This window comes from Monodon monoceros, unplaced genomic scaffold (assembly GCF_005190385.1).
Source record: "Monodon monoceros isolate NGI ecotype Baffin Bay Population unplaced genomic scaffold, NGI_Narwhal_1 Super_Scaffold_13, whole genome shotgun sequence".
NCBI lineage: Eukaryota > Metazoa > Chordata > Mammalia > Artiodactyla > Monodontidae > Monodon > Monodon monoceros.
In genome coordinates this window covers 16,190,901-16,260,831 of record NW_021703769.1, presented here as the reverse complement: position 1 = coordinate 16,260,831, position 69,931 = coordinate 16,190,901, and the positions used below count along the sequence as shown (strand labels likewise).

Genomic DNA, 69,931 nt, shown 5'->3' with positions numbered 1-69,931 from the left:
GTTGGCAGGGATTAGCCAGGTCTGAGTTCTGACCTTGCCTTTGTTGCTTCCTAAGCACATGACCTTGGGGAGCTACTTCAACTCTATACCTCTGTTTCCTCTTCTGTAAGAGATTACACCCACTGTCCAGGGCTGTTTTGAGGATTACATTAAATAAGTGCCTCGCACAGGGTCAGGCACAGCATGTGGCATGCGGTAGATGCTCAAGAAAAGTTATTTCTCTTCTCTCCGTGGGGATCATCTGCTCATTGCTAGGATAGACGTTCCCCAAGCATCTTGGACTAGTGGAGGTGGTGACGGCATAAGCTCAGCTAGCCATCTTTCTGCGGTCATAGACCTGTCTCCTTTCTCAAAGCACCCCTACAGAGAAACAGTCATGAACTTTGTCCACACCCCTTGGCATTTGCTTGCTTAGATGAATTTTGAAAGGCCACAAATGAGCACACAATTTAAGTTGGGTGAGTGAGTATATTTTAATTTGCCTCATTCCCAGAGGAGGTCACAGAGCTTGTACAATCTATACCCCAATGCAGAAGGTCAAATTAAGGTTTGGGAGGACGGAGGCAAAGGGGAAGCCGCAATAAAAAAACTACCATGGGGGAAGGTCAGCCCTTGACTCCATTAACTCCTTCGTGCCATTCTCACTCCGCCACAGCTGCTCTGGCTGCCCTGCTTTTCCGTGAAAATGTCTCGCTCCCCTTTCCCTCTTCTTGCTCTGGCCTCTGCCTGGGACGCCTCTGAGGGAGACTGCCTGACCTGCCCCTCCCCTCACTCAGGGCTGCTCTGGCAAAGCCCCACTCCCTGCCCCTTCCCTGTCTCTGTCCCTCTCTCCAGATTTGCTTTTCTTCCTAATGCTTATTAATCCCTGGCATCTTGGCTTTTGTTTATTGTGTGTCTCTCTTCCGCTAGAATGTCAGTCCCACGAGGGCCTGCCTTGGTCTCTTTCTTCCCCTGCTGCCGTACTCCTGGCAGATAAAACTGCCTGGTACACAGTAGGTGTTCAGTAGATGTTTGTGGAGTGAATGAGCACACAGAAGTGCATATCCTGTGGATCTGTTCAGTCACCAGAAGCAGACTTCAGATTTGACTCCTGTCTCTTGATGGTGAAAACAAACAAGGAAACACAGTGAGTTACAAGATTCACGGTGTCCAGTGGGTAAAAATTAAAAGCCTATTAGGAGAAGCCCGATAGGAAACTTGAATGAACTTTCCCTTTCAGTTCTCAATAAAGTCATGCCGTCTGTTGCAGTAGAGAAGATTCCTGAAAGGATCATTACATTATGTGTAACAGTACATTTTGTGTGATTTTTATTTTTTTTGCCAAAGTGCTGAGCCTCCTGATCGTTGGAGACGAGCACCGTGAGATCAGTTAGACATGCTTTGCATCAGTGTCTCATCTTGATTCCTGCTTTTTTATCTTCTTCTTAACACAGGGCTCACGAACAGCTAAACGTGAAACATGAACCTCTCCAGCTCATCCAACCTCAGTTTGAGACGCCGCTGCCAGCCCTTCAGCCAGCGGTCAGTGGGTGTGTGGGGGGCATCCTGCCGCGGAGCCCCGCTGTTTGCCCCTCCCTCACCAGCTGGCCTCGTGTGGGGCTGGCTTCCTCATGGGGTCATGCTTCTCTGGCTCAAACCATGCACAGAGACCAAATCTGTTAGTATTCTACAGGGACTTCCATTTGGTGTAGTTCCCAACTGAGGAATCACGGGTGTGGACCTCTCTGGCTGTTAAACGTTTCCTGTCTTGTGGGGTTGAAGGGCATGTATGAGAACACCTGGCTGAAAAGGAGGAAGAGCTTTGTGCTAGAAAGCTTTGAGCTCTCCAGGCAACGGGCACTCAGATTCACAGCACAGTTCTAAGAGCCCGGGGACAGTCATGTGTCTATAGGTTATTTTTCAACATTCCAGTCCAGCGTGAGCTCCACTTGCCTTCAAAATTGTCTTATCCCCCCACATTCTGGAAGGTTGTGAGCCAGCTGGCTTCACCTTGGTAACCTGAAAATCGGCCACAGCGGAAGTGTTTACAAAACAGGAAATGACAAATGCTACAGATGAGGCCTCTTGTTTTGAGTGATAGCTCAACATTTATCAGCACACCACTGCCTCATACCTGCAAATTCTGGCTATAAGTTCAGCACTTTCTACATTAATCTACATCTGTTTCCCCAATTTCTGTTCCTGAAGAACTCATCATCAGATGAGAAACGACTCATGCAATCAAGTGTTCAACACAAATTTGCACAAAATGCAAATAAGCCGGATAAGCCCCAAGCTGTGTGTCCTTGCATGAGTTGGTACATGCAAGGGCGCTGGTACATCAGCTTGGCGAGTTTGGCGGCGTGCTTGGAGCTGGTTCTACTGGGTTGCTTGCACTGGGCCGCCGTCTTGCTTGCTGTGGCCTCATGGGTTAGGACGGAAGGAGGTGATGGGCGCTGGGCGGTTCTTCGTCTCATTTTCCTTACATCTCATCACCGTCAGTTATGGCTTTGGATGCGCTCTTTCATGAAAGACTTTATTGCCTTTTAGGTTTTCCCTCCTAGTTTCAGGGAATTATCACCCCCTCCGCTGGAGCTATTTGACTTAGATGAGACGTTCTCCTCTGAGAAGGCCCGGCTTGCTCAGATCACCAATAAGTGTGAGTGTGGTCAAATTCTTGTTTGTTTTCTTTTGTGAGTTTTATTAAATTGTGAATTTCTGAGATTTGTCGTGAAAGAAAGCTTAGAGTTTGTTTAGGAAGAACAGAATATGAATGGAAGTATAAAAGCACAATTTTTGTTTATTTCATGTGAATGATGTGGCTTGTTTCCCTAGGGGTCAGTTAGCTCAGTGAGCTAGAACGTGGTGCCAGGCAGAGGCCAGGGTCTCAGCTTTAATTCCTGTGTGTCTTTAGTTCTGACCTGTTGGGTGACCCCAGGATGAATTCTGACTCTGGCTGCCTCTTAGCAAACCTAGGCCATTGGTCACAGGAGCCGTTGAATAAAAAAATTCAGTCAGGGCCAAGAGAATTACAGAGACTTCAAATTGGAAGGGATTCTAGAGAGAGTCAAGTGTGCCCACCCTGACCCGTGGGTGAGGAAATGAGGCTCCGGGCCACACAGCTACAGGGTGAGTCGTGTTCCCGACTCTCAGCCCCGTGCTCCTCCTGACATGCCCTTCCTCCAGCACAGCAGGTGGACCTGCACACATGGATTCGGAGACAGAAAATTGAGGCAGTGACCCCACTCCTGGGAATCTAACCTAGGGAGATAAATGAAGGTACACAGATGACTACGACATTACTTATTAAAAAATAAAATACAGTTGGGAATAGCCTTAGTGTTCACTCACAGGGAAATGGTAGTAAATTGCACCACATTCAATCAGTGGGACAATATGTAGTCATTATAAAAGAGGCTTACAAAGGCCAGGGGGTGACACTGAGATTCCTAAATGAAGAAAGCAAGATATAAAACTGCACTTAGAGTAGGATCCCAACTATGTGAACATCTGTATGTGCTCGAAGACCAGAAAGGAATGTGCAAAAATGAAAATAGTTCAATGTCAGACACCTTTACTGCATCTCTGTTCCATGCCAGGCATTGTGGTAGGTGCTAGGCAATCAGAAATTAGCAAGACCTAGTAATTAGTCCAGTGGGAATAATAGACCTGTGAAGGATCAGACCCTTTGACCATGCGTTTCTGTTTCTAGCGGTTTATCCTGCAGAAATCCTAGTAGAAATGCATAACAGAAAAGATATAGAGATATTAATTGTAGCATTCAAAAAATAGACAACAACAGTCTAATAGTCTATCAGTAGGAGAATTGGTTTTAAAAAATATGAGACAAAGTGGAATATTATACATCTGTTAAAAGAAAGATGTGGAGCATAAGCTTTGACTGGAATGTCCATGTTACATCGTTAACTGATGACAGCAACTTACAGAACTATTATAGTTTGATCCCCTGTTTTTACACATATGTAGACATGTAGACATACATGGCAGTAATTACCCTAGGAAGTATTGGTGGGGGTAGAGCTAGAGCGAGAGAACACTTCTATCATAACTTTAAAAATGCAAATCAGAGGGGAAGAAAAGAAATTACAGTATAGTGTAAGTAGGGCAGTAATGGCTGTCCATCCTTGATACAGGACTGGGGATGGTTACACAGAGAATTATGGATGATTTTTTGTTTCTTTTATTTCCTTTCCTATAATATTGCTATAGTAAATGCTATTTAAAATACCCCTGGGACTTCCCTGGCAATACAGTGGTTAAGACTCCACGCTTCCACTGCTGGGGGCGCGAGTTTGATCCCTGGTCAGGGAACTGAGATCCTGCAAGCTGCGTGGTGCGGCCAAAAAAATTTTTTTAAATAAATAATATAAATAAAATAAAATACGCATATGTCCTTCACATAATGATCCTTGCGGCAATCAGAGAATGGTACTTTGATTCCCCGCCGGTGGCTCTTGTTCTTTGTAATGTGGGAATGCCAGATCTGGTAATAGCGAGCCAGAACCTGGCTAGCTTTATTCTAATTAGGAGTGTCACACTTTTGTCCTAATTTACAAAAACAGCACATCAGAGATCTCTACAGTTTGTCACTGTTTAAGTCCTTTGGTCACATTACCCAAGGGAGAGGTGAGTGATCTTGAGAGATGTAGGAACCTGACAGGGATACCCAAACCCCAGTAAGTCTGTACTTGGGGAAGGGCAGAGTCACAGGTGAACCTAACTGCCCCAACTGTGCTTAGGTACTGAAGAAGACCTGGAATTCTACATCAGGAAGTGTGGTGACATCCTTGGAGTCACCAATAAACTACCAAAGGACCAGCAAGATGCCAAACATATCCTCGAGCACATCTTCTTCCAAGTGGTGGAATTCAAGAAATTGAACCAGGTACAGAACCCAGAAGGCCCACTCAAGTGGGAGTCCTTCCAGTGGTGATATCATCCATAAACTGGACTTCTCGTGTTCCATGCCATTCATTCTGCAGGCATTTCACTAGCTACTAGGTGAACAAAACAGATGATGTTCCCTGCACTTCTGGGACATATATCTAGCTGGAGGAGACAGTAAACAATAAACGTAATATATAAGTAAATCACATAGGATGCTAGGAGATGATAAGCGCTATTAAAAAGTAGAGCAGGGTCAGAGGGGTCAGTGTGCTGAATGTGGTGATATTAAATTAAATAGGGTGGTCAGGATAGGCCACACTACAAAGCTGACATGGGAGCAAAGACTTGAAGGTGTTGAGGGAGTTGGCCATGGAGATAGCTGGGGGACAAGTGTCCCAGGCAGAGAGAAGACCTGTGCAGAGTCCCTAAGGCTGGGCTCTGCCTGGCTTGTTTGAGGGACAGCAGTAATGCCTGTGTGGCTGGAGATGACTGAACCAAGGATGGAGCAGCAGGACGTGAGGTCAGCACCTTATGTTAGAAATCATCTTGCCCAGGGCTGAGGACCAAGAACTTAAAAATTATGCCTGGCCTTCATCTTGCGTATCCCTGGACAGGATTTCTAAAATTAAATGTCCAACCAAGGTTGGTAAATGGGCATTCATTTATATACTACTGATGAGAGAATAAGCTGGTTCCACTTTTATGGAGATATTTTTTATAATATCGTTCAGAAGCCCTAAATATATATATATACATATATATATATATATATATATATATATATATATATATATATACACCTTTGACCCAGCAATTCTAATGCTTAGAATTTGTCTTAATAATATAATCCTGGGATTTCCCTGGTGGTCCACTGGTTAAGACTCCACACTTCCACTGCAGGGGGCACAGATTCAATCCCTGGGCGGGGAACTAAGATCCTGCATGCCATGTGGCGTGGCCAGAATATATATACATATTCCTGAATGTGTGCAGATTTACCAGTCAGGATGCTCAGTGAAGCACTGTTCTAATTGAAGAAAAACTTTCATCAGTAGGGAACAAGTACCTAGGGTGCATCCATAAGATTAAGAATGTTTAGAAGGATGTTTAAGGACTTAGGAAGACATTCATGATACAGTAAATGGGGTGGGGGGAAAGGACTATAAAACAGTATAAAGAGAATGTCCATCTTTCATACACACACACACACACACACACACACGATTTTAGATGCTGAACAGAGAGACTGATTAGGATCTGAGCCGCTACTGGCGGGGGCTGGCTCTGCTGTGTACTCATATTATAATATATGCCTCGTATGTCCCGGGCTGGTGCTAGATGTCAGGGCTGTGGTGGTGAGTGCTGTCGTTGCTGTCTGCCTGAGCTACGTGCAGTGAGCGAGACAGGAACATCTGGGCAATTAGAGTGCTCTGAGATCAGTGCCAGGAAAGCAACTCAGAGGCAAGGTATTGGTATCCTTGCTCAGCACTGAAATGTGAGGTGGGGGCCAGGTAGATTCCCAGCAGTACTTACCTTGGTGGCAAGGCAGGGTCAGGCCCCTAAGGCCAAGGTAAGAAGGCTGGTGTGGTGTCTGCATCAGTACCTTCAAATGTATTTGCTCCCCATTCATCATGGTGGGTGGTAGGCTGTGGTCAGAGCCTTCTCCTGGTCGTGAAAACTTAATCCTCGGGCTGGATTTAGCCTTAAAGCCCAGAGATTAGCTATGTGTCCCAATCAGTGATGATTTAGAATCTCTAATCAAAGTCCAAAACAACAAAGAGTTCACATTTCAGGTTTTGAACTGAAATTCTAAGATTCTCTGTCTTATTCCCTCATCCAGGAACATGATATTGATACAAGTGAAACGGCATTCCAGAACAATTTCTGAGGACCAAGCCTCTTCAAGCATTTTCTGCCTCCAGATTCTCTCTTTATAAACTCTTTTTGAATTGTCCCTCAATTCTTTATCAAAATTGTCTATACAGTCTTTCTTCTGTGAGCTGTGGAAGGTCTGTGCATCTTCTATAGTGCCCAGAGAGGGATAACATTTCTAACTTCTGTAAGGTGTGTTCCATTTTTTAAATTAAATCTGTTTGAATATGTATTTTTATAATTTATGCATCAGTCTTTCATTGAAGTCTTTTCTTTCGACTCCAGTTCTAGATTTGAGTCTCTTTTATCAGAAGCATAAATAACTCTCAAGCTTATGAATACTGTACAGCTTTTGGACTAGCTCAAAAGGATAGAAAACAAACTTAACCCACAGTCTGTTTGCCCCACTGTACCTAATGAAAAAGGTAAAATAGTTGATAGGTATCTTCTTTACATAGCTTACTCACTCCTTCATCTCCCAGCTGCATACAGGCACAACCATTTGGAGGCTGTTGCCTTCACCCACACTTTGTCCCTCTCCTCTGAGCTCCTGCCACTCAGTTCTATCATCGTTTTAGGTTATAACGCAGGGCAAAATGTGATCGTCTGTCCCAAGGACAATGGGAGAGACTGTACCTGCTTGAATGGAGCAGTTGATGTGGAAATGCACAGCATTTGTGCATTGTGCAAATGTACTGGATACACTGGGAACCAGCTTTGGGGAAAGCCTGAAAGCCAGATAGAAGATTGCAAAACCACTGCCAGCGTGTAAGGGGTATGGTGCAATGGGAATAGCTTAGCTGGTGGGTTCTGTAAAGATAGAACTTTGGAAGGAAGGCCCTTAGGGGGAGTGTCATATAACTCCAAGAGGAAGTAACGAGAGTGCGGATTTAAGATGCTGTTGTAGGAGAGGTGGCATTCTGAAATAGATTTGGTCTGGGCGTTTGAGGTCAGGTTGGCAAGATTTTGAGCCTGACTGCCTGGGACAGTGGTGGAGTTTTTGGAAGACGGGGATTCTGAAGCGTGAGCTGTTGCAGAGCATAGGAGCCAGCTGAGACAGTGGCAATACGTGCAAGTGGTAATAACCAGTAAATAGCTAGAAATACCTAACTAAGGCTTAGGAAAGGTGTCCAGTCTCAAGACCTGAGTTGTTCACATGGAGTTGGATAATTGAAGCCAGGAAAATAGTCTGTCGAGGAATTAACATTTTTGGAAGTTCACTTTTTGAAATTTGTATTGGAGTCTAGTTGCTTTACAGTGTTGTGTTAGTTTCTGCTGTACAGCCAAGTGAATAGTTATACGTATACATATATCTCCTCTTTCTTAGATTTCCTTCCCATTTGGGTCACCACAGAGCATTCAGTAGAGTTCCCTGTGCGATATAGTAGGTTCTCATTAGTTATCTATTTTATACATTTTTGGAAATTTAAAACCTTGGGGAGAAAGGCTCAAGTCACATCCTGAATTTCAAATGATTTTTTCATGTTAAGGCTCTGTAGGCTTCCATTCTCTGACACTGAAGCCCTAGTGCAGGGCTTATTCAGAGTAGCCAAGCCAGAACACAGTGTTAGGGATGGGGGAGGCCACTTTGCTCAAAGGGCAGACCTGGGGGCCAGCTGAGAACAAGCAGCTGTGGAACAGCAGGGAGTGTCATGGAAATGTATTTGGAATACATTCCAAAAATGTGCTCAACAATTACCTCCCATCCCATGTGCTCTTCTCTTACACTGTGGTTTTGGTTCTCCTGCCATTGAGAGGTGAGATCTCTATTCCCTCCCTCTCAATCTGGCACTATGTTACTGACACTGTGACTTCTGAGGCTAGGTCATAAAAGGCTATACAGCTTCTGCCTGGTTCACTTGGGGCACTCGGAGCCTCCATACAAGTCTGTGGCCACCTGGATAGGCTACGTGGATATGCCACGTATAGATGTTCTGGCCAACAGCCAGAGGTCCCAACCTGTACGAGCATCACCTGCTAAACACGTGGTGAAGAGGACTCCAAACATGAAGTCACCCCTAGTCTGTTGAGTTGTCCTAGTTGAGTTCCCAGACATCATGGAGCAGAGACAAGCTGTCTCTGCTCTGACCTTCCTGAATTCCTGACCCACAGAATCTATGAACATAATAAAATGGCAGTTTTAAGCCATTAATTTGGAGTAAACTGTTATGCAGCAGTAGATAACAATTTTGTTATTGAGGTAACACTGGTGTATAACATTCTGTGTTTCATGTGTACATTTCTACTCCTCTATTTCCTACAGTGTGCTCACCACCATAAATTTAGTTTCCATCTGTCACCACAGTTGATCCCTTTTATCCATTTTGCCCTCCCCTCTGCCTCTTCCCCTCTTGTAACCACTACTCTGTTCTTTGTATCTACGTGTTCATACCTACAATTTTATTTTTTATCTTTTTATAAATTTACTTATTTATTTATTTTTGGCTGCGTTGGGTCTTCATTGCTGCGCGTGGGCTTTTAGTTGCAGCGAGCGAGGGCTGCTCTTTATTGTGGTGCGCGGGCTTCTCATTGCAGTGGTTTCTCTTGTTGCAAAGCATGGGCTCTAGGTGTGCAGGCTTCAGTAGTGGCACACGGGCTCAGTAGTTGTGGCTTGCAGGCTTAGTTGCTCCGCGGCATGTAGCATCTTCCTGGACCAGGGCTCAAATCCGTGTCCGCTTCATTGGCAGGCTGATTCTTAACCAGAGGACACAGAGGACTAGGGAAACCTAGGTCCAGAGGAGCACTGCCTGCCTGCTAACCTGGATCTTCTCCCCCCACACTACTGACTCGAGAAGGTTCCTCGGAGGAAGCAAGGCCTGTCCTGCCATGCGTCAGCTGCCTTTTCCCCTTCGTCTATGGGTGACTGTGGCAAGGATGTATGTTTTTCCCCAACTTCTTATGAAAAACTTGAACCATACAGAAAAGTGGTAAGAATAGTACAATAAACACCAGTACCCACCACCTACTTTCAAAAGTTAACATATTGCCATGTATACTTGATGTGTGTATAATTTTTCTTACTGAACATCTGAAATTAAACTTCAGACATTATAATACTTTACCCCTTAATATACATCAGTGTATAACTACAACACACCATTATCATACCTAATATTTAATATTTATTCAGATGTCTCCCAACTGTCCCCAAAATGTTTTATAGATGTTTTTTCAAGCCAGGATCCAGTCAAGTTTCATATATTGGATTTGTCTCTTTAGTTTCTTTAAATCCAATACACAGTCTCCCTACCTCTTTCTTTGGTTCCTTTTTCTTTCCTTTTTTTTTTTAAATGACATTGACTTTTTGAAGAGACTAAATTTATCTGATGTCTATTAACTTGTCCCTTTATCTCCTTTATTTCCTGCATACTGGAAGTTAGACATAAAAGGCTAGCTTTGAATTAAACATTTTTGGCAAGAATATTTCATAGGTGATGCTATGTATAATGTCAGATTGGTCCAGTATTAGTGAAGTTAAGTCTAAACAATTGGTTAAGATAACGAGCAGGGCTGTTTTTAAATTCAAACATGAGCCTTTTATCCCAGATGCTGTTCACCTATGTGCACATACTTTTTCTGGCACATAAACCACTTGAGATGAAAAAGTTAACTGACTCGAACAAGTGTTTCAACTTCACTCTTTAAAAAAAAAACACACACATACACACAAAACAACAATAAAGTGGTAGTACCAGTCCTAGCAGGTAGCAGCGAAAAAAAAAATTGTTGGAGACTTTGTTGAACTCAAAAAATCTCTCATCAGAGAAATGTTGGTATCAAAACGAAGAGGAGGGGGCTTCCCTGGTGGTGCAGTGGTTAAGAATCCTCCTGCCAATGCAAGGGACACGGGTTCGATCCCTGGCACGGGAAGATCCCACATGCCGTGAAGCAACTAAGCCCGTGTGCCACAACTACTGAAGGCTGCGCACCTAGGGCCCGTGCTCTGCAACAAGAGAAGCCACGACAATGAGAAGCCTCCACTCACAACTAGAGAAAGCCCGCGCTCAGCAATGAAGACCCAACACAGCCATAAATAAATAAATAAATAAATAAATAAATTTATTTATTTATTTAAAAGAAAAACGAAGAGGAGGGACTTCCCTGGTGGCCCAGTGGTAGAGAATCCACCTTGCAATGCAGGGGACTCAAGTTCGATCCCTGGCCTGGGGAACTAAGATCCCACATGCCGCGGGGCAACTAAGCCCACGGGCCACAACTACTGAGCTCTCACACCTCAACTAGAGAGTCCGCGTGCCACAAACTACAGAGCCCACGCTCTCTGGAGGCTGCACGCCACAACTAGAGAGAGAAAACCCGCACTTCCCAACTAGAACGAAGCCTGCGGGCCGCAACGAAGAGCCAGTGTGCCACAACTAAGACCCTATACAGCCAAAAATAAATAATAAGTAAATAAATATTAAAAGAAAAAAAAAAGGGCTTCCCTGGTGGCGCAGTGGCTGAGAGTCCGCCTGCCGATGCAGGGGACGCGGGTTCGTGCCCCGGTCCAGGAAGATCCCACATGCCGCGGAGCAGCTGGGCCCGTGAGCCATGGCCGCTGAGCCTGCGCGCCCGGAGCCTGTGCTCCACAACGGGAGAGGCCGCAACAGTGAGAGGCCTGCGTGCCGCAAAAAAAAAAAAAACAAAAAACGAAGAGGTGATAACATAATGAGAGAGATGTATGGGTGACAAAGGGTCTCTCCTCCCCCAAGAGCACGGAGGAAAACTTGAAGTATCTTATGATAGATCATAGATCCATTGTGTGGCTTTTGCTAAGTTACTTCTTATTCATAAAATCATATGTGAGACGTTTTCAAACTCTCCCGTAAAAGGTCCTAGAGCGCTACGTATGCCTTAAGGAAATTTAAATTTTAATTTAAAAAATTTTAGGTAATACGTAAGCACGGGGCTGAAGGATGTTGAAAGAGAATTTCACCCTCTTTAGCCATTCAGTTCCTCTTTCTGCAACCAATGTTATTAATTTCTTCCGCTGCCTTCAAGAGACAGGAAGAAATATATACTTTAAAAAGAGTAATAAATCTTGCTTATACCAAATTTTAACACGAAGCCCACTAATGATTCATCCTAGGGTTGCGCTCCTGCAGCTCACAATGCGAGAGAGAAATAAACCTCGTAAGAGTTGCTGACGGTGACAAATAGCGTGAAGGAAACTTGCAGTGTCAGGGGCTTGTGCAGGGCTTGCTGAGCCACACGGCGAGTCAGGGACGGCTCGAGGTTGAAGGGGGTCTACCGGGCTCCGGGCCGTGACCGCCATAGTGTCGGAGGCCGGCGACGTACCTGCCCTGCTCCCTCTCCTCCCCCGGGCCTTTCACCCGTCCTCTCACGATCAGGCTCCCAGGGAGTATGGCTCAGAGGGCGCGGGGCCGGCGGGAGTCACCGGGCGAGACCGCGTCGCGGGGAAAGTCTGCGGGAGCTCCACAGCCCAGCAGCCGGGATCCGACCTAACCCCAAGCCCGCGCCCTATAGTGACGTCAGGCCGTGCGACTCCCGCGATGCCTCGCGCGGAGCCGGAGCCGGAGCGCGCGCCTGGAAGTGGGCCGGCTCTGGGCGGAGGCGCGGGCCCCGCGGTCAGACGGCCTGGGATCTTCGGCCTTTATTCACTAGTTGGACCCCTCGAAACAGGTGACGTCTCTTGTCCCTGCTCACTGTGGGCGGCGAGAGACTGCCAGGTGGACTCCAAGGCCTGATTTTCCCTCTCCATCTTCACAGGTGGGTGATGTTACCTTCAAGTGCGGCCGCGGGGCCTGGCCGGGCTGGGCCGTGCAGGTGGTTTCCACCCGCCTCTGGACTAGGCCTTGGTGTCCGTCGTTCGTTCCCTCCCTGAATTTGTGCCCTAACTCCTTAATCCACGACTCCTTCCAGCTTGATTGCTGAACTGCAAGTGGCCATGTTACAAAAGGAAGAACTAAATGTTTGTGAAAGCTGATGCCCCAGAAGGCCCAGGATGAGAAGTCAGAGGTGTGGGCTGGACGTGGTGTGTGTATTAAAGCAGTCCAGGATCCTGGCTCTTCTCTTGGAGTCTCATACCCCTCATCAGGAGTGCAAGAGATTTGCATTAGTTCCCCGATTGACCAGGAATGGAACCCGTGCCCCATGAAGTGGGAGTGCGGAGTCCTAACCACTGGACCGCCAGGGAATTCCCAGAAGGTTTCTAAGAGACCAAATTCTCACCCTTTGCGATTGCATAAATGAGGACACAGCTGGGGCGGGCATGAGTCTGGACAAGCCCACGCAGGGTTGATTGCCCTGTTCTGTGGTCAGTGACCCCACACTTCTCCCAGTGATTGAAGAGGGACCCCTAGAGTCATGCAAATGGAACATATCCATCACTCCCCCAAAACGTCCTCGTGTCCCTTTGTCATCCCTTCTCTACAACCATTGTCACTTTAGATTGGTTCTGTCACTAGATTGGCTTGCAATTTCTGGAGTCGTGTGTAAATGGAATCACAAAGTGTGTACTCTTTGTCTTCTTTCAGCCTAATTATTTTGAGATTCACATTGTATAAGTAATTCCTTTTTATTGTCAGAGTGGATATATTTGTTTTATATCTATAATTTGTTTATCCAGTTACCTGTTGATGGACATTTGGGGTGTTTCCAGTTAGGGGCTATTACAAATAAAAGTATGTAAAAGGCTCTGTGTGAACATGTGCATTCATTTTTCTTGGCTCCATATGGCTGGGTCATATGGTAGGTGTATATGTTTTTAAGAAACTGCTGAGCTGTTTCCAAAGTGGTTGTACACTTTCACATTCCACCAGCAGTATTGGAGAAGTCTGATTACTCCCCATCTTCAACACTTGACATGATTAGTCTTTTTAGTCAGCGATTGTAATAGGTGTGTAAATCTCATTGCGGTTTTAAATTTGCATTTCCCAAATGAAATAGTATGGAGCATCTTTTTGTGTGCTTTGCCACTGGATATATTTTGAAGGTAGAGTTTGAGGGTAGAGCCAATACGATCTGCAGATGGGTCAGATAAATGATGTGAGAGAAGAATCAAAAATGACTTCAACTCAACTCTACTCAGTGCTCTGTGGTGACCTAAATGGGAAGGAAATCTAAAAAGAGTGGATATATGCATAACTGATTGACTTTGCTGTACAGCAGAAACTATACTCCAATAAAAAATTTTTTTTAAAGTCAAAAAAGAAAAAGTGACTTCAACTCTGGGCAGTCTGAGTACTTCCTAATATTTCTCTCCTTGATATGCACTGGCTTTTCCCTCTGGCCACCTTGCAAATTCCTAAGTCACCCAGCTTTGAAGAGCCTTCAGTGACCCCTTTGGTTGATAACCACAGCCCCTGCCTTTATCTTCGCCCTGATAGATCTAATTTTCTGTTTACCCATTGTCTCTCCTATCACCTGGTGAGGTTCTAGAGAGTATGGATGTTGGATTGTCTCCTGATGACTAGCTCCTGGTGCAAACCAGCCTCAATCATTTCGACATATTTTCACAAACTGTACTCTCAATTTACATTTCAAAGTATGGGTGCTTTGCTTCAAGCCACCTGCCCACTAGCTGTGTGATCATGGCAACTTAACACCTGTGTACCTCAGTTTCCTTATCTTTAGAATGAGGAGCTTACTGATTGACACCTGCCTCTCATAGTGATGAGCATTAAATGGAAAATGAAGGCAAAGCTCTTAGTATCGTGCCTGGCCCATGGTGTCTTCCCCAGTAAAATCCAGCTATTATTTTCTGACCTGAATATTTTGCAGGTCCTTTGCTGGAACTCAAATATAGGTGCTTTGCAGTTATTCATAAAATCTCAATCTTTTGAGAAGTGGCGAGGAAATTTCTCTGTTGAGGTCTGATTTCTTGAATCAGTTAATTGAATTGCTTCCCTGCATTGGGATCCACCCTGTTGTTGAAAGTTTCCCATTTCCACCGCTGGTTCTGGACCTCTCATGCCTCTGGCCACTTACCTGCTGCCATGACTCTGTCCTCTACACTGATGCCCTTGGGGGTGAGGCAGAAGTATCTTTTTTTTTTTTTTTAAATGTTTTTCTTTTTTTCCGGCTGCACGGTGTGTCTTGTGGGATCTCATTTCCCTTCAGGGATTGAACCTGAGCCCTCGGCATTGAGAGCGCAGAGTCTTAACCACTGGACCACCAGGGAATTCCTTGGGCAGAAGTATCTGAAAAACATTCCTTTGTTTCAAAATCTCTTTTGATGGTCCTTATAAGACACAATTGAAACTCTAGCATTCCAAGTTCCCCCAGTTCTGTGCCTTCCTAACAACTCTCCAGCCCAAATGTTAGTTTTGACATTTCATTCATTCAATTAAAAATGTGTGACACCCCTTCTGTGAGTACCTGCCGGGGGCCAAACATTATGGTCAACATCTGAAGCTGAAATGTGAACGTGGGGCTGTCTGCTCTTGAGAGAGCAAGTAAAATTACGGGCAGAGGAAGTACGGTGGTGGGAGGACAAGGGGGAAAAGGGAGGTGCTCAGTAAGTGGAGGGGAAGACGCCAGGCAGAGGGACATATGATCCTACTTATCATTTATTTGAGATCAATCCGTGTTTTTTGTGTCCAGGCTGATGCTGCATCCTGAGCATTTAATAGATTTGATGCTGCCTTCCCAAGACAGGGGCAGGCCCTGGGTCTGGAACCTGGGGGGGGGCAAACTGTGGAACGACCAACTGACTGAAGCCTCCCTGTCCAAGGAGGGTATGTGCAGGAAAAGGTTCCTGGTAGAGTGCAGTCTATATGTTATCAGTCCTGAGCCCAGGGACCACTCCCAGCTGTGGCTGCACCCAGGACACTTGGAGTCTTCTCTCCAGGGATATCTGTTGGTAACTGGAGAAGTTACCAACAGAAGTTACCAACTGGAGAAGACACACTTGTGCAGATAACCAGATTCCATCTGGTACCAGGGTGACCTCCCTGCTCTCTGACTCGCAGCACTGACTCCAGGCTTCTTAGACTCTGATATGGACAAAGAATATCACCTGCCACTTCAGTAAACAAAGGATGTTGTGGCCATCAAGCCAGCAGCCACTGCAGCCGCCCCTGATGGTGCGCCCTGAGGGGATTCAGGATGGAGAAAAATAGGATACTGGCCCTAGATGGTTAAGGTGCGTATCAAACAAGTAATTTCAATAAGCTCAGACTCCTGCATCTTCCCACACATAGAAGAGTGCTAAATTCATTAACTTAAGATGTCTGGTTTTCTTTAATTAGCAGTAAACTTTTGATGTTCTGACTACTTGGGGTTTTTTTGTTTCTGTTATTGCAAAAACTACTATATATCCTGGCTCCTCTCTTACCTCTTCGGAACAGTCCCTCAGCTATCTGAGATGCTATATCCCAGGCTTAAGTCCTCAGTAATACTGCTGAATAAAACATAATTCTCAACTTATAGGTTGTGCATTCTTTTTCAGTCGATAAGTGTATTGGTCAACTGGCTAGCAACTGGAGACAGCCGCTCCCTGTCTCTTGCCTTGGGCAAATACCTCGCCTGAGCTGGCAGGTCCTGTCTCTCTCCTGAAATGGGACTAATAATCCATGTGATAGTGTGTGCTGTGTGCAAAGCAGCTTCCTAGACCTCAAAGGGCAAGCATGAGAGCAGCTGAAGAGTTATGATAACAACAAAAAGTAATATAGTGCTTATTATGTACCAGAGATTATTCTCAGTGATTTACATATATAAGTTTATTTAATCCTAAAACCATCCCACAAAGTAGGTACCAGTGTAGTGATTAATAGCATATACTCTGGAACTAGACAGCCCAGACTTAAATCCCTTCTTTGCCATTTACTAGCAGTGTGACCTGGGGGGAGGCCTGTGTCTCAGTGTCCCCATCTGCCAAAAGAAGAGAATACTAATACTACCTCATAGGGTTGCTATGAGGATTAAATGAATTAAAATGTATAAAGCATACAGAACAGTGGCTGGCACATAGTAAAAGCAATCTAAGTCTTTGATAACTCTCATTTTTATAGATGAGAAAACTGAGGCACAGAGAAGTTATTTGCCTATGATCACATAACTAGTAAATGATGGAGCTGGGAATCAAACCCTAGGAAGTCCGGCTTCAGAGCCTACACTCTTAAATATTATGCCCTAGCAATGAAGAGGGGATGTCCACATGAATTACTTTACGAGGGAAGTGGGTGGGGTAAGCCCTGAATTAATTGATGTGGAAGCTTCTAGCAAGTATAATAAGATGTTAGTGTTCCTTCTGTTGTGGTAAGTGAAGTTTGCAGCAGTGGGCTGGACTGTCCCCAGGTGGCCAGAAGTTTCTGGAAGAGGGGTCTGAGGCATAAGCAGGGGCTAAGAGGCTGAGGTTTAAGCCCATCTCCCCAGGCTCCTGTCTCATAATTCATTTACCCCCCCTTTCAGCACCTGTCTTGGATGTGGGGTGACACTCAGGAGGTACTTGGTAAATGGCAACTTAAAATGGAAAATCCTTGCTAAGCCTCTAGGAGTTTAAGCATGTGGTAAACTGAATTCAGTGCAACAGTTGAATTCTGGGCCCTGGGGATACTGCTGTGAATTGAGGGGCCACTTGGACCTTAGCAATCCCATAGTTCAAATGGGGAGACGCACAAGTCAACAAGCAGGTTGTGGGCCATGGACTCTAAGGATAAACAGGAACTATTCGGGTGGGAGGGGTGGGAAGTGTACTGGGCCCGAGTAAAGGCCAGGAGGCTGCGAGTTTTCTTTGGCTGGGGGTGGTGGGTTGCGGGGGGGGGGCGGTGATCTGGCAGAATCCTATAAATACCTGATTACAGAGTATTTTACCCTGAGGGAGAGGACCTAGATTTTAAGTTCTGGAGAGTCAGGATCAGGTTTGCATTCTAGGAGGCTCACTTTTGGCTGCCAGCAGTCAAGCTGAGGAGCTGGAGCCATTGAATTCGAGGCTGGAAAGGAAGCAGGGAGATGGTTTCAAGGCACAGACCCGGTCTAGGTGGGGATGAGGGGGCCGCTTTGAGGTGGGGCTGTAGGGACGCAGGAGCAGCTTGGACTAGAGCTAGCCCTTTTGCACAGGTGGTTTCCCCGGCCTGACTCTCCCATCCTTGCGGCTCACTCCCTTTCTTCAGTCTTTCCAGGCCAGGCCTCAGTCACCTGGCTGCCTGTTCGGAGCCACACCCACGCCCTCTCCCTGCCCTGGGGCTTCAGGGCTCTGCGCAGGTGCGGTGTTCTTCGGCTCTCCGGCCCCGCCCCCCCGAGCACGCCCCGCCCGTTGGCCCCGCCCCGCGCACGCCAGCCCGCCCGCGCGCCAGGCCCGGGCGGCGCCGACGCGCTTGGCGGGAGATAGAAAAGTGCTTCTGTGCGCGCCGGCGGCTACCGCAGCCCCTGCGAGCAGCGGCGGGACCTGCGGCCACGCTGACGCTTCGCAGCGCGGCCCCGGGGCCCGGAGCGGCCGGAGAAGCCCGCACCCTGACCCCGGCCCGGCTCCCGCTCCGGGCTCAGCCGGCGGGCGGGCGAGCGCGGCGCGGCCCGGGCCGGGGGGATGTCTCGGCGGACACGCGGGTGAGAGGAGCCGGGAGGCTAAGGGCCCCTCCCCCCTCCCCGACCTCCCCCCCAACCCCGACCTCTGCCCCCACCCTCGCCGTGCCCTTCTGAGCCGGGCGGGGGTGGGGTCCTCAGGAAACGCAGTGTCCTGTGTCGCCCGACGCGGGGAGACGCGGGGGGTGCGCGCGAAGCCGGGGTCTCACGGGGGCCCCTCGCTCGGCTCCCTGGGCCTCGGAGCTGGGGCGGGCGGGTCTCCTGGGACCCGGGCCAAGCCCTGCATGATGTCATTTTGTCTCCCGCCTAATTGCGGGGTGGGGGTGGGACGGCGGTGTCAGCTGGAAGGGGCTTTACCGGTGAGGGAGGCGACCCCTGGAGAAGGAAAGTGATTTTCCAAGTCACGGCGAGCGGGCGGCCAACGCCTGGGAGACTCTTGTCGTTCAAGCCTTTTGGGGTTCAGATTTGCCGGTGGCCATTTCTTAACATTCGGGGAAACACAGAACCCCAAGCTCCCTCCCCCGACCGAGGAAGGATGCAGGGGCGGCGGTGTTGACTTTTTGGTCCCCCACCACCTGGGTTGCGGACCCCAGCTCGTTTTCGTTTCGGAGACCTGTCTTCCTGTTCCACATGAGGGGTTTGGGGCAGCTGAGGTTGAAGGCGAGGGGAAGAGAGACTGATGTGTATCGAGAGCGCTCTGTGCCAGCAGCCCCTGGGGTGGAGGCAGGAACTGCGGTCTCCATCTTACTTAACTCGCCAGAGAAATGAGTAGCAGAGTCAAGCCAAGAACCAGGTCTGTGGGCTCCAGGTCCGTGTCTTAGACCTGTGCACCCGGTGCCTGAGCTCTGGGCTTTTCAACCAGTCTGGGAGTCACAGAGGACAATGGGATTCTGCCCTGTTCCCTCCCTGGATTCATGCAGCCCAGATAACTTCAAACCCCACTTCAGATGGTGTTTGCCTTCTCAGGCCCAGCATATAGACCTGAGAAGCAATCGTTGCTGGCTTTCCCTAGAATTCCTTTCAGCAAGGAAGCATCTGATCCCTGGGCAGTGTTCAGGCTCAGGGTGTGTCTTCCTCAGGCCACAATTTCTCAGGGCAGCTCCAATTCCCAAGGGTTGTTCTGGGCAGGCACTAGTCAGGCCCTGAATTTCTGGTTCAGGAAGTGTTAACTCCAGGCAACAACCAAGGCCCCAGACAACCCCCAGGTCCTCTGCTACTTCTCCCCTGGGGCTCAGTGGAGGACCTCCCCCCCCCACCCACCACTTGAGGGATGAGTTCTGTACCCTGGAACAGCATTCAGTTTGATTCTCGGCGACCCGCTGTAACTCTCCTCTGCACCAGTGCCCTACTTCCTGCTCAGCTTCTGACTCACCCTATCTGGCGCAGAGCCCAGCGCATGAAAGGGCATAGAAAGGGTGTGTTGGACCTCCATGTGGTTGCCACTTCTGACTTAGCCTCTGCTTTTCCAGCTGGGATTACGAGATGAGGACTGGAAGGTGCCAGTTGGAGCCTGGCTTAGTGGAATTGGCAGGTGGCATAACCCTGTGAGCCTCAATGTTCACATCTATTAAATGGGGATAATGAGAATGCATGTGAAGTAGACAGTCATCATCGTGTTGGTGCTAGAAGTATATTACCTCACAGAATTCTCCCAGCCGTCTGAGCTGCTCTCCCCATTAAATAGAGTATTTTGGAGCACCAGAGAGTGTTACACAGAAACAGTCTCTTCCTCGAAGGAACATTTGCTGAGCTTCTGTCAGAAGCTGGGTGCTGGAGAACCAAAGGTAGTTTCTGTCAAAACGGAGTCTGGGGGACAGTTGATGTTAAAGCCAACTTCCTTCTGTTATTAGCATCTTGTAGAGTTTTTTTGCCTCCTACTTGGCGATAGTGGAGGACCCCATGAATTGGGTTGGGAATTACAAGACAAGGCTGAATTCCAGCTCCTCCTATGACTGGTGTATTGCTGGGTTTAGAAATCCGTCTGTCCCTTTCCTAATTCTAAAAAGTTTACTTGTATTAGCATTTCTTACCGACTAAGAGGCAGCAGTTTTGCACGTTTATTCATTCCTATGTCCAGCCATTCCCAGAGCAAACATTTCTTAAGGCATTTTGACGCTACCCCCCAAAGGCCCTACAGATATGAGGTGGAGCTGACCTCTGTCCAGGTTGTCAAGGAGACAGGCAGTTGCAGCCTAAGGGCTTATGTTATGAGACGGGAGGATTTCCAATGTGCTCTGGGGAGTGTGGGTGTGATTAGGAAGATGCTGAGAAGGGGAAAGGAGCGTCGCCACAGAAGGAAGTCCTCTTCCTCTTTTGGAGAGGCCTGTGCTTGCCTTGCTTGTTTGGAGACGTGTAGGCTTTTTCCCCACTTAAAAATGCCTGACTTCAGAATGTCCCTGACAGAGGTGACCTAATGGAGTTGGGAGGGTGCCCTTGTGAGCCCCGGACATGCCTGGGGGTGGATAGCATGATCTCCATTTTTGTAACTATTAAACCTGATAAATAGGAAGATTTTGGAGTAACTTGGAAAATTACCTGTTAGAAAATAAAAGCATCCAGAATTCAAAGCTGCTTGTACTCTGATTTTCAGCTCCATAAACTAGACCTATGTGTAGGCAAGGATTGAGAAGGGGTATGCAAAAATGGACATAGTCACTGAGATAATGTATTTTAAATGGTTTTCTCGAACAATATTTCTTAAAATCCTGGTGCTTGATGATTACATACATCATCAGCTTTTTTTTCTTTTTTTTTTTTTTGGCTGTGTTGGGTCTTTGTTGCTGCATATGGCTTTCTCTAATTGCAGCGAGCGGGAGCTACTCTTGGTTGTGTTGCGCGGGCTTCTCATTGTGGTGGCTTCTCTTGTTGCGGAGCACGGGCTCTAGGCACGCTGGCTTCAGTAGTTGTAGCACGTGGGTTCAGTAGTTGTGGCGCAGCGGCTTAGTTGCTCTGCGGCATGTGGGATCTTCCCGGACCAGGGCTCGAACCCGTGTCCTCTCCATTGGCAGGTGGATCCTCAGCCACTGCGCCACCAGGGAAGCCCACATACGTCATCAGCTTTAATCCTTAAAATACCCGTGCAAGTTGAAAAACTTTTGTTATTTAAAAGAAAATTTGAAATAGGTGTCTGGTGTTGAATATAATATTCTTGGTGAAATCTTTTCTCTTTAATAAATTTATTTATTTATTTTTGGCTGTGATGGGTCTTCATTGCTGCACACGGGCTTTCTCTACTTGGCGGCAAGTGGCGGATACTCTTTGTTGCTGTGTGCGGGCTTCTCCTTGCGGTGGCTTCTCTTGTTGTGGAGCTCCGGCTCTAGGTGCACAGCCTTAAGCATTTGTGGCGTGCGGGTTCAGTAGTTGTGGCTTGTCTGCTCTAGAGCGCAGGCTCTAGTAGTTGTGGAGCACGGGCTTAGTTGCTCCGCGGCATGTGGGATCCTCCCGGACCAGGGCTCGAACCCGTGTCCCCTGCGTTGGCAGGTGGATTCTTATCTACTGCGCCACCAGGGAAGTCCTTGGTGAAATCTTAACTTCTTTTTTCTTGTAGCTTTTGAAATCATTAGAGTGTTAACTGAAAATGAAAGAGTAAAGAGGTCATGGCCACAGTCCACACTGTCCGTCCATCATGTAGCAGCAGGTGGAGAGACACATGTCCTTGACCTTTGGCTTGCTTTCCCTGCAGTGAGGAGCTAGATGAGCTGCACTACCAGGACACAGATTCAGATGTGCCGGAGCAGCGAGACAGCAAGTGCAAGGTCAAATGGACCCACGAGGAGGTGAGTGACACCGAGGGGCAACTGCAGGGGTGGAGGTGATGGCAGCTGGGAGGCTGGACCAGGAACAGAGCCTGGGTTGTGTCTGCCTGATGCCCCGACCGGTATGATGAAGAGGAGGAGCTGATGAAAGAAGCAGATGGGGGAATTCCCTAGCGGTCCAGCTTTAGGACTCGGTGCTTCCAGTGCTGGGGGCCCGGGTTCCATCACTGGTCGGGGGAACTAGGATCCCACAGGCTGCATGGTGCAGCCAAAAAACAAACAAAAAAAAGAAGCAGATAGGCACTCTGGTTCTCCCTGGTGATTCTTCTCAGAGCATTCCTGGGCACTCTCAGTATTGAGGACTCTTAGGGGGATGCATCTCTCAGTATTAAGGACTCTTAGGGGGAGGACTCTTAGGGGGATGCATCTCGCAGACCTTGGGGCCAGCAGTTGCTGTTGTGTCTCTTGAAAGCTGGTGTGTTCTGCATCGTGGACTTTAATTGTGCTTCTTGTCCTTTAACTGCTGGGAGGTTTAGCCAACTCTGCAAACCCCCTCTTTATTATCATTTTAAAAAAATCATTGTATTTTGTCTGCGATAGCAAGCTCTGAATTGATTTTATTCTTTAATCAAGTTTATGAAGTATAATTTATATACAGTCAAATGCACCTTTTTAAAGTGAACGGTTCCAACAGTTTTGATAAGTGTATATTACTCACATAAGTACCACCTTGATTGTCCCCGGAAGTTCCCTTTGTGGTCCATCGTTCCTGGCTCCAGGCAGTCGCCCATCCAGTGTCTCTCTGTTTGATCGTTTTGCCTGTTCTCGAATGTCCTACAAATGAAATCATACAGCTCTGCTCTTTTCTATCTGGCTTCTTTTGTTCAGCATAATGTTGCATGATTCAGTAATTTGTTCATTTTTTCTTCCTGAATAGTATTCCACTGTATGGATAGACCATAGTATGTTTCCCTTGTTGATGGGCATTTGGGCTATTTCTAGTTTTTGGCTATTGTGGATAGAGCAGCTGTGAAAATTCTTGCCTAAGTGTTTTTGAGGATTATGTTTTCATTCATCTAGAGAGGATACTTAGGTACGCTCATGGTGTATGTATATGCTTAGTTTAGAAACTGTCAGGTTGTTTTCTGACTTGGTTGTACCAATTTAGACTCCTACTGGCCTTCTCTTTTTATTCTACCTCTGTTTTCCTGTATGTGTTTAGTTTTAAGTCTTTTTTTTTTTTTCCCCTTACTGTTTGAGTTGTGAAACACTCTTAAATCATAAAAGATGTTTCTTCAGAGGAGTGCTAAGCCAGCCTTTTCTGTTCATCCCACTGTGGACCAGGGACTATATTCCACTCTTGCAGGCTTAGAAGAACAAGCAAGATGGGGTCCCTACCCCAGAGCATCTCTCTGCCTGGACCATGCCCAGGCCCGTGGACATGCTGTGGTCATAATGGTGCTGGCAAGACCGGCGTCTTTTTTTTTTTTTTAAATTTACTTTTGGCTGCGTTGGGTCTTCATTGCTGCACACGGGCTTTCTCTAGTTGGCTGTGAGCGGGGCCTACTCTTCGTTGTGGTGTGCAGGCTTCTCATTGCAGTGGCTTCTTTTGTTGTGGAGCACAGGCTCTAGGCTCATGGGCTTCAGTAGTTGTGGCATGTGGGCTCAGCAGTTGTGGCTCGTGGACTCTAGAGCACAACAGGCTCAGTAGTTGTGGCGCACGGGCTTAGTTGCTCCGCGGCATGTGGGATCCTCCCGGACCGGGGCTCAAACCCATGTCCCCTGCATTGGCAGGTGGACTCCAAACCACTGTCCACCAGGGAAGTCCCAAGACTGGTGTCTTTTGTGCTCACTGTGGTGTCTCTCCTGTCTTATACTAAGCCTCCTAGACGTAGGAGGCACCTGTAATTGTCGAAATACCTTTTTTTTTTTTGCCTTCTCTTTCTCTCTCTCTCTCTTTTTTTTTTTTGGCCTAGAGGCTTGTGGGATCTTAGTTCCGCGACCAGGGATTATAACTCGCACCCTCAGCAGTGCCAGCGCAGAGTCCTAACCGCTGGACCACCTGGGAGTTCCCCAAAATGCTTTTAGAAGTTGAGTTTACTGTTGTCTGAGAAGTTAAGAACAGTCTCATGGAGTAAGGATTTGGAAATTCAGCAGTCAGGTGTGCAAAATGGTGGGTAAGTCAATAGGAAACGGGTTACAGGTGGAGAAAAGCAAGAGGACCCCCCCGTTTGGCTGGAGCGAAGGGTCCTTAAAGAGGAAGCGTGGTTGATTAAGATGGAAAGATCGAATGGGGTCCAATCCCGGAAGGCCTTGGACTTCGGACTCAGAGATGTAGGCTTGTTCAGCTGGCAAGGTGAAGCCATTGAAGGTTTTTGAAGCAGATGCGGGACATGACCACAGCTGGGCTCCAGGGAGCTAGTCTGCTGTGTGTAGGGTGGGTAAGGGATTTGGGGGCAGCCTGAAGCTGAGGGAGTTGGAGAGGTTGCTGTGCCGGGCAGGTGGGAGAAGATGGCTGTGGAGGGACAAGGACAGTGCAGGCGGGAGTGGACAGGTGGAGGGGGCCCATGGGGTCTGGCAGGAGCTGGAGACGAAAGTGTCCCCCCGCCAGTTGTCGGGGAGGATGGTGGTGCTGGAGATGGACACAGGGGACATGGGCGGAAGGCAGGGGTTGGCCTGGCCAGGTCGGGCAGGCGGCAGGGGAGGCAGGGTGTCCGGTGCTGGCTGTGTGGCCGTGGGCTGGCTCAGCTACAGGATTTATGGGGACTTTGTGCAGCCGATGCTGGGCTGTGGCCAAGCTGCAGTTGAGGGTCTGGATTTCTCTGGTGGCCTTTTTTTCTGTCCAGGAGAGAGAGAGAAAAAGAGAGAGGGGGGGAGAGAGGGAGAGTGTGTGTGTGTGTGTGTGTAAAAACACCTAACGTTAAATGTACCATCGTAACTATTTTTAAGTGTACAGTTCAGTACGTGAAGTATATTCTCACCGTGCAGCAGGTCTCTAGAACTTTGTCATCGTGCAAAGCTGAATCATTAAACACTTAATTCCCCCCTCTCCTCCTCCTAGCCCTTGGCAACCACCTTTGTCTACTTTCTGTTTCTATGATTTGACTGCTTCAGATTCTTCACAGGCGTGGACTCACACGCTGTCCTTTTGTGTCTGGCTTATTTCGCTTAGCATAGTGTCTTCAAGGGTCATCCACGTTGTATCTTGCAACAGAATTTCCTTCCGTTTTAAGGCTGAATAATATTCTACTGTATGGATATACTACATTTTCTTCTTTTTCTTTTTTTTTGATTGAACCCAGGCCCTTGGCAGTGAAAGCGCGGAATTCTAACCCCCGGACCGCCAGGGAATTTCCTACATTTCCTTTATATATATAAGATGTTAAAAAATTGATTCGATGGAAGAATACTTTACATACAATCAACTACAACCATTAAAGTACAATTCAGTGAGTTTCAATGGACGTGCTACCATGAAACTCCCAGCACCATCATGGTAGAGCGCTTCCATCACCCCAGGCATTTCTTGCTCCCTTTGCTGTCCATCTCTCCCTACCACCACCCCTCACCTCAGACACCACTGACTACCTTTTTGTCCCTATAGCTTAGTTTACATTTTCTAGAAGTTCTTAAGTGCAGAATCATGCAGTGTATACTCTTTATGTCTGGCTTCTTTCCCTCATCATAATGATACTGTGATTTCGTGTTGTTGCGTAAATCAGTACTTTATATTCAGGAGAACGTTTTAACAGGTCCTGTTTTTCTTCCCTTCTGAGTGCGCTTGATTCTGCCCATGTCCCCCATCTCCATTGCTGGGTCACTGTCGTCTCTGGCCCAGGTGCCTGTAATGGCCTCCTCTTGTTCATTCTGCCCATCTGTAACCCCTTTTCCTGCAGCTGCCAAAATGAAGTTCATAACAAGCACATTGAACCGTGACCACCCACCGCTTCAGTGCATCAGTGGCTTTGCATGACGCAGAGGCCCGAATCAACCCTGCTTGTGGTCTGGCCCCTGCTGTCCCCTCAAGAATCCTCTTGCATCCCTCCTGCTTGCTTCCTGCATTCTAGCCTCACTGGACTTCCTTGGAGCCTGTCCCTTGGATCCCCCCAAATAGGCCTCACCATCGACCTCTCCGTACCCCTCAGCACCTTTCCTTTTGTTTGCAGGAGCCTTTGATTAACATCTGCTTCCCTCTAGACATTAAGTCCCATAAGGTTGGGCAGCTCCGATGCTGCCCGCTGCCATGCCTGGCGTGTAGTAGGTGATCATTTCATGACTGAGTGGATGAGTGACGCTGTTTCCTTTGGGGAGGGCTCCGTCAAGAGCAGCTGTTTTCTGCACACGTGTAGCTGAGCCCTCTGTCTTTCCGGTTTTGGCAGGATGAGCAGCTGAGGGCCCTGGTGAGGCAGTTTGGACAGCAAGACTGGAAGTTCCTGGCCAGCCACTTTCCCGTGAGTGCAGCCCCTCTGCGGCCCCCTCCCCCAGGACAGTGGGCCCAGGACAGACTTTGTGTCAAGGAGAAGAAAGGGGGGTTCCTTACCAAGTCCCCCCCAGCTCTCCCAACAAAACAACCTTCCAGGCTTCCTAGGCCCTTTCTTCCCAAACCGGAATCCAAGGCACCCTGGTGTAAGCGTCTCCACGCAGCAGCCTCCGTGTGCCTGGGGGTCTTGGGCTCCGTGATCGTGAAATCAGATCAGTGACATATTTGCATTTCTTCCTGCAAGTCAGGAGCGAGTTGGTGCTCGGTTTCGGTTTCTCAACCGTGAGACTGAAACTGAGGGGAAACAATACTTGAGCAGGCTCCATGGTGAGGCCCCTGCGGAGCTGGCTGGTGCCACCATGTCCAGCATCTAGAGGCTCCTGGTGATGCGGGTCCCCCTCAGGTCCCCCACGCCCAGCACTGCAGGCGTCTGGCAGGGAGGGGATGTGGCAGGAGCTGCTGTCGGCTTATTTCCTGGCTCATCGGGCAGTTCAGGGACCAAGTCACCAGACCCTCGTCACCTCCCCCTCCTCCATGTGATCTGAAACATTCAGGGAGATACTACCCTCCCAGAAGCAAGCAAGGATCCCTGATGTAGCCTGCGGGCTGGGACGGGGCAGCCCCCTTGTGTTAGGGCAGCTGGCGGTGGCTTCCCACATGGTTCTGAGTTTGCCTGGTTCCATCCGGGCCCTCTGGTAGCACAGGGAAACCATGCGTGTTCCGGCCCGTGGGCAGGCAGTGTGTGGTGGTGCAGGGAACAAGACAGAACCCCGCTGAGGTGTCCCCTGAGCCCAGTGTGTGTCCAGGGTCCAGGGCCACCATCCCAGGAGTTCTCACAGGTGCCTCTCCTCTTCCCAGAACCGCACTGACCAGCAGTGCCAGTACCGGTGGCTGAGGGTCTTGAATCCAGACCTCGTCAAGGGGCCATGGACCAAAGAGGAGGACCAGAAGGTAATGCCCAGGACAGTGCCTGCCACATGGCGGGCCTTCACCCACCCCCGGGAGTCAAGGGACTGAGGCTGCCCTGGGTGTTGGCTGGGCAGTCCAGCTGGACCTTGGGTGTGGGACATCCCGCTGGTCGGTGCTGGGGTGGGGAAAGGGCCGGTCCCGCTGGCCTCACAGCAGCTTTCCCCCAAGGTCATCGAGCTGGTCAAGAAGTACGGCACGAAGCAGTGGACGCTGATCGCCAAGCACCTGAAGGGCCGGCTGGGGAAGCAGTGCCGCGAGCGCTGGCACAATCACCTCAACCCCGAAGTGAAGAAGTCCTGCTGGACGGAGGAAGAGGACCGCATCATCTGTGAGGCCCACAAGGTGCTGGGCAACCGCTGGGCCGAGATCGCCAAGATGCTGCCGGGCAGGTGAGCCGCCTGCCGGGCCTTTGCGGGGATGTTCCAAGGCCCAGTCCGATTTCCCTGGAGTCGTTCACTTTTCCCAGAAGCGAACGAGTCCTTCAGATTCTAGCTGTGGTGGGAGGGGATAAGGGAGGGGGGGCGGGGGGGACCCAGCTGCAGGGAGTCTGGAACAGGGAAGGGGGGCGGGCCTGGGGGCCTCCCGTTCACTGTGCACACTCTCACCTGGTCCCGCTTTCGGCTCTGTGCCATCCCTGCCCTCTGCTGTGGCCGGGGTGGCCTGGTTATTTTTTAGAGAATAAACCTCTTTCCTCCTGCCTGTGAGGTCAGGGCCAGGATCTGGACGTCCGAACCACTGCCTGTTTCCACCCTACTCTTCACGCTGGACCTGGCCCCTCCAAGCCCTGGGCCTCTTGGTGTTCTGCAGGGAGCATTAGGACGACTGGGCTCCATTCTTGCTAGAATCCTGCTCCAGGGTCAATTCCCAGTCTCCTAAGTTGCTCACTGCTCCCCTAACTGCTTTCCATCTTCTGGAAACTTATAAAAAATCACTTATTCACCACTGTCTTCTACCCTGCTCTTTTCGTCTGTGCGCATTTTTACCTTATTTTGTTTCCTTTCTTTGCCATGGCATTGCAGTCCTGGGAAGGAGAGGAAATAAAATGCCAGATGGTCTCTTTCCCCTGGAGTCTGGAATCATCTGTTTCCAAAACTCAAACCGGCGTGTGTTATCCTTTTGGCATTTCTTAAAACACTTGGGTTGAGGACTCGAGCCTCTTTCCCGTGTGGCCAGCCTGGCCTGGCTGATGCCACCAGCCTCGCCTTGATCTGCCGTCACCCTTGCTCATCTGTGGGGCCTTAGCTGCTCCGACCTCCTCTCTCCCTTAGACACGGGAGAGCTCTTTTCTGAGCCCGAACACCCTGTGCTCCTGGCAGCTTGGATACCCTCTAACTTGTGCCCATCGTGTAGCCAACACGCTCTCACCCTTTTGTTCTCAGTGGGGACGTTATTTCCTCAGGGAAGGTTTCTCTGTCCTTTCCAACTGTGGTCAGTCCCTGGCCACCTCCCCACCATGCCCCGACCCCTGCGCAGTCAGCACTGCGTCCTGACAGCCTTCAGTGGGAATGAACAGAGATCCAGACCCTCCTCTTAGACTGGTGGCTCCGTCAAGCTGCTATTCTCTGTTCACGGTTCAAGGGAAAAGCACTCTGCTCGGAAACCCAAAGAAGGCAGCGCCTCTGTGTGTCTGCACTCCTGAACTGCTGTAGGTCTGTGGGCTCTGACGCTGCTGAGCCCCCCGTGCTACTCACTGTGACGCTGCTGTGTGCTTCTGTAGTTTCGTACTTCTTTGTGCTTCATACTGCTGTCTGCTCCTACTGCTCTGTTACTCTGTCTTGCGGTCCCTGTCTGCTTCTCTCCCTCCACGCTTCCCTGACTCCTGTACCACTGTGCTACTTTCTGCTTCTGTAGTGGGGGGTACTACTCTTGACTTACACCATATATGTTTCCTCTTTAATCTTCAGCAAGTGATGGAGAGTGAAGTAGTCTTTTGATTCTCCAGATAAAAAAGCCAAGGCTCAGAGTGGTCAGTAGTGGATCCTCTGTGCCCTCTTTGGCCATTTTCTGTCTGTGGGACGTGATCAGGGCTGTGTTCCAGGTCACTGAGCCTCAGGACAGGGGCCACCGGCCAGCAGCTTGCTTACGGTTTCTACAAATGCAGAGTGAGTGGGAAAGGGAATGGGAGTTCCCAGAATGTTTCAGTGTTAGGATTTTACCCTGTAGGCTGAATAAGACCTTTGCTTATTTCTCAGAGGTGTGTGGAAATACTCCATAAATCGTTACAGGCTGCAAGCATGTCAGACTTCATCTTAGAGCTAAGAGCCCTTAGAACTCCTCAGGCTGAACCCTCATTTACAGAAGTGGGAGCTCAGCTCAGGGAGGCTAGTGACGCGCCCGGTGGCGCACGGGCCCCAGTGCTGGGGTCAAAGATCCCCGGTTGGCCCCTGTAGGACAGACAATGCTGTGAAGAATCACTGGAACTCCACTATCAAGAGGAAGGTGGACACGGGAGGCTTCCTGAGTGAGTCCAGAGACAGCAAGCCCCCCATGTACTTGCTGCTGGAGCTGGAGGACAAGGACGGCTGCCAGAGTGCCCCGGCCTCAGAAGGCCAGGTGAGTGGGGCGGGGATGTCAGGCAGCTCAGCCACCGGGCTTGGGCTAGTTGGTTTGTTTTCATGTGTATCCGATGCCGTCTCACCAACACCTATTCCTCCTTTTTCACCTGTTCCGTGGCTGTTCCTTAATCCTACAAGAGGTTCTCACTGTGGCCTCACATCTCTCATGAGGGCCTTTCCCTGTGTCACCTGTGCCCATGCTTGGTGCTCATCTGTCCACAGATGCAGGATGCCAGAGCCGACACCAGGTGAAGAAGGGTCAGGTGGGGAGGTCCTCAGCCTCCTCCTGTCCTCAACAGCTTCCTTCCTACCCGTTGCTCTTTCCAGCCTTTTCATACTAAAAGCACATATGCAATTCTAAAAAAAATCAGATTTGTTGAGGTACAAGCAAATACAGTAAAATTCACTGTGTTTCATGTGCAGGTCTGAGTCATGACAGCTTTAAACAGTCCTGTGGCCACCACCATAGTCAACACACAACCTCTCCATCACCCCCCATATTCTTTCAGCCCTTCTCCCATCCTTAATCCCTGGCACCCTTCATCTGTTTTCTGTCTCTATAATTTTCTAGAAAGTCATACAAATGAAGTCATATGGTGTTACATCTACAATTGTTAACATCTCCCATCCTACACTCCAGAGCATACTATTTTTAAAATTGAAGTATAGTTGATTTACAATATTATAGTAGTTTCGGGTGTTTATGGTTATTTTTGAACTATCTCATATGATTTATTCTTAAAAAACAAAGATTTGAAGCACATGTGTCAGAGTATGAAGATGGGACGTTGCTGGGTACATGGCAGGTGACACGCTTCCTCTACACTGTTTTCCAATCTTTTCTGTAATCGTGAACTATTGAATAGTTCTTTTTAATGCTCCACCTTTCCTTTTCCTGCTGGCCAGATTATAACTGTTCACTGCTCCAGTTCTTCTACAACACCCTGCTGGAGCGTTATATCATGTTTTTGCCTCTCTTTCCGGATTTTTCAGCTTCAGAGACTATTCCTTGCTTCCCAGATATGAGAGCATCTATGCGGTAACAGTTGAAAAAGCTGTAAAGTGAAACGTAAAAGGACTTCTCCCTCCTGTCTGGATTCCCCATGGGTCCCCTAACCAGAGGAATTCACTTCTCAGTTTCTTGTATGCCTAAGTAATATGTTTTCCAGGCTTTTACTTCTGATTAAATAAAAAGCATCCGTGCCCCAGAGAGAAACAATGTGCGTCAGCAGACACGGAGAAGTCGTCTTTCAGGATAGGGCAGAGTGGACAGTAGTCTCTGAAAATCCTCCTTGGCTGAAAGTCATTTCCTAGGCTCTGTTTTCACCCCCCTGGTGCTTTGTGTCTGGGAGGCTGGCCCTGCTGGGCCAGGGGGAGCTCCAGACCTTGATCCTGAGCACACAGTTCAGGTTACAGTGTGGGTTTCAGCCTCACCCATTCCTCTCCACTGTCATTTTAATGGTTCTATTGTGCTGGTAATTTCTTCAATTAAGGTTACACCTGACTTTTTGTTGTTAGAAACAAAACTTTAATGGTTGTCCTCCTAGCTAAATCACTGCTCATTTGCTCAGTTGTCTCTTGGGAAATTCCTAGAGGTAGATAGATATATTCTTTAAAAATGATAAGGGACTTCCCTGGTGGGCCAGTGGTTAAGATTCCTGCTTCCAGTGCAGGGGGCCTGGGTTCGATTCCCTGATCAGGGTACTAAGATCCCCCATGCCGTGTGGCATGGCCCCCCGCCCCCCAAAAAACAAAAACAAAATAGACGTTAATACATTTTGCTAGATTGCCTGCCAGAAAAGGTTCACCTGTTCTGTGTGTATGGGACTACCTCACTGGTCAGTGCTTGCAATTATAAATGATAAGTACTGAACTTGATTAGAAATTGCCAAACTTTTTTCAAAGTGGCTGTTTTCTGAAGTGGGAATCACATGTTGGTAGCTTTTAAATAGTATTCATAGCATTCTTCCCCTCCAGTTATAGCAGTTACAAGGTTTTAATCCAATCTGCTCTTATCTCCTTTTCTTCCTTTGCTTATATCACAGACCATTTCCATTCTGTTCACTTGACAGCAGTGGCAACAGTAGCTACTAATTAGGTTGAAAGGTTTTCACACAGCTGTTGATCTGTGTGCCCTCCCTGCTCAGTAAGCCTCAGTGTCCTCATTTTATAGGCGAGCAAACCGACCCTCATCACAAGCTTGCCCGAGCTGGGAAATGGCAGAGCTCTGTCTGCACCCAGAGCCCACGTTCTCCCCCCATTAACACAGGACTCCACTTCTTGCTCTCAACCAGGCCTCTGTTAATCACCTGTGCTGTTTGCAAGGCTCCTCAGGGGCCGTCAGGTCAACGAGTCAAGCTTGTTTCGGAGGTTCTGCCAGAGCGATTGCCCTAACGATCTACCTCTTTTTCTTTATTTCTTTTCTGTCACAAAATCAGTCTCAAAAAAAAAAAAAAATTAGTCTCCACTCCTTTTTCAAACTTTCATTTTGAAATAATATTAAGTATACAGACAAGTTGCAAGAAGACTGCTCGCCTATATCCTATACTGGGTTCATTCATTTTTAACATTTGTCAGATTTGCTTTATCTTTCTCTATGTACATTTATTTTTTTTAAAGACCCTGTAGTTAATTATTTACTTAATGGCTGTGGCATGCGGATCCAGGCCCCCTGCAGCGAAAGCCTGGAGTCTTAGCCATCGGACCACCAGGGAAGTTCCAATATGCATATTTTTTTAACCTGAGTTATTTGAGAGTTGGTTCCATACATTGTGCCTTTTATTTCTTAATACTTGAGTGTGTGTTCCTCAAAATAAGGACATTCACCTGGGTGACGACAGTACGCACTTGGAATTTAACATTGGTGCGGGGACTTTTGACTAACCTACCGTCTAGATTCCACTTTCTCCTGCCCATGATCCAGTCCAGTTTAGACACTGCTTCGTTGTCATATGTCTTTCGTCTAATTTTATCTGGAATAGTTCATCAGCCTTTCCGAGCCTTTCACGATACTGATGTTTTTGAAGCATAAGGTAGGGCTAGTTGTTTTATAGACTGTCTCTCAGTTTGGGTTCACTTGAGTTTCCTTATTATTAGATTCGGGTTGTGCACTGTTAGCTGGAATACGGCATAGTTTATATCTCATAACGAAAAATCCAAACCGCGTGCCCTGTGCCCACCAGGGAAGTCTCGTGACCGGCTGGCCCCCGGCGTTCCCTGCCCTGAAGGAAGAGGAGAGCAGTGAGGAGGAGGCCACGGCGGCTGCCCCCTCCCAGGAGCAGGAGCCCGTCCCCACAGAGCTGGATGGAGTGCGGACGCCAGAGCCGCTGGAGGACTTCCCCAAGCGTGAAGACCAGGAGGGCTCCTCGCCGGAAACCAGCCTGCCCTACAAGTGGGTGGTGGAGGCCGCAAACCTCCTCATCCCTGCCGTGGGCTCCAGCCTCTCTGAAGCCCTGGACTTGATCGAGTCGGTAATGTTGGTCACGGCGCTTCACAGTGGGCCCCGAGCACCCCCAGCAGGGAGCACTTTCTCTCCGTAGGCGTCCATCCTTCCGTCCGTTCGTTGTCTCGCTGATGTGGCTCAGCTGGTGCCGAGTGCCCAGCCCAGCACCAGGGCCTGGTGATGCCAAGATAGTGGCTGTGCAGTGCCTGCCCTCGGGGAGCTCCTGCCTCACCTGTACAGCGCAGGGTGGGCTGGGAGGGCTCGCGGTGGAAGCCGTACGACAGAGTGCTCAGGGCTGATGGGGAAGGGTGTTTGAAGCGGTAACACAGCCTGGGTGGGCACTGGTGTTTGTGGCAGCACAGGTGGTTGGGTGTCCCTGGAGAGGACCCTGGGAGGGGCCCGGGTTTGGGGCTGCAGTGGTGAGTGGGTCCTGATTACTCAGGTACAGCTGCCCCTGGGGCCGCGCTGGCTGTGGGTTGTGCCCCTTTGGGGGAGGCACCCCGGTGGGGGGTGTACTTCTTGGTGTGACCTCCCAGGTCCATCAGCCAGGCCTGTGGTGTGAAGTGGGTTTTAGGAGGTGGTGGGCAAGAGGCCGGCGACCAGGGGTAGAGGGGTTCAGTGGGCAGCGCCCATACTCCCCTTCCCACTTGGGCTTCCTCCTCTTGGCTGAGAATATTGACGTTGTTTATTGAGCATTTGCTGAATGCCAGGCTGTGGGTTTAACATATAGTCCACACGGTATCCTGTGAGGGGTGTCCTTCTGTGTTTTGCAGATGAGACTGAGGCTCAGAGAGATCAAGTAAGTGTACCCAAAGGTCAAAGGTCACACAGCAAGTAAGGTCTTAACCATCATGCTGTGCTCCACTGTCCTGCCCAATGAGCGTTTGGATGGTGGGGTGGGTCTCAGGTGGGCTGTGTGCTCAGACCCTCTGGCTCTGGGTCTCACCTCTTGCCCCTAGTGGCTGGGACTGTGGTGTCCCCTTCACTACAAGGGATTTCAGAGTAGCGATGCGTGTGTCAGTCTGTTCAGCAAATAGCTCCGGGGCCACCATGGGCTGTCACTCCTTTGGGCTCTGAGGAAGGGTTGAGATGAGAGTGGGCCCACTCTGCACTGCTGGTGCCGGTGAAGTGGGTGGTGAACTCAGCTCAAGCTCAGAGAGGTTAGGAGGCTTGTCCAGTGTCACACAGCTGGTGAGTGCTGAGCTCGAGCTCCCCACGATGACCTTCAGCGACTGAAGGGGAGCGATAGTAGTTGCAGAAACACTGCCGTCTGTCTCTCCGGGCAGTCCTTGTAGCATGTGCTCCGGTCTGTTAGATGCCATCCATTCCGGGCCTCTCCGAGGTTGGGGTTGGCTGCTGGGAGGAATGCCTGGAGACGGCACAGCTCTGAGCCGGCCTCCACCCTTAGCAATGAACTTGCCAGGCTTCTTTGAGCTCCAAGGACCAGAAATAGAAATCACCACTAGGGTCTTGGTCCATTCAGGGCCAGACCTCCAGGGACCAGTGGAAACTTCTGTATCCAGAAGCCTTTGGGCTGGGTTGTAATTTACTGGGCAAGGGCAGAAAGACCTGGGCGTGCCTCTTAGAATTGCTCTTGGAAACTTAGTGACTTCAGGGCGATCACACCCTCTCTGACCTGGCTTCCTCAGTATGAGAAGGGAAAGTAATGCTTCTCTAGCAGGGTGGCTGTGGGGTTGGAAACAGTGTAGGTGAAGCACCCAAGGAGGCGCTGCGATTGACAGGGTCATGGAGCCCAGTGGTGCGCTCTGGGTACGTGGCTGGCAAATCAAGACCCTTCAACCTGCTCACGGCCTTGGACCCAAAGCCTCACTTCCAGTTCTCTGTTAAGGAAATAGCTACAAACGCAGGAGAAGATTTACATCCAAGATGTTCATAAAGATGCTATTTTTAAGAATTAGGGGGGAAAACCTAATGTCCTATAGAAAGGGGATAATTATGTAACATGTTCAAATGATGGTACATTTTACAGCCCTTAAAATTGTTAAAAGTTGACCTTTTTTCACTATAATAACAACTAATATTGATAGTAAATATTAAACTCATAGGTAATAGAATGAGGTGCAATCATTATTCCAGCTTTACCTAAACTTTAAATGGAAAAAAGCAGTTAACTAGAAATGATTTGTACTAAAGTTAGAAACATTGAAAATACTAAATATTTAGGGACACATGTAAGTGGTAATTGATAAAACAAACGCATAAAGATGGTAAATACTAAATTCAGGCAGTGATGTCCTGCATGCGGGCAGAGGATGTGCCAGGTGGACCTGGAGCTTTAGTGACAAGGTTTTATTTCTTAGGCTTATTGATGGGTATGTGAGTTTTCTTTGTATTTTTCTTTGTGCTTTTTGTATATCTTAAAAACGCACAGAATATTCTTGTAAATAACAGCAAGCAGCCACAGGCATGATATGACTTCAGTTATGTTTCCAACCACAGATACAAAGAAGAATCTGAGGAAAGGCAGGACAATATTAAGGGTGATGGTTTCTGGGCTCTGGGATCATCCTTTTTTTTTTTTTTTTTGGCTGGGCCACGCGGCTTGCGGGATCTTAGTTCCCTGCCGGGGAACGAACCCGTGCCCCATGCAGTGGAAGCGTGGAGTCTTAACCACTGGACCACCAGGGAAGTCCCTGTAGGATCATGCTTGATGCTTGTGTATTTTCCTTTAACGAATGAGCCCTGTGGTATATCAACCGGTAGAAAAGCAGAGCCGTTGCAGTTATTCCTAAACCCCCTCTCTGGGCAGGACCCCGATGCTTGGTGTGACCTGAGTAAGTTTGACCTCCCCGAGGAGCCATCCGCAGAGGGCAGCATTGGCGGCAGTCCGGTGCAGCCCCATCCATCGCAGCAGCAGCAGCAGGCCCCGCCAACCCGTCAGCCTGCCGCCGCTGTGCCCAGCGTGACCGAGTACCGCCTGGACGGCCACACCATCTCGGACCTGAGCCGGAGCAGCCGGGGCGAGCTGATCCCCATCTCCCCCAGCACTGACGTGGGGGGCTCGGGCATCAGCACACCGCCCTCGGTGCTCAAGCGGCAGAAGAAGAGGCGAGTCGCCCTGTCACCTGTCACGGAGAACAGCGCCAGCCTGTCCTTCCTGGACTCCTGCAACAGCCTCACCCCGAAGAGCACGCCCGTCAAGACCCTGCCCTTCTCGCCCTCCCAGGTGCGTGGACCCCCCCCCGACTGTTCTCTGGGCGCGGGTGACAGCCCCCCTGTGCCCAGTGCTGGGGACCCTGGAGGGCAGAAACGGGCCTGGCCCTGCCCTCATGAAGCGTCCGTGCTGATGGGAAGACCAGTTAATAAAAAAGGACCCAAATAAACGTGCTGAATGGAGTGAAAAAGGCGCCTTCTGGTACTTCGGGTGCATCTAGTCGGGGAAGGGTGTCAGCCAGGGCTTCTGTGAGCAGGGGGATTGCTGGAGCTGGGGGCAGAGGGTGATAAACGGGCCGAGAAGGGAAGAGGACTCGGTGTGTGTTAAGAGTGAGTTTACTGAGCACCGATTTTATAGCAGGTTTGCCAGCCCTGGGGCGCGAAGGGGCTGATGACAGCCCTGCCCATGGAGAGGATGGCTGGGGTGAGAGGATGGCTGGGGTGGGGGACTTGGTGGTCACAGTGTCCTGAGGAAAGGGCTGTGGGAGGAGCAGTTATTGAGTCGCTGAGAGCTTGTTGTGTTGAGTACTGGTTCCCAGGCTCTGTTTGTAATAGACACAGTGTTGGGGGGAGCCTGTCTTTCCTAGAGGCGAGGGAGGCACTCAGAGAGTGGTGTCTCAGGTGGGGTTTGTTGACCGATTGATCGGCTTGAATAAAGGCTTGGAGTCAAGGGGAGAGCAGAGTATGGTGTGAAGTCCAGAGCTAGGACTCACGGATGGGGGGCAGGAGGACTGATGGGGACAGGAGGAGGGTTGAGGGATGGGGGCTGGGGCCTCGGAGGGTCCTGGGTACAGCTAGGGGGTATGCACTGTGCTGGGGGCGGTGGGTGGGGGATAGACTGGAGGGGTGGGGCAAGAGGGGGGGCAGAGGCTTTGGGTCTCAAGGGTCTCCTGCCTCCTGTGGGGACGTGAGAGAATGAGGCCCAGTGGTGGCATGTTTCCAGAGGCCACCCTCTCTGCTGTAGAGGGACTGAGGCCAGGCCTTTGTATCGGGATGTCTGGTGGTTCTGCAAGGTGCCCTGTGTTAGTTCACTTGGGCTGCCATGACAAAGAACTGCACACAGGGGGACTGGAACAACGGACTCATTTTCTTAGTTCTGGAGTCTAGAAGTCCGAGAGGGTGTGAGCAGGATTGGTTTCCTCTGAGGTCTCTGGCTTCTAGGTGGTAATCTCCTCTCTGTGTCTTCAGGTGGTCTTCCTTCAGTGTCTGTGTCCTAATCTCTTTTCTCTTATAATCTCTTCTTCTTTTGTAAACTTCTTCTAAGGACACCAGTCTTATTGGATCAGGGCCCACCCATGTGGCCTCATTTTACCATAATCACCTCTTTAAAGGCCCATCTCCAAATACAATCACAGTCTGAGGTACTGGGAGTTACGGTGTAAACATGTGAATTTGGGGAGAACACAGTTTAGCCCATAGCAGGCCCCCCGTGAGGGCTGCTGGCTGAAGAAGGAAGACAGCAGGGCTGGAGCTGCCCAGAGAGCAGCCCAGGGTGACGGGGTGCAGCTGCCCTGCCCAGGGACCCTGCAGAGGGCAGTGGGCCTGAGGGCTGCAGGTGGCCCTGAGCTGCCAAGGGCACCTTCAGGGCAGAGGGGAGAGGGTGGTGCTTCAGATCTGGGTTTGAGTCCCGCCTCTACCTCTAGCACTCAGCGCAAGAATCCAAACCTCCCTTATCTGTAAAGGGGGATCGTAATCTTTACATTTCAGAGGATCTGTGAAAACTATGTGAAATTCTCAGTGTGCAGTGCTCAGCTCTGGTGTGAGAGGGTGTGTCTAAGTGTTGATGTCACCATCTCCATCATCACTGACCCGTCTGTCGCAGTTCATTTAAGAGCTACTTTCTTTTCTGAAAAGGAGCTGCTCTCGGTCAGCTTCCTTTGCCTTAAGTACACCGTCAGCAGCACGTGGGGGTGGGAGATGGACCTCCCATCATCCTGGCAAAGCGAGGATTGGGTGATGCCCAGCCTGGGGTCTACATGGACCAGCTCAGTGGGTCCCTGCCCAGTGGGTCCCTGCCCATCTGTCCTGGCCTCTGCTCTCTGGCACCTGCCGGTGGGCTCTGAGGTCATCACCTTGTCTTGTTTCCTTTGTCTTCCTGGCAGTTTCTGAACTTCTGGAACAAACAGGACACACTAGAGCTGGAGGGCCCCTCACTGACGTCCACCCCCGTGTGCAGCCAGAAGGTGGTGGTCACCACGCCACTGCACCGGGATAAGACGCCCCTGCACCAGAAACACGCTGCGTGAGTGCTGTGCCCCCGCCCCACCTGCGCTGGGCCTGCCCCTCCCCAAGCAGTGGCCGGCCTGGCGGAGGTTCTCTGGGGGAGGGACCCCTTGGAAAACCGCCTGAGACTCTGTTACAGGAAGGCCGCCTCCTCCTGGTCGCCACACCTCTTCACTTCCGTCAGGGTAGTCTGCTGCTTCACCTCTGTTCTAATTCTTTCTTTTTTTTTTTTCTTTTTTTTTGGCCGCGCCGCATGGCTTGAGGAATCTTAGTTCCCTGACCAGGGATTGAACCTGCGCCCTCGGCAGTGAAAGCACGCGGAATTCTAACCACTGGACCACTAGGGAATTCCCCGTTTTTTATTTTTTAACTTGATGGTTTTCTAATCTCAGAAATGGAGAGAGTCCACACTGCCACGAAAAATTTAATCTCTGCATCCTTTATAAGTTTCAAGTGCAGATCCACTGTGTTTGAGTAGCCCTACGTGAAGGACAGAAGGGCCCCCGGTTCTCTCGTCTCTCTGGTGCTTAGTCAGGAGGGACGGCCGTGCCCCACCTCCCGTGTGTATGAAGCACAGCGTTTCACCTTCAGCCTGTACAGGTTGCTTACCTGCTTCTATGGAGGTGCTTTCACAATAAGTTTCCTCCCTTGTGTCATCGTGACTCTTGAATTCCAGGTAGAGAGAGTTGCTTAACTGGTCTTCTGCTTGTTACATGTGCCGGGGAAGAAGCATTGCTATTTATGTTTCAGCAGTTAAGTTGTAATTCAGGAATCAGTTCAGGAGTTTTAGTTCTTGTAATGATATGTAATTTCAGAAAAGATGTATGAATCGCTTGGTCAGAAGTCAGTCTCTCAAGAGTTGATCTAACGTTTAACATAAGTAGGCTTCATGAGAAATGATTCTCCTTTCAAGCCGAAATCCTGGACTTCAAATCTAAGCTCTTAAACATATGCTGGAAGCAAGAAAAAGAATTGATACTTAGATACGTTTCATGAGAAATGATTCTCTATTCAAGCCAAAATCCTGGACTTGAAGTTCTTAAACAGACAGCTGGAACCACAAAAGGAGTCGCTGCTTCTCCGGAGAGAGGTTGGAGAGGGATGCGGTCTTCCTGGATCCCCACCTTCCTCGCCTCCCCCTTCTCTCGCTGGTTCTGCAGTGTGGCCACAGGCCGGCCTTGTTTTATGGAGAATCCTAGTGACAGCAGCCTTCTCAGTCGTTCTTCCAGCCTTTCGGGTGTGCTGGACCCTCTCAGACTCTTTCCCGTTTCTGAGGATAGCCCTTCCTCTCAGCCCCCGTAACTCCCTTCGGGGGTGGGGAGGTGGGTGTGTGGGCAAGTGTGATGGGAAGAGACTGTGTCCGGGGGTGGCCTCCCTGCTGCAGAGGCAGAGGTCTGGTGGAGGGCGGTGTGGGACTCACGGGCAGCCTGCAGCAGAGCAGCTGGTGTGTGCGTCCAGCCCCGTCGTGAGGCCGCCTCCTCTGTCCCCGGCAGGTTTGTAACCCCAGATCAGAAGTACTCCAGGGACAGCACTCCTCACACACCGACCCCGTTCAAGAACGCCCTGGAGAAGTACGGACCACTAAAGCCCCTGGTACGTGGTACGGCCGGGCTGGTCCTCCAGCCATTTACGGTTCACAGGGCCCTGTCCCTCTGAGATCTCATTAGATTCTCCCAGCAGCCTTGAGAAGTTGCAGATACCCTAGTGTTACAAATGGGGCCCCCAGGGTGGAGTTGCCAGTTCATCAGACCTCTCTTGAGCAGCTGCCACGTGCCAGGCGGTGCTGGGTGCTGGAGCCACGGTGACGTCCTGGTGAAGCTGGGAGTTTGGGGTGGTGGAAGCTGGCATTCAGCATGTAAGTGCGTAAGTGACTAAATACTCAGCACACGGCCATGCCCAGCGGAACATGGGCAGGAGTTGGGACAGAGAAGGACCTGCTCGGGCGCTGGGGCTGGTTCAGGAAAGTGGCGAATTGCTCCTCAAACCGAAGCCTTTTGACCAACTGCCCGTCCTTTGCAAAACACGGGAAAGCACTCAGGGGTGGGCTGGAGATGGCTCGCCAGTGAGGAGACACCTCCTGGCGTGCTTCCCCAGCAGTGTGAGAACAGCCCTTCTCCCCTGACTCTTCCCGGTTCGTGGGATGGTCCTGCTTTCCCCAAGGGCAAAAGAGAGAGCTGGCACCCCGGGTTTTCCGAAATAGGCTGTGTCTTAGAAATCAGCTGAAGGTGGGAGAAAGGCAGGTTGTGGAGAAGCATTTCCTGTGGACAAAGCCTGCAGCGAGCTCCCCTCCGTGCTCACCACGTGGGGTCTGGGTGGTGGAGCCGTGGTCTCCCCATGCTGGGATGCAGCTGGTGGAGTTGCACAGGCCCCAGGCCAGGCCCCAGTCAGCACTGCCCTTTCCTGTCTGAGTGGGGTTCGGCTCCCGGATACTAAGAGATCTGTGTGCTCTCCAGGCATGGCTGGAGGGTGAATCTGCCCTTGGCAGCGATAGTTCAAGTACATGGGGGCTTTTATTTTATTTTTTAAAATAAATTTATTAATTTATTTATCTTTGGCTGCGTTGGGTCTTCGTGGCTGCACGCGGACTTTCTCTAGTTGCGGCGAGCGGGAGCTACTCTTCGTTGCTGTGGACGGGCTTCTCATTGCGGTGGCTTCTCGTTGTGGAGCGCGGGTTCTAGGCGCATTAACTTAAGTAGTTGCGGCACGCGGGCTTAGTAGTTGTGGCGCCTGGGCTTAGTTGCTCCGCGGCATGTGGGATCTTCCCGGACCAGGGCTCGAACCCGTGTCCCCTGCATTGGCAGGCGGATTCTTAACCACTGCGCCACCAGGGAAGCCCACATGGGGCTTTTAGAGTGACTTCTCGGGTGTTACTGTACCCTACACCTGCTGCTCAGTAGCTCTCTCCCTCCCCTGGCCTCTGCCGCCTGGGCCCCCAGGCCCGAGAAAGGGAAATGGAATCAACGTCTCCGTTACTGTGGGACCGAGGGGTTAAGGAGTTAGGGTTTTGAGCGCATCCAGGTTCTGACCTCACAGCTGTGTGGCCTTGGGCTGAGGTCTCACCCTCTCTGAGCCTCCGTTTTTACCTTGTGGAAGAGGTAGACAGCTATTTCCCAGGGTTGTGTGAGGTTGGCTGTGGTCAAGTGGGGACACTCCGGGCCTGTGCGGCTCTCAGTGAGCAGAGGCCAGTGTCCCAGGCAGGAAAGTTAGTGGCCATGGATACTGTGTGTGAGGCCAGTGTCCCGGCACTGGGCCTCCTCCCTGTGTTGCCTGGGTCTGCCCCACCGCTCCCGTGAGCAGGCTCTGCCTGTGTCCTACGGCCTGGGTGCAGGGCCTCACTCACATCCCTGCCTGTAGCCCCAGACCCCGCACCTGGAGGAGGACTTGAAGGAGGTGCTGCGCTCTGAGGCCGGCATTGAGCTCATCATTGAGGACGAAGTGAGGCCCGAGAAGCAGAAGAGGAAGGCTGGGGTGAGTGGCTGGCGGAGTGGGGAGCAGGTCTGGTAGACATAAGGCACCAGGGTAAGTGGAACTGTGGCCCCGGCCCTTTGTTCCTGCAGAGTGGTTGTCCGTGAAACCAACCAACGTAAGGCCTTGGTGCCTGGGACCCTTCCCTCTTCCCCTTTGAACTGGTGCCTTAGTTATTCAGCACTGTTTGGACCCCTTTGAAGCGGGCTCTGGGCTGAGGGGGGCCGTCAGAACAGTGAGCAAGACCCAGAGTGGTCGCTCCCTCCAGGAGTGCAGTGGGTGGAAACGGCGAACACCCTAGTGACTCGATACATACGGTGTTACGGGGGCAGAAAGGGCACAAAGAGGATCTCAAGGGAAATCCTTGGTATGGAGCCAGCCAGGTATCCTGGCTGCATGAGCAGGTGGGGGACAGTGGGCTCCGGTGAGGTGGGGAGCTGCTCTGGGCAGGGCCGGGCCATACTGGGCAAGCTCTCCCGCCGCCTGGCATGTGGGGTTTCCCAACAGCAGGTGGCTCCATGTCCCCTCTGTCTTTGTGCCCCTTTCTTCCCAGGTGCTCTCCTGGGGAGCACGGAAGATGGGAGTGTGCCGGGGTGGAGGGTGGGTGGGAACGTGGGTGGCCAGGCTGGGAGGGACCCACTGGGCTGGGCCCCTGGGCGTGTATGTAGAGCATGGCCGGGACCCTCCGTGGCCTCTCTGTGTCCGAAGGTGGTTCTGAGCCGCGGTGGCACCTGTTTGGGGCACAGTGCTGGGTTGGGGGGTGAGTACTAGTCTCAGAGCCCCTCCCTGGCATTGGAGCTGACCCCTGGCCTGCTTATAGGAAGTGCGGGGGTGGGGCTGAGCATTCCTTTAACGCCTGTGTCCTGTGGGGTCCCACATCTCCATGTCACTCACCGGCAGGTAGGTGTTTTAGCTGTAACTTGGCTGTTTAGGGGAGCGTTTCGTGCAGTAGAGTCTCGGGGGCTGCGCTTGGTCCCTTTGGGGATGAGGTTGGGTGGAGGGTGGCGTTGGTGTCCTCAGTACCAACACTGAGCATCTGGCCGGGCAGTCTGCTCTGTGGGCAGAGTCTGCAGCAGGGCCAAAGTGTCCCGGCCCCCCCTCCCCCCCCGCCCCAGAAAATCCTCGCCAGCCAGGCATGCTCGAGGACTCCCCTGCACCAGGGCCTGGTTCTGTGACCGGGGCAGCTGGGGCAGGCGTCATCAGGCACTGGTGGTGACCCAGCAGAATCCAAACGCCTGCCCTAAGCACCTCCTCCTCCCCCAGCTGCGGCGAAGCCCCATCAAGAAAGTCCGCAAGTCCCTGGCCCTTGACATTGTGGATGAGGACGTGAAGCTGTTGATGTCCACGCTGCCCAAGGCTCTGCCTTTGGTAAGGGGTCTGGGAGAGAAGCCATCCTGTGAGGCCACCTGCTACTCCCCACCCGAGCTGCAGGAGGCTGGGAGGATGGAGTCTCCCTGGGGGCCTTCGCCTCTTGAGCCCTTTAGCCTGGAGAGGACCCTGGAGGTGGAGTCCGGTGATTCTCGGGCTGGGCTTCCACGTGCCGGGCTCAGCAGGGAGGGGGCAGCTGGGCACCACCCCCCTGGCTTCAGTCCAGACAGCCCTGCTTGTGTCTTTCACAGAAAGGTTTATTTGGCAAGAGTTGCTTTGCTAGAACCCGTTTGACAGCCGTGGTTTCTGAGTCCCCAGCGCCTTCCCTTGCGTTCTGCTCCCGAGGGTGACCCGGGAGAGGGTTGGTGACGTGCCTCAGGGCATAGCCAGGGGATTGGGGCACCTCAGCTCTGGCATGGGTGCTTCCCAGTTCCCAGGCCAACCTCCAGCAAGGGGGCTGCTGCCTACACAGAGCCTAGGCCCCAGAAACCATGCCATGCTAGTGATCCCTTGCAGCAGACAGTGGGGTGAGCCCGTCTTGCGCTGGTAGCAGACAGTGAGGGCCGTGGCAGAGCTCATGAGACAGCACTGCCTGACCAGATCCTGCAGGTGCGCCTGCTGCTCTCATAGCCCGTGCAGACAAACCTCCCTTTGGCCAGGCATCCCCGCCAGTCTGGGGACTTAGTGCCCGCCAGGCAGACCAGCCAGCATCGCCTTGGGCAAGTAAAATAATTAGCAGAAAGAGAAAAAGTTAGGGCAAGTGGTTAAGAGCAGAGGAGGTGGAGTGGGGGGCCTAGGGTGAGTCCTGACACCGGGCCCTGGTCTCTGGCATCTCTTAGGTCCCTGAGCCTCAGGTTCTTGCCTGTAATGAGGGCACTGAGTCCAGTAGGCTGTTAGGAGGGTAGAGGCCTGTCCGGGAGTCCTGGGGTGCATTGTGCAGCTCCCAGTGAGTTCTAGTCGACGCCGGCACCTCTGTGGGTGTTTCTGGTTCCAGGAGAAGCTGGAGCATCTTCGTCTCCACCTGGGACGGGGAGGAACCAGATTCATGTAGAAAGGCACCAGCATTATTGGGTGTTTACTAGGTGCCAGGCTCTGAAACAGGTACTTTACAGCAGTTTTCCTACTGAATCTTTAAATGAATTCCCATCTGGAAGAGGAAACTGAGGCTTAGAGAAGGAATATCCTGTCCAAGATCCCAACAGAGGTGGTGGTGCTGGAATGTGCCTGCTGTTTTGTTTTCTCCTTCCCACAAAGAGCTCATGGCAAAACGTTGAGCCTTCGATTTGGTTTTGGTTTCAGCCAACCAACATCCCACCAGGCTCCTCTGGCCTCACCCCGTCGGGCAGCAGAGAGGACAGCAGCCTGCTCAACGAGGGCTTCCTGCAGGCCAAGCCCGAGAAGCCGGCGGCCCAGAAGCCCCGAGGCCACTTTCTAACTCCTGCCCCGGTGAGTGCATCCTCCTCGGACCCTTGCTCTGTGCGCTTCACACCTCAGGGCCTTATGCACAGGCTTTGCCTCTTCCTGATTAACCTAGGCTTCACATCTCTGTCCAGACGTCACTCCCTCAGGGAATCTGTGTACTAGAGACCACGCCCTCCACTAAGCGCCCCCTTCATGATGTGGCCTCACTCGTAATTAAGACATTGTCTCTGTGACTTCTGTCCTTGAAGGCAGGGGTGCCCTGCCTGCTCCTCTCACCATCTGCACAGGTCAGCCCCTCTCTGCTCCTCACCAGCCTGCGTGGCTCTAGCTTTTCCTCACGCGGAGGCTGGTGCTGCGTAGTAGGGGTGGGGGTGGGGGGACTTGTGTCCTGGTCCAGCCTCCTTGCTCTACATCTGAGGACTCCCAGAGATGGGAGTGACTTCCCCAGGTCCACCAGCAAGGTGCAGTGAGCACAGAAAGACTTGTGGCTTCTGGAGGGAGGGAGCGTCATAGAAATGTCCCCACCCCTCCCCGACCCGAGTCGCCAGGCTTCCCTGGGAGCATGATGCCCCTGCCTGGATGGTAACCCTTTTGCCTCCTCCCAGATGACCAGCGCCTGGAAGATGGTGGCCTGCGGGGGGACCAGGGACCAGCTCTTCATGCAGGAGAAAGCCCGGCAGCTCCTGGGCCGCCTGAAGCCCAGCCACACATCTCGGACCCTCATCTTGTCTTAGGGGCTTGGCAGTCACGAGCCCATTCTCATGTTTACAGGGGGCTGGGGGGCCGAGTCTAGGCTGTGAATTTGAGAATCACACAAAGATGACCGCCTGCAGGGAGCCTTCTGCCGCCGGCCCCTCCCCAGACTGCTCAGGTGGAGACAGAGCAGGGCCACCCACTGTCCTGTCTCCGAGTCCGGCTGCAGCTGCAGGCGATTCCTGGTGCTAACAGAACAAAGTCCCACTTCTGAGCTGGCCCAGCCCTCCCCCCAGTGCCACAGGGAGCCCCGTTATCTTCTCCCAAGCCCTGGTCAGGCCTGGCCTCATCTCAGACCCCTGCTTAGGACAGGGGATGTGGCCAGCATGCTCCTTCCTTCAACCAGTTGTTACATTTTCTTGAAAGAATAAAAGTTGTTTTTCTCCTGTGCTCTGGACGCCACCTTCCTCCTGGATCCTGCTCGTGCTTCCCTGGTGACAGTGCTTCCCTGGTGACTGTCCTTAGGGCCCTGAGGGATGCAGGGACCGGGGCCCTCATCCTCAGAGTGCAACCTTGTCTGCACAGCCCGGGCCTGGGTCTCTGGACTCTGTTGCCCCCAGGGACCCAATGTGCTGGAGGCAGTTTTCTCTGTACCCAGTGGGTGTTTCTCAAAGCTCTGAGGACTTGGGGAAGGGGTGGGGCAGTGGTTGGCCCTTGCCGTGGGTGGTGGTTGGCTGAAGTGGCCTGTGATGAGCCCCACCCCCAGATCAGGCTGGTAAACAAGGAGTGACCGGCAGCTGGGCAGAACCTTCTGGCCACGGTGGCCCTAACTTCCCAAGGCCAAGGCAGCAGTTCCAGCCTGGGCTCTGGACCCTGGTCATGGCCCAGTGCACAGACTGTGGCACTTGACTGGTGGCTGGGAAGAGTCCCTGGGGACTGAAGAGGGGCGTGTGTCTGATTTAGAGGGGTCTAAATCAGGGAGTGATGTTTTCAGCAGTGGGGTCCATCGGACAGGGCGTGTGACCATCCCCCGGGCTGCGGTCTCAGTTCACCGCAGGATGGCATCTGTCTGGGCAGCCCGGTATCCACACCCTGCTTCAGTGCCTCTGGTTCCCAAGGGAGACTTGGGGGCAGGTCCTCTTGCCTGGGGTCCCCAGCCTCTAAAGAGGGGACTGGGAGTTAGGACGCCAGGGTTCAAGTCTGCCTTACTCCGACACAGCCCTGTCCTGTCGGCTGCACACAGGATTCTGTGACTCAGCATTGACAGCCCTCCCCAGGCAGCCCCCATCGGTCACACATAGCCGAGCCTGGTTTGAGCCTGGCTGCGTCCTGGTCCCCGTTTGAGACCCGTGATGGGCCTCTACCCTTCCCACCTGCCTCCTGCCCACGTGGCTGAGCTGGACACTCCAGCCAATCCCATGGCTGGGCCATGCCAGCTTCACGCCCCTGTGTATTTGCTGATTTCTTGGCCCGGACGCCCCTCTGCCCATCTCCAAATCCCTTCCCCTGGTTACCCAGGCGCTGTCACTGACTGCTCCCCACAGGGCTGTTGGCATTGATGGGCGACCTGCCCTGCAGTGAGGGTGGGGGCAGGGGGGTACCTTTGTCTCTAGGAGGTCATACTGTGTGGAACACCCGTGCCTGGGGACCACTTGGGATTCCCCACCCCCCGGGGTCATCATAAGCTCCTGGGGGTGATTCACAGTGGACTGGCCTGCAACCTGCCAGGGGCGTCTGCCCAGCAACGCCCTCCCCACTGTCCTCCCCACCCACTGGGGCTTTACCCTGAGGCTCTTACCTGTCCCCCAAGCAAGGTGGCTGCAGTCACTGCAGACCTGTTAGCTTGCCCTGGGGCTGTTCTCTGCTTTGTGCCTGAAACACGCATCCAGGGTCCCACCAACCACTGCCTCCCTCCCCTGGCTTCGGATGAGGCATGGTTCTTTCTGGTGTTGAGGATAGGAGAGCAAAAAAAAAAAAAAAAGAAAAGTACCCCACCCGACTCCACCCCCAAACAACCTTACTCTTCTGGAGCTTAGACTCTAGAGAGGGCAGACAGATCTATATATAACATGCCAGAGGCAACAGGAGCTCCGGAAAAAAAACAGCAGAGAAGCAATAGCATGGAGGCTGGGCTGTCTGCTAAGAGGTAGGTTTGAGAGAAGGTCTGTCCACCGTGTGGACAGGGAGGGAAGAGCCCACTTGGGAAGGGTGGATTGGGTGCCACCGCAAGGGTGCTGAGGGCCCCGCTTGTGGTTTGACCATGAGATTGGGGGCCACAGTGCTCCAGCGGGGCCTGCAGCCTGGGGAACTTGACTATCCCGGCTGATCTGGAGCCCGTTGTTTTCCAGGCCAGAGTGACAAGCAAGAGGGAAACAGCCAGCAAGGAGCCGAGGTGCCAATCTAAATGCCCAGCAGTGAGAGTGATGGATCGTATGGAATTCCTATTTTTTTCCTATTTTGAGTTTATGTTTTGTTTCAATTAGGTTTGGGGTACTTGCCGAAAAACTGGGCTGTTAAAGCCTTTGCAAGGATGGTGCAACTCTATCGCCACCTGGTGGCCATTGGTGTGTTTGCAGCAGCAGGTAAAGTGAGCCATAGAAGTTTCTTGAAGTGCTTGGTAGGTCTTTGAAGCATTTTTCTGATTTTCAGTCCCCTTCTTCAGCATCCATCATCAAGCAGTTGTCTGGCCTTTGCTTGAACTCGTCCACTGAAGGGGAGAGGTGGCTCTTACTTGCCAGCCAGCTCCGTTGTTGGACAGCAGTTGCGAAGATAGCGATGCTTTACCCAGAGAAAAAAAATTCCCCCTTGTAATATCAAAAGCAATAGGAAAGCTGGTTGGTGGGGAAATCAGGCTCTCAGGACAGGTAGCCGATAGGCCAGGATAAGCTTGGGGGTGTGATTGCTTGAATGAGCCACTTTCTCAGCATACCCCAGTGAGAATCTTTTCTATGTTCCAGCTATTTCCAGAGATCACCAAGGCTCTGATGCAGTAATGACAGTGATTTAACCCCCTCTAAGATAGATTTTATGTTTCCACCCTTGGCTGGATGTGTTTGAGAGCAACTAAAGCTGAGTTTCGATATGAGTTGAAAATCAAACTTTTCACTGGTACAGACCAGTGGTCTCAAGCTGGTCAGGACGCTGTTTTGTCTATTAACTAGGGCTGACCTATAGGTATTTGGGTTATAGTATGTAATGAACGGGACAGTCTGACAAGGACAGGTACAGAGCCTGAGTCTCAAATGCTCTTCAGAAAGGCATGGGGGATGTCCTTCTCCCTGAGTAGCAGGCCTGGTACCCAGTAGGTGCTAATTGATACCTCATCCTGCCATGATGTGATGTGGCCAAGAGGGAAGCCTAGGGCAGCTAGGACTAGACGGGTAGGGAAGCCTTCATGGTTTTTTAGTGTTGATTCCTAGCTTAATTCTTCTGTGTTCAGGGAGCAGAGTCTCTGTGGCTTCAAATCTTTGAAATGTGTTGAAATTTGTGTTTTCTGGTCAAGCATATCATCAATTCTGTCAGTGTTATGCACTGGGAAAAAACGTGAGGTCTGCAGGCACTGGTGGCGGTGTCCCTTTTTTCTTTTTTCTGCTTTTTTTTGTGGACCTAGATTAGCCAACCCCCAAATGACACATGATAAGAATGTTGTTTGAAGCCACTGACTGTTGGGGTGGTTTGTTACACAGCATTAATGTGACAATGACTAGCCGATAGGAAGGTAGCTTGTGTCAGCTAAAGAACCCTGAGGAAATGAACGGTGCACGGTGGGCTCAACAGCGTGGAGGAGGAACTTAGGAGGCCAGGAACTTTGTTGGAAATAAGTGGGAGGAAGGATTCCGGAATCCAGAGCCATTGTGACGATGCCTGTGTCTTGATTGTTAACCCAGGACACCTGGCAAGCTTTCCAGGGGTTTCCTGGTAGCCACGGATAAAGCTCTGACTTTGGATCAGACAGACCTGGATGTGAATCCCAGCCTGGCTCTTTCCTGCTCTGAGCCTTGGAGTTCTTGGCTATAAAATGGGAGAACCCTTAACCTTCCAGAGTTGTTGAAGGGGTTGGGTAGAACACTGGCACACACTTGGGGCTCAGAAAACATGGGCTCTTACGATATTATTACAAAATGCTTTCTCATTTCTTTCTGTCCACAAGAACCCTGCAAACGAGAAGTCAGTGTCCATGTTTCAGTTGACTGTTCTGAGCAGAAGTTACTAGAACGTGGTCAAGTCAGGACGTGAGCCCAGTTAAGGCCAGCACTTTAGTGCCCTGTTTCGTGTAACCATGTGTTTCTTAGCCAGGGAATCAGAAACAGTAGAGAAAGCATCTACATTAGGTATAGGTTCAATTTCTCAAGACTTTCCATGGAATTTCAACATACAGGACAATACACAGATCCCAAGTGATCAGCTGGATGAATTTTCACAAAGTGAACACACTCAGGTAACCAGTATGGTGATTGAGAAATAGACCATGACCAGCACCCCAGAACCCCCCTCCCTACCCCGCCAAGGGTAACCACCATCCTGAATTCAAACACCATCGATTTATCTTGCTTTTTCCAAAACAACATTGTGTAAACTGAATTTCACTTTATGTGAAAATACCCGTGCTGACTGGGTAGTTATAGTTGGTTCATTCTCATGACTGTATTGTGTTTCATCGTGGGACATTTCCATACTACACCCATTTCTCCTGAAGGACAGGTAGAGCGTTTTCAGGTTGGCATTATAAATAGTGCTGCTGTGAAGAGCTGTCCTCATCTTTTGGCAAACTCACGTACGTATTTCTGGTTTCTACAAATTTAGGAGTAGAGCTGCTGCGGATCGGTTCAATTTCATTAGGCCACTTGCCACTTACTAGCTTTGTGAACCAAGGCAACTTAATTAGCTTCTTTGAGACACTTTTCACGTCTGTATATTGGAAATAAAAGTACTTTCCCCTCAGGATTGTGCCTGGGACAAGGCACCTGCCCCAGGGTCGCCCCCCTTTCTTTCCTCCTTCCTCTGCTGTGCCAGAGCCCCCTCTGCCTGAGCACATGGCTTTTCTGCCAGACTCCTCCTTTGCCAGGAATCCTCAAACTTGAGATTGGAAAGTTCGCCCGCTACCCAGGGCTGCGGGGCCTACCTTTCCCCAGCCCATTCAGCTCTGATTCAATCACTGGCACCCAGCCCAGCACTGGCTTGCTGTGGTCACTGTCACCGCTTGCTAACAAGTGTTTTTTTAATTTATTTATTTTTGGCTGCCCTGTGTCTTCGTTGCCACGTGCCAGTTTTTCTCTTGTTGCGGCGAGCTGGGGCTACTCTTCGTTGCGGTGCGCGGGCTTCTCATTGCGGTGGCTTCTCTTGTTGCGGAGCACCACCTCTAGGCGCGCGGGCTTCAGTAGTTGTGGCTCGCGGGCTCTAGAGTGCAGGCTCAGTAGTTGTGGCTCACGGTCTTAGTTGCTCTGCGGCATGTGGGATCTTCCCAGACCAGGGCTCGAACCCGTGTCGCCTGCATCGGCAGGCGGATTCTCAACCACCGCGCCACCAGGGAAGCACTCAGCAAAACTAAGAAATTCACATCAGTAGAATGCTGTTAACTAAACTACAGGCTTTATTTGTATTTCACCAGGTTTTCCACTAATATCTTTTTCTGTTCCAGAATCCAACCCAGGATACCACATTGCATTCAGCGTATATATATATATATATATATATACACACACACACACACACTATATATATGCATATATAGTTTATCTTACTATCTCTCTTATTTTTATATAAATTTGAAATCTTCTATAATATATATTTAAAATATATATTGCATATAAATATATATTTAAACCTTTTAATTAAAAGTATAATATATAATATACATTTGTAATAATATACATTTGTACATAATATATAATATAATATATATATGCTTAAATTTTTAAAAATTGAAGTATAGTTGATTTACAATATTGTGTTAGCTTCTGGTATACCACAAAGTGATTCAGTTATATATATATATATATATATTCTTTTTCATATGCTTTTCCATTATAGTTTATTATAAGATATTGAATATAGTTCCCTGTGCTATACAGTAGGACCTTGCTGTTTATCTATTTTATGTATAATAATTTGTATCTGCCAATCCCAAACTCCGAATTTATCCCTCCCCCAATATATATTTTTATAATATATCTAATATATTTTATATATTAGATATAATATTAAATATATTATAAAAATATATTAAAATATATTTTAAAACTATTTTTATTATGGAAGATTTCAAATTTATATATGTATTTTTAAAACTTTTTATTAAAATATATAATATATGTAATTTATATAAAATATATAATATTGTATGATATAATATATCTTTCTATTAAAATATATTGTAAATATATTAAAATATATTTTAAACTATTTTTATTATGTAAGATTTCAAATTTATATAAAAATAGAGAATAGTAAAATAAAGCAAACCAAATTACTCTTTTTTTCCTGGTCTTGTTTTTTTTTTTTTTTTGCGGTACGCGGGCCTCTCACTGTTGTGGCCTCTCCCGTTGCGGAGCACAGGCTCCGGACGCACAGGCTCAGTGGCACAAACCCGTGTCCCCTGCATCGGCAGGTGGACTCTCAACCACTGCGCCACCAGGGAAGCCCTCCTGGTCTTGGTGACCTAAAGTTTGCAGCTATATGCCCTACACACCACTTTCTTATTTCACCTACTTCCTATGTGGCAGTTCTCTAGTCCAAGCATTTTATTAACCATGGAATTTCAAGGGCCAACACCCAGAACTTCTCTTTTTTTCCAAGAAGAAATCTTTATGTAACACTTTGTAGAAACAGTTGAAGGGGCCAGGGGTGACAAGGTTATGAGTACTTAAAAAAAACTTAGCAGTTAAGACTTCCTTCTGAAAAACTTTCAAAAGATTTAAGTCTTTTGCTGTTTTAGAAAAAATGTGTATTTTAATTTTTTGACCAGATGATGCATTCAAGTGTGTTCATATATAAAAGGTACTATGGGTAAAAACTCTCTCTTCCCTGTCCTGCAGTCACCTAGCTGTCTTCCCTGGGGCAGCTGATGTTAGGGAAGAGGGCAGCACTTATTTCCTGTAAGGGATCAGACAGAGAACATTTCAGGCTTTGTGGGAAGACCCCTGTACTAATGTACCCTTGAAGAGAAATTCTATGCAAGTACAAGCACATCCCTATACAGTCCTCTTCCACACATCTACGAAAACAGTGGCATGGACTTGGCTTTGATCCGTTGCAGTAGGGCTTGGCATACAACAGACCACAGGCCAAATCCAGCCCATCACCGGTTTCTGTAAACAGTTCTGTTCATGGTCTACATATTTCCTGTGGCTGCTGTCATGTTACCAAGGCAGAGCTGAATAGTTGTGACAGAGACCATATGACTCGCAAAGCCTGAAATATTTACTCTCTGGCCTTTTATAGAAAAAGCGTGCTCGTCTCTGAGTTAAACAACATGTCTTAGCCTTTCCACGTCTTACGGAAAGAGTGCCCCCGCTCTTTTTCACGGTAGCATACTATTCCGTCACATGGCGGCACCATCATTTATTTAATCAAATACTCCCAACAGATATTTAGATCAGTTCGGACCTTTTGCTGCTACACATGATGCTGCCACGAATACCCTTGTACTTACCTCATTGTCCACGTGTGTGAACATATTACAGGATGAAAACCCAGAAGTAGAATTACTCCATCACGTTGATAATTTTTATAGCTATTGTCAAATTGCCCTCCAGGGAAGTTCACCAACTTACGTTCTCTTACCAATGTTATGAAAGTGCCCATTTTGTCCCATTTTTGTCAGCAGAGTGATATTAAACCTATCCGTTAGGTAAAAAGAAGCATCCCACTGTAGTTGACTTTGTATGCCTTTTATTCTGGTGAGTTGCATCTGCTTTCATGCATTTAAGACGCCTGCATCTCCTTTCTGCGGCTGGTGGTTTACTCTGCTGGTCTGATGATCTTCTGGCCGGGGGGTCAGGGATGGGGTGTGGTCCTCTCTCTCTGACTCTCTCGCGTCGACTGCACAAGTAAGCTTTTGGGGAACAAAAGTCTTAAGGACAAACATGGGGTGGGAATTCGTGCTATCTACATTCCAGACATCGGAGTTGGGGAGCCAGCGGGACACTGGAGGGGTGTTTCCGTTCTGCTCTGAACTCGGAAGGCTGAACTTCAGAGGGCTCAAGCTGTCCTCTTCCTCCATTGTGCTTCTGTTGACACAGGCAGCCTCGTGCTCCTCCAGCTTTTTGATGGGGAACACGTGGCAGGCGTTGTATTTGCAGCTGGCCATCTTTTTGGCTTTTTGGGGGTTCTTCCTCCTGCATGATGCCAGGTGGTATTGAAATCTTCTGAGTGGGATTCGGTGTCGGGGGTTGTAAGGGCAAATTTCTAAGGCTTCTGGCTCCATGGGAAATAGTTCTTGAGGCAGAGGAGTCCGATGCCCGGAGTCAGAAGGAAACGTCCTTCGTGGAAAAGCCCTTTGGTAAGAAAGATGGAGCAGTCCTCTGCCAGCGTTGGCCCTTGGAACTCTGTTGGCGCATGTCAGAACAACCTGTGCTCCCTGTTCTTTGAGACCACGAGTGGTGGCTTGAAGAAGGACAAGGGGCTATTAGGAGCAGCTGCACAGAGAGCAGACAGTCATCAAATGGCACATGAGACAGAAGAACCACACAAAGCAGATGCAAGAGCCCAAACCACAGCAGCCCCTCAGGCAGGTGAAGAAGGTATGTGGCAGCCCGCCCTTGCCTCTGACTCAAGCTATGTGATGTCTCGGGGCAGTCACGGACAGTCACAATGGGCAGCGTGTGTCATCAGAAAGAGGCTGCTTGTTGCCCATCGCTTTCAAGGGACAAGGTGGGCTTGGGGAAAGCTGCCATTCAAAACTGTTGTCTTTTTCTTAAATTGAAGTATAGTTGATTTATAATATTGTGTTAGCTTCTGGTGTACAGCAAAGTGATTCAGATATATATATATATATATATATATATATATATATTCTTTTCCATTATGGTTTATTTCAGGATATTGAATATAGTTCCCTGTGCTATACAGTGAGACCTTGTTGTTTATCTATTTTATATATAATAATTTGTATCTGCTAATCCCAAACTCCTAATTTATTATTTACCTGTCTTTAAACCTACATGTTTAATATAATTTCTGATATATTTGGGTTTAAACCTACCATCTTATTTTGTGCTTCCTAGCCTACTCTTTGGTTCATTTTTTTTCTCCTTTCTTCCCTTATTTTAAATAGACGTTAAAAAAACCTTCCCATTTCTTTCACTATTTTGTAAGTTATGCATTGTAGAACTAATCGTTTCGTGGTTACTCTACAATGAAAGCATTTATAGATAACTTATCAAGGCTTAAAGTTGATAAGTATTCCCCTCTTCCTGGATAATACAGGGCTTTTTCTTCATTTGCTTCCCTCCTGACTTATTATGTTATTGTTCCCTGTATTTCAGCCTAATTTTAAAGGAAACCTCACAAGATAGTATTGCTGGTTTGTTTACACTTGTGCTCACGTTTACTTCTATCTGCTTTTGCATCTCAGACTCGCCATGTGGGATTGCTTTGTTCCTGCTCAGTTTTCTTTTTTTAGAATTTCCTCTTGACAAACTCTTTCGAGTCCATTTGTCTGAAAGTGTATTTATCTCTCCCTCCTTCTCGAAGTTATTTTTGCTGAGAGTAGCTGTGCTATTTTCTTTCTTCATGTTGAAGCAGAGCCCAGTTTCTTTCTAACTTCTATCCTGTGGTTAAGAATTCAGAATCCCATGGTTACCTCACTTTTTTTGAAGTGAATCTATGTCTTTTCATAGGTCTGTTTCAAAGAACTTATCTTTGGTTTTCCTACAGTTTCACTACGATGTCGACCTGTGGATTTCTTTTTATTTATTCTTTCCTTTATTTGTTGGTTGGACCTCAGGAATCTATGGATTAGTGTCTTTCATTTGTTTTGGAAAATGGTCAGGCATTGTCTCTTCAATGATCACTTCTACCTTATTCTTTTACTTCCACTGAAATGATAAATGCTCATTCTACTGACATTTCATTGTCCAAAGTGAGTTTCATGGCCACACCTAACTTCAGGGGTTGAGGAACTACAGGCCTGTCACATGTACAGAAGGAGGCGAATAGGAACTTTGACAAGAGTCCTAAGAATGTCCCCATTCTGTTCTTTTTGTCACCAGTATTTTTTTCACTTTTCTCCACACATACAGAGCATGCCTTCTCCCCAAGAGAGAAAACCCAAAGTCCTAGCTCAGACTTGGTGAAAAACGCTCAACAAGTGCTCACTGGGGGCTTCCTGGGTTCTGGCCAGGACCTTACTCTGCACTGATGGGAATCCTAGTGTCTCCAACGAAGCTAAGCTGTCCCCTGTGAGGAATGAGAGACCTGCAGAGTCATGCTTGCTGTATCCCACCACCAACTTGAATGTCCTATACACAAGCATGGCTCCTGGTATACTTTGCTGAGAAGGAGTCCTTGGTAAATTGTAACTTCCACACCATTTATGTGACAGAGAGCCCATTTCCTCTAAGCCTGCAACCCAGTATTGAAGGAACTCTTGGCCCTACTGGGAGCTAACAAGTGGTTCAGCATCTGTCTGATGTGTCCCCAAAGCCCAGGATGGTGTTTGTTGATGATGTTGACAATGTTTTTTTGTTCCCAGTCCCCTAGCCTCTTTCATGCTTGTGACCAGGGGTGGCCCAGACTCAAGTGATTCAAGCATCTGTAAGTCTGCTAATGGAGATGATAATGAAAGCATTTCTTCTGTCACTGAAATCCACATAATGAGGAACAGGGCATTAGCTGTTGTATGTTTGTTTGTGGCCAAGCACCCATTAGCGGGGCAGGCTAACATTTAATCCATTACAGAGGGAGGGAAGGCCTCGCTTGTTAATGTTTTTAACAGACGTCTTGAATGGTCCTCCAGCCTGCAGCCTTCTCCAAGCATCTACTTCATGCCTGGGACCTGACAGGTCACTCACCATGGCAACAGGAGGGGAGAGAGGGATGCAGACACACCTGTCTGGGCAGCAGTTCTCAGGCCTGTGCATGTCAGAGACTAATAATGCAAGCGAGGTCAGATCTGCTTTCTCTCCCTCCCTTCCCACTCTGATCATCTTGAGAGATGCTGCCAACAGCTGGAAAAGCAGGCATGGAGAAGAGGTCATAGAATGTGCAGAAACAATGTTTCCTGAAGATGAAAACTTGTGTGTCTTGGCCAGCCAAGTCAGCAATTATCATTATGGGGTGGGATGGAGAACCAGAGTCACTATGAATCCGAATCCTTCAGGCTTGGAGAGAATTCTTTTTTTGTTTGTTTGTTTATTTATTTTGGCTGTGCCGTGCAGCATGCAGCATCTTATTTCCCTGACCAGGGATCGAACACCTGCCCCCTGCAGTGGAAGCACGGAGTCCTCCATTCCCTGGAGGGACCTCCAGGGCATTCCCTCGGAGAGACTTCTGATGACATTCAGGCCAGCTTCTCTCCCAGTGCCAGCATCCCCTTCCAAGCATCCCTGGAGGAAGATCATATAGTGATGGGGTGCTTCCTACCCACCCCCCCGCCCCGAACTTTCCCTTGTTAGGTTTACACTATAGTGTGCAATAGTCACACAATTATGTCTAAAGCAACAATCTACATACTTTTTTTTTTTTGCAGTACGCGGGCCTTTCACTATTGTGGCCTCTCCCGTTGCGGAGCACAGGCTCCGGACGCGCAGGCTCAGCGGCCATGGCTCACGAGCCCAGCCTCTCTGCGGCATGTGGGATCCTCCCGGACCGGGGCACGAACCCGTGTCTCCCGCATCGGCAGGCGGACTCTCAACCACTGCACCACCAGGGAAGCCCCTGCATACTTTAATTTAAAAGTACTTTATGGCTAAAGAATTCTAACCATCATCTCAGCCTTCAGGGAGTCGTAATATTTTTACAATAGTAACATCAAAGATCACTGATAACACAGATCACCATAACCCATATAATAATAATTTAAAAGTTTGAAATATTGCAAAAATTGCCAAAACGTGACACAGAGACATGAAGTAAGCAAATGCTATTGGAAAAATGATGCCAATAGACTTGCTCAATGCAGGGTTGTCACAAACTTTCCATTGGTAAAAAACGCAATAAAGCAAAGTGCCCTAAAAACGAGGTATGCCTGTCCCATGACCCTTCATAAATAGCTGATCCTCAAGAAATAAGAGAAAACCTTAAAACAGGATTTTCTGAAATACGTTCCATGGAAAACTAGCTGCTCGAGGTGGTATGAGGTGTTGGGAGAAAAGGCCGCCCTCAGGAGACACTGAGCGGGGCAAGGTCCATGGTGGTTCTGCCTGAGGACTTCTGGGTCCATGCTGGTGGCACCGGGATCCCCAGAGCTACTTGCAGGACTCATGCTCCAAGGAATGTCAGCTTGGAAAAAATAAGTTCAGTGTCATAAATAAATACAAACAGAAAAGACATTTCATTCAAGCATCTGTAAAGAACTGACAGAAACAGATGCCATTCTAAGCCACAGAGACAACCTCCGAGGTACTAACAAGCAGTATGTTTCCAGCCACATTATCTGACCGCAAAGCAAGAAAAAGAAACAGAAATTGAAAACAAAAGGGTAAACAGAAAGAAAATTAAACCAGTTGGAAATTTATTCCTAAATAAATCCAAGAACGGAACAAAACTGCAATGATAGGCCATTCAGAACATAATGACAATTGGAACTTCACATAGCAAAACCCATGGAATGTAAACAAGTACTCCCATGGCTCTAAATGTTTGTGTTGTTAAATGGGGAAGACTGAAACTTCATGAAGCATCCAACTTGGGAAGCTAGAAAATAAGCAACAAGATAAACCTAGGGAGAGAATTAAAAGTAAAGGTAAGAATTAATGAGACGGAAAACATAAAAATCAGTAGAACTGGTAAATCTAAGACTCAGCTACTTGTAAATCGCTGTAAGACACCTAGACTTGTAAAAGCCCACTAAAGGGAGGGGCCAGGAAGCAAGTGAGAGAGAGGATACAAAAAAGAGAGAGAAAGAAAGAAAAAGAAAGGAAGAAAGAAAAGAAAGAAAGGAAGAAAGAAAGAAAAGAAGGAAGAAAGAAAAGAAAGAAAAGAAGGAAGAAAGAAAGAGAGAAGGAAAGGAAGGAAGGAAGGAGGGAGGGAGGAAAGAAAGAAAAGCAAAGGAAATTTAGCCAAAGCTGCAGAGAAGAGTTTTCACATTACTGGAGCTTCCCTGGTGATCCAGTGGTTGGGACTCCATGCTTCCACTGCAGGGGGCATGGGTTCCATCGCTGGTTCTGGAACTGAGATCCCACATGCCCTGTGGTGTGGCCAAAAAAAATAAAACAAAGAGAATAATTAATATATATGGTACACTAGTTTATTGGGAGGGTTCAATGGAGAATGCATGTCAACTCAGGCTGCCATAATAAAATACCACAGACTGGGTGGCTGAAACAACAGAGGTTCATTTCCTCATAATTCTGGAGACTGAACATCCAAGATCAAGAATCTGTGCCTAAAAGTCTCTCTGCTCTAGCAGCCTGAAGTCAGCCAGACCCCCTTTCCACACTTGGCCCCAGGAGCAACTCAGGCCTCATTCCAACATCAGTGATGGGGGTGTGACGTGGGGCCATGGCCCCGGGTGCCACAAGCCAGCCCTCCCGCACCTCCCCAGGGGTCACTTCAACACTGAGCATTAGTCCCCGACAGGTGCCCTGTGGATTTGCTTCTGTGCTCCCTGCCGCTTAGAGCTCGCCAGTTTCATGGTGTTCTACCAGGGATGTGACTGTCTTCACCTGGGTTCTCCCAGAAGCAGAGCCTGAGACAAGGATTCAAGTGCAAGTAGTTTATTCAGGAAGTGCAGGTATGGTTGGGGAAGTGAGATACATTTGTATGTACACTCACATGCAGATGGCGAAAAAGAATGAGGCAAAAATTGTAGCGGGGGCTTCCCTGGTGGTGCAGTGGTTGAGAGTCCGCCTGCCCATGCAGGGGACACGGGTTCATGCCCCAGTCTTGGACGATCCCACATGCCACGGAGCAGCTGGGCCCGTGAGCCATGGCCGCTGAGCCTGCACATCCGGAGCCTGTGGTCCACAACGGGAGAGGCCACAACAGTGAGAGGCCCGCGTACCGCCAAAAAAAAAAAAAATTGTAGCGGTATAGTCTCTATACTTTCTAAAACTTCCTTGAGCATATCTTTCCATACCAAGAAGAATCAAGCAAAGATAATATTTAGAAAAACATTTATGGAAACGAGTAAAGATTTACGAAGTTTAAAGGATTGTAATAGGGGTGGGGTGGGGGGCTTGCAGCCGTTAGCATGAGACTGTTGTCTCAAGACCCTGAGGGAGGCAGTCGGAGTCCCGCTCTGCCAACAGTCAGCTCGCAGGGGTCCTCCCTGCGCTCTCCTGGGGCTCTCCAGGCCCTTTGGCCTTGGGGCTGGCGGGTGATTTGGGGGGCCCGGGGACTGGCTGGGGCTGTGTCCCGCAGAGCTCCAGAGCCCTCGCCATGGCCACCCACTGCCAGGCCCAAGCCTTGAAGCAGCGGTGAACCCCTCCCCCATCCCCACCTCCTCGACCTCATGGCGGTGGTGGTCCCCATGGGTCTCGTGAGGTCCATGGAGCTCTCAGCAACTGGAGTATATGGACACTGCCATTAAGGTAACAGCTTCAACCAGCTTCAGTCTCTCCGTTCAAGTTTCAAAAATTGGTACAGTGTAGATCAGCTGTCTCCCACTAGGGTTAAGTTGCAAGGACACTGCACATCATTACTTCAGGTCCACCTTTGTATTGGGGCTTTCCTCAAAGAAGGGCAATTGCTGTGAGCTGGGAATTCACCTGATGGGTATCTGCTACCGCATGTATTCCTATCGATCTTATACAAATGATTCACTCCAGTTTAAATGAAAAGCCCGAGGGCCAGCTGGGTCCTGGGCACCTGGCTCCCTCAGTGATTACGGCTGGGTGGGGTCTGGGGACCTGGCCCTGAGGGCGCCACCAGCTGATATCTTCCTCCTCACCCGGGCCTGGGCACTGGCGGAGGACCCAGACTGGGTGCTGGACGAACTCTCCCTGGAAGGGTAACCCAGCCCGTGCAGGGACCCCTCCTCTTAGCCAGGGCCTGGACCTCAGAGGGTGAAAGTTGAGCCTTGGGACCTCACCCTTTCTTGTCAGTACAGAGACTAACATTTGTTTTGTTCCCGGAGGTTTACAGGAACATCTGTGACCTGACCGTGACCGTTTACAGGAACATCTGTGACCTGACCGTGACCTGACCTTAAGAACAAAAGATCTGACACCAAGAAGTTTGCAACAACTAATCACGCCCCTCCCTCACTTGCTGAGAGCTTCTGGGGAGTTCAGGGTTTTTAAGGCATGAGCCACCCGTCTCCTTGCATGACCCTGCAATAACCTTTCTCTGCTACAAACTCTGACATTTGGTATTGTTTTGCCTCACTGTGCGTCAGGCACATGGACTTGCGGTTCGGTAAGAGTATGAGTGATCAAGCCATCTCGCTCCTTCTGAAGGCCTTTGGGGAAACTATGGGAAATGGTGTGAAGCACACAACTCAGAATTACCCCAGCCAAAGGGGGAGGGGCCTGGGGCGAGTGTACACCAACTTCCAAGAGACTCATTTGTTGAGGGCTATCGTGGGAGGGTTTGTAACTTCCTTGGCATTTCCAACCTGCCAAGCGTGGGCAGTTCTGGGAACAAGAGCCCGTCCACCCAAATCCCCCAAGTGCAGAGACTGGAGGTGGATTGGCGAGAACGCTGAAAGGTCCCACGGATAAGGGTGAGGCACTGACCACTTCCGACACTCTTATTTGGTGACTTATGGTGCCGTCAATCCAACAAATGTTTAACCAACAGCGCAAATGGGTTTTTTCTTGCTTTGTAGCATCTGCCAGTTTCCGTGGTGTAGACATTCCTGCTAAGGCCAAGTTCAAGCTACTGATGGTTTAATAACCAGCTCTCAAAGTTCAGCTCTTGTGAGGCAGTACGAGCTCCACCCAGCTCACCAACAGTCAGGCCTTCCCTCCCTTATTACATTTCACCACGAGGCTGTGAACATGTGGTTTGGGTTCCCTTCTGGTTTACATGCTCATATAGATTTTCCTGTGTTTTTCCTTTGACCATTTCAGCAAGCGTCTGTATACCACTGCCAGTCATCTGGAAATCTCTTCACTTTGAACCTTTATGTGGCATTTCCCTGGACGTGGGCTTTTCGTACACATCATTGATTTGAGGACAGAGAGGGAAAGCTGCTGCCCTTTGCTCGCTCTGACTTCTTCCCAGGAGGAGTTACCGACCTCACTGGCCAGATTGCAGATTGGTGAGCCCGCTTTATTTATTTATTTATTTATTTATTTTGCGGTACGCGGGTCTCTCACTGCTGTGGCCTCTCCCGCTGCGGAGCACAGGCTCCAGACGCGCAGGCTCAGCGGCCACGGCTCACGGGCCCAGCCGCTCCGCGGCATGTGGGATCTTCCCGGACCGGGGCACGAACCCGTGTCCCCTGCATCGGCAGGCGGACTCTCAACCACTGCGCCGCCAGGGAAGCCCGGTGAGCCCGCTTTTACTAGTGGGAAGGTCACCTGCTAGTCCACGTTCCCCTTTACGTGTCTGGGTGGGTGCCATCTCCCTCTTTCCTGGATCTCATTTTTCTAATATACCTGCTATGGCATGATGGGTGGCTACATAAAATACAGGCCACCCAGTTAAACTTGAATTTCAAATAATGGTCCCTTTTTAGCTCAAGTATGTCCCAACTATTTCATGGGACATACTTAGGCTGAAAATATACTTATGTATCCAAATTGGATCATGTTTCAATGCACAGTGGCTGCATTTTCCCCACGTTCGAAGGATCCTAATGAAAGCACCTTTTGTTTTTTTTTAACTTCCTAAGGCCTAGCTCAGAATCCCCGAGGATAGAAATGTATTTCCCTATGGCGGGAATGGGATTTTAACCTCAGTCACGTCGTAGGGGCTGGGATAGCTGTGGAATTTTCTTAGAAGCTCAAGCTTCCAAAAACAAGTAGTTAAAGCTGGGGAAAGAGCAGACAAAAATAATAAAATTACTTTTTAATATTCATTAATAAATGCTGTTGTGGCCGGAGGTGATGTATCATAACCACATATCCGTTTTGGGGGTTTATTTTGTTGCTGTTTTGTCATTTCTTGCGTGACCTGTATTTCTCCAAGGCAAATATCATTTTTATTTTAAAAAATTAAAAAGTAAAGAATTCTTTGGTGTTCATCTGAAATCAAATGTAAGCGGGCATCCTGTATTTTTACTTGCTGTATCTGGCAACCCATGAACTGGTGTCCTTGTCCTTGTTAGGGCTCAAGCCTAAACATAATAATGTGGAAACTTGTTTTCTATTTTCTTTTGTTTTTGGAGAGTCTGTCTCTTGGGAACTTCATGAGAAGGGGTCGTTTGGTATTGGTATTCCTGGGTCCTCCAGCGCAGGGTTTGGTATTCCTGGGTCTTCCATCAAATATCAGGAAAACCTCACTTTGAAGTCTAACAATTTGGATTTGGGTTTGGGATCCAATCTACGTCTTGGATGAATTTAACCTGTGCACATTTATTGTGTCACCTATTATGTTTGGTTTACTTCTGTCGTTTTGTTTCTAACGAGCCATGCTTTCTCCAGTTAGTTTCCTTGGGTGGGTTAGAAGTCATGCCTCTTGTTTTTATTACACCAGAGGTTATCTTAAATACGGAAATCTTGATTTCCCATCATATGCTCTTCCTTCCTCTCTTGTCTCTCATTTTGGGGGGAAATTATCTGGGATTTTTACAGACAGATTATCATGATCATTGTTATTCATAATAAATTATTTTAACGTACTGTGTATCTTCGGCTTTAATACTTATTTCTGATAATTGGGAGGGGGTTTCATGCCTCATTATTTGTAGGCGGCCCTGCATTTTTGCATTCTGGTTGTCACGCATTCTGGTTGTTAGTTTCTATTTTCTTTGTACTGTTTCTACCCTACGCTTGAATTCGCTGTTTGGGTTCTTCAGTCTTATCCTCTGCCACCAGGCCATTGAACGCGGGAGTCCTCGGGGCTCTGTTTGCTCTTCTCACTCTTCCTGTCTGCGTGCAGACAACTCACCAAGATCCAAACCACCTGCTGAGTGCAAACCCACAAATCCACTTTGCTAATTGGCACCTCCCCTTGGACATCTCACGGGACCCTCACGCCTAGCCTGCCCCAAACCGTCTAAAAACAACCTTCCTGCCCTACCTGGTCCTGTGTCAGAGTTCCCGTCTCAGCCGACCATGCCATCACCTGTCCACTTCTATCCACTCCTGCAGAACAGGGACCCTAATCTTTCTTTCCCTCACTCCTCCCGCCCCACCCCACCCATGTCGAATCCATCACCAAGTCCCACCACTCTTAACTTCGGGGCAACTTTTGAATCTATCCAGATTTCTTCATCCCATCACCACTGCACTAATTCTAGGGACTATTGTCTCTGCTCTGGTCTAAGGTCTCCTAACTAGTCTCCCCACCTCCCCTCTGACCTCTGACACCAGACTCACAGGGAATATCTAGAAATCCAGATACAGTGCCACCCCCCACCCCGCTGCTTCCCACTGCTATTAAGATATGGGGGAGGGGAAAGATAGGGGTAGAGGATTAAGGGGTACAAACCGCTATGTATAAAATAACTAAGCTGCAAGGACATATTGTACAGCACAGGGAACGTAGCCAATATTTTATACTAACTTTACATAGAGTATAATCTATAAAAATTTTGAATAGCTATGTTGTACACCTGAAACTAATATAATATTATAAATCACCTATGGTTTAATAATAATAAAACAAAAGATACAGTTAGGATTCTTCAGGTGTCCTAAAGACCCTGCACACCTAGCTGGGCCTGGAGCATGTTTCTGCTTCTCTGTTCTTCTCAGCCTCTCACGGGCTCTGTGCTCTCTGCCACCAAGCGCCCTTGGCATCTCCTGCTTTGAACCTCTGGTTTCCTCTCTTTGTGTGGTTAAGCTCCTACACTGCCTTCAGAGCTCAACCCCCCCCCCCCCCGAACTCCTTGCTAGGGTAAACTCCTCTATTCTTTGCCCTTATAGCCCCAGTGCCTCTCCTTCACAGCACTTTATGCCATTGTCACTTTACATTCATTACTGTCCCTCTTCTGATGAGCACCTGCCTTCCCCAGGAGGCTCCAGGCTCCCCAAAGACATGGATCGTGTCTGTTTCAATTCTCTCCTGTATTCCCAGTGCCCAGCATAGCACCTGGTGCCTAACAGTACCCAAGAAATATTTGTTAACTGAATGAGTAAGTGAATGATTTGGAGCTGGTCGCAGCTACAAGTGACATTGAAGATCATCCCTATTACTAAGAGTGGACCTTGAGGCTGAGACCCCAGGGGAGGGAGGATCCCTGAGAAGCCTGGGCAACTGAGAGTCAGCTTCTAGAGTTTTGAGTTCCAAAGTGCTTGATTCCAAGAGCCACATGCAGGAGAGAGAAAAATGTGTCTGTTTGCTTGTTTTTTTAGTTCTCAAAGCTTGGCTTGGCATATCACACACAAAGCCAAGGGGACCCAGAGCACACAATTTACACCATAAACCACAGGGTGGGGAAGAACGGGTGGCAATGAAGAATGTTCTCCTGCCCTAAAGGAGATGAGTTCAATTAGCGAGTGTGGAAGGACCAGATGGAGGGGCTGTGGTTAGGGTTTAGAATTACTGGGTTCCTGAGAATGTGTCCAGTATCCCATCCTCCAAGTCAACCCCAGTTAATGTTGTAGGGAAGGCCTCATAGAGAAGCCCAATATGGCGCCCGACTGGTGGAGCAGAGTGGCCGAGGGAAGTGTAGAAATGGAGCAGCCTGAGGACAGCATCAGTGAGGCCAGCGACTCCAGCACAGCATCAAGGGGCAGGCTAGAGTCCTCAAGCCCCCAGAGAGTGTGTGCATGTGGCTGAGTGTGTATGCTGTTCTGAGTGGGCCTCAGGGTCTCAGGAATTATCAGGGGCCTTGGCCGAACTGTAGTTCCTGCAGCAACAGGAATCAGGGGGACCCCGACTCAGAGCCCAGTGAGGGCTGAGCGCCACTCCCAGCCCGACAACCCTCCCAGGTGCTGGTGCGGCATGTGACGCCTCCCCACCTTGCCTCTGGGCTCTGGCTTGGAGTGTGCCCGTGAAACCTGAAGACAAGGGGCATTTACTGAAAGAGGGGTGGAGTGAAGTGGCTGTTCTGTTTAATGTTTGCACTTTGTTTCCCTACCTTCAGTGGAAATGGGAGCTTAAAAGCTAGAATGAGTTTAAATATGAAGAAATAGGGAAATAGGTTTCCTATACCGGGGACGTGGTCTGGGAAATTTATACTTGCTGCATAGACTAACCAACTCCTTATGTTACTTGAGGTCCCAGCAGCGAACGGAATCCAATTCAGGTGGATTTAGTGAGGGGAAAAATGGTGGGTAAAGGGACCCAACCCAGGCATCAGGTTCCTATGGAAGAGCAACAGTGGGAAGAATGGGAGGGTGGGTGGACAAGGGCAGGGGATGGGGGCTCCACTGAGAACTGGAGACATAAAGCAGGGGCCACCCCGCAGGAGCTGTACTCACGGAGAGGGCTGAGCTACTGCCAGAAATGTGACCCAAAGGAGGAAGCCAGCAGGGAAGAAATATTGCCTTTTCTCTCTCCTCCCAGCTTCTGGGACCCAGAAGCCAGCCAGCAAGTGTGTCTGGGTGGTGCAGACCGCAGAGGCCAACTTCTGGGGCACAGAGCAGGGTGGGAAAATGGGTGGGGTGGAGTAGGGGTTGGAGATGAAGAATAGCTAGCACATCCTTCTGATTGAATAGATGGGGAGACTGAGGCCCAGGCAGGGCAAGGACTTGCCTAGGGTCGCTTAGCAGCTAGAAGGCAGAGGATACCTCCACCCCCACCACCTCCTCATTCTTGTATTAGAGCTCATGGTCCAAAACTGCACTGCTGTATTTCCTTAACACACAACTGTATTTTCTCATTTTCAAACCTTATTATAAAAAGGAATCAGAAAATGAAAAAATGTAGAAAGAAGAAAACATGATGGGGTCTGTTCTTCCAGATTTCCTCACTGTGCTTGGACACACACATTTGATAAAAATGGGGGCGGGCTTAATAAGGCGGGACAAGGAGGGGTCGGCACTCAGTGAGTCAGCAGCAGGGTTCCTTGAAGGAAAGGCACATGGAAAAGAGGAGAAAAATGAAAAAAACAAAACAAAACAAAAATCCAGTCGAGGGAAAGAATGGTGGTTGCTGGGTCCGGCCTCAGTTTCCCCAGCTGCTCCTGGGCAGGGGTGTTGTAAGGATTAGATAAGAAACAGACAGCAGAACACTTGTGAGTTCCCCGGCGGAATTCCTTTCATCCTCTGGGCCTCAACATGCTCACCTGTACCTGGAGCGTCCCAGCTCCCACGTTCCTCTGTACGGGGCTCCGCGCTGGTGACTGCCTGGTGGTGATGTTTACATCCTTAGAGCCGCCCTGGGAGGGGCCGGGTAAAGCCTCGCCTGCCCCGAGGCTCCGTACATGCCCCGCTGGGGGTATGTGAGCGATGTGCGATGGTGTTTCGGTGGGCAGTGCTTCGGTTAACAGTTACACGCACGCTTTAATGAATATCAGCTGGTCACAAACATATTTAACAACTGGCGCAGTGCGGGACTCAGCCAATCAGAACGGGCAGTGTCAGTGACTAACCCTTGATGGTTAACTGAGCCAGAGCAGCCCGCCTGGTGATTGGGGTGATAACTGTCCCCCGAGAGTGGGTTCATGTTGTTTTCATCACCCTGGCCCCAAGACCCTCGGACAGCAGCCCGGCCACCACAGACATGCTCCAAGCTTTGAGCTTTTTTTGTTTTTTGGTTTTTGCGCGCGGTCTTTCTCTAGTTGCAGCGATCAGGGACTACTCGTCGTTGAGGTGCACGGGCTTCTCATTGCGGTGGCTTCTCTTGTTGCAGAGCACGGGCTCTAGGCGCACGGGCTTCAGTAGTTGCTGTGCGTGGGCTCAGTAGTTGTGGCTCCCAGGCTTAGCTGCTCCACGGCATGTGGGATCTCCCTGGACCAGGGCTCGAACCCGTGTCCCCTGCATTGGCAGGCGGACTCTTAACCACTGCGCTACCAGGGAAGTCCCCAAGCTTTTTTTTTTTTTTTTTTTTTCTTTTTCGGTACGCGGGCCTCTCACTGTTGTGGCCTCTCCCGTTGCGGAGCACAGGCTCCGGACGCACAGGCTCAGCAGCCATGGCTCACGGGCCCAGCCGCTCCGCGGCATGTGGGATCCTCCCGGACCGGGGCACGAACCCGTGTCCCCTGCATCAGCAGGCAGACTCTCAACCACTGCGCCACCAGGGAGGCCCCAGCTTTGAGCTTTAATCTCAGCCTTGCCCGCCCCCCAGGAAGGAAGGAAGGGGGGTTGGGGTGGGGTCGGGTGGCTGCTGCCTGGAGGTGGGTCACCTGGGAGACCCCTCGCTGGTCAGCCTGTTTCTGGAGCATTTATCCAGGCGGGGCTCCTGGCCCTGCCCAGCTGTTTTATCAGGAGACTGAGAGCTCTTCCCAGCATCCCAGAGCCAGGTGGGTCCCCACCCCTAACACCGCTGCTCGATGTCATCTCCCTTATTTTCAGGTGTGTGGTTGTAAATTATTTGTATTTCACTGCTTATTTTTAAGTTTCATCACTTTTTTTTATTGTGAGATAAAAATACAGAAAAAAATGCAGTCAACTCATATGTCCAGGTTAACACATGATTGTAACTACTTCTCAGATTAAGGGGAGTTGGGTTTCTGGGAACTCCCACTATCCTTTCCCAATTACAGCCTCCTTCCTTCACCCAGAGATCACCCCTATCCTGACTTTTATGATAATTTCTGCGCTGTTCTTTATACTTTCACCGCCCGGGCAAGTCATTATTTATATTTGTTTGTCAAATGGTAATCTTTATTGTAAAAAATTTTTGGTAATCCTTGTTTTCTTTTTTCCCCACTCCTCCATATCTCCCTCCCCTGTCCTATTTATAGTGAGTAAAATTGTTTTTTTTCCCCCATCTACTGTGAAGATTCAAGTTTCTTTTTTTTAAATGAGTTATTTTAGGGAATTCCCTGGTGGTCCAGTGGTTAGGACTCCATGCTTTCACTTTGGTCAGCCTGGGTTCAACCCCTGGTCAGGGAACTAAGATCCCACAAGCCACGTGGTGTGGCCAAAAAAAAGGGGAAAAAAGTTATTTTATACACTAACATTTAGAGACAAAAAAAAAAATAGAGCTGGTGTCATATGAGATGGGCAAAATTGTGATGCTACCTGAAGAGCCAAAGTTTGGAAAACACTGTGTTCCATTTGCAAAGAGAAAGAAGTCCTGGAGAGGTCACTGTTGAGTCAGGGATGGAACGAAGGTGTGCGGCCAATATGGGCCACTGTCCTTCGGGAAGCCTAGCAGCTGCAGCGCCACCATGACCACCAGAGGGCAGCACGCCCCCAGCTTCTGCGGCCATCACAGCTTCTCCAGTGGGTGGCTCACCGCATCTCTCTGGATCCATTGAATCAGCACCTCGGAAGCTCCAGGCATGTGGGATGTGGGATGTGATGTGTGTGGAGGGTGTGCGGGGACAGTCTGGACAGGACGGTTACCGCCTGGAGAGTTTTGCTTCCGTAGATTGCTCTACGGAAGTGGGCACAGTCTTCTAGGTTCAGAGTCTGGGGGTTGCGTGTGCGTGTGAGTGTCCTGTGTGTTTGTGCTGGTTGTGCTGGTGGTGTGGGAGTGGGTGACCGTCAGGCAGAGCAGAGCAAGTGCGACAGGTCGGAGGCTTTGGGCTTTGCATTCTGGTCCCATCTCTTACCCGGGTGGATGGAAAGTTTTTTGTCTTTGTTTTTGGTTTTTAGATTTTGTAATCATCCATCATCCATCCATCTGCCCATTTATCCATCATCCATCCAGTGTAGTAACTAAACTCTTATTATGTGTTCTTTTGAGGTGTGGGAACAGAGTGGTGGACAAGATGCCCCATCCCTACCTTGCTGGAGTTCATGCTTCTGTGGGAAGGTCAGATAATAGCAAATCATCCCATAGACATGAAGTGACAGGTTGAGATATAGCTGCTTTG

At 49.6% G+C, this 69,931-nt stretch overlaps 3 protein-coding genes across 6 annotated transcripts in view; 2 read left to right on the top strand and 1 right to left on the bottom strand.

Moving 5' to 3' along the window:
• The window catches only part of IFT52 (intraflagellar transport 52), a 32,690-nt gene extending 25,691 nt beyond the window's left edge, over positions 1 to 6,999 (top strand). For 3 of the 4 annotated variants that reach the window (XM_029221547.1, XM_029221551.1, XM_029221550.1), the window contains 4 exons: positions 1,434 to 1,521; positions 2,530 to 2,638; positions 4,740 to 4,885; positions 6,728 to 6,980. In XM_029221547.1, coding sequence (XP_029077380.1) covers positions 1,434 to 1,521; positions 2,530 to 2,638; positions 4,740 to 4,885; positions 6,728 to 6,775 — 391 coding nt within the window. In that variant the 3' untranslated portion in view covers positions 6,776 to 6,980. Of the gene's footprint in view, positions 1 to 1,433; positions 1,522 to 2,529; positions 2,639 to 4,739; positions 4,886 to 6,727 lie in introns of all 4 variants that reach the window. The other variant, XM_029221548.1, reaches the window with a different exon arrangement.
• An 11,045-nt stretch (positions 7,000 to 18,044) lies between these two features.
• MYBL2 (MYB proto-oncogene like 2) lies at positions 18,045 to 46,236 on the top strand. The gene is made up of 14 exons (XM_029220764.1): positions 18,045 to 18,264; positions 21,923 to 22,016; positions 26,375 to 26,446; positions 27,334 to 27,426; positions 27,613 to 27,833; positions 29,835 to 29,997; positions 33,182 to 33,469; positions 36,212 to 36,628; positions 38,718 to 38,857; positions 40,332 to 40,431; positions 42,193 to 42,306; positions 43,567 to 43,671; positions 44,971 to 45,117; positions 45,699 to 46,236. Exons 1-14 carry the CDS (start codon positions 18,245 to 18,247, stop codon positions 45,825 to 45,827), a joined length of 2,103 nt encoding a protein of 700 aa, XP_029076597.1. The 5' UTR covers positions 18,045 to 18,244; the 3' UTR covers positions 45,828 to 46,236.
• Positions 46,237 to 53,701: 7,465 nt separating this feature from the next.
• Positions 53,702 to 54,211, bottom strand: GTSF1L (gametocyte specific factor 1 like). The gene has a single exon (XM_029219678.1). The coding sequence runs from the start codon at positions 54,209 to 54,211 to the stop codon at positions 53,702 to 53,704; it is 510 nt and encodes a 169-aa protein (XP_029075511.1).
• Positions 54,212 to 69,931: the final 15,720 nt, after the last annotated feature.

What these genes read in the sequence shown, in the direction of transcription:
- MYBL2 (XM_029220764.1), top strand. Translation starts at nt 18,245, where the DNA reads ATGTCTCGGCGGACACGCGG. An exon ending in TCCTGGCCAGCCACTTTCCC is followed by an intron (nt 26,447 to 27,333) that starts GTGAGTGCAGCC and finishes TCCTCTTCCCAG; the next exon opens with AACCGCACTGACCAGCAGTG. An exon ending in TGCCCAAGGCTCTGCCTTTG is followed by an intron (nt 43,672 to 44,970) that starts GTAAGGGGTCTG and finishes TTTTGGTTTCAG; the next exon opens with CCAACCAACATCCCACCAGG.
- GTSF1L (XM_029219678.1), bottom strand. Translation starts at nt 54,211, where the DNA reads ATGGAGCCAGAAGCCTTAGAAATTTGCCCTTACAACCCCCGACACCGA.